Raw genomic sequence first — 72,089 nt, forward strand, 5'->3', positions numbered from 1 at the left:
AAATTACTTGGTGGTGATTCGTTATGCCAACAATGGAGAGAGATGCACCAAGCACTAGTTACCCACTGCGTCTCTTGTCCAATGAAGAGAGACAAAAGACGTAAAACAAAGACCGAGAGAGATGACCGGACATTGATGGACACCTTGCCACATACCTAAAGATGGGGTGACAACAAAAGGGCGCGGTTGAAACAACCCCGGGGAGGATCAATCTAAGTCCCTCTCCGGGCAGTCAAGAAAAACACACCACTATGGTGAGGGCAAGGAACAGCGGAAAGTGAACCATATAAGCTTAGGGAGTTTAGCCTTTTTTCTAGCGCATTCTTAAATGATGATCTGTTACACCCTGATGTCTTTATACTCAAAAACTTTCAACAGTAGTGTACCTTATGAATTTTGATGTGCTATCCTTTTTTATCATCTTCATTTATAAATATCTAGGTCTTCTACCATCTCAGAATGTCTTAGCTTTTTACGGCACAGGGTTTGAATGTTATTTTGGTAGTTGCACAACCAGGTACCTCCCTACGTTTTCTTGCCTAAATGTTTCTTTTCAGTCCCTTTTCCTCAGGGTACATGAATATCTCTCTCTTTGTCTCTGTCTCTGTCCCTCTCTGTCTCCAACTCAATCTGTGCCCCTGCCACTTTCCACTCTTGTTTTTTCTGTGTTAAGTTTGATTATCTCCTTTTTTCTTTCTTGTTTTGTTCTTTTTTGCCATTGTTGAACTAGAAATTGAAAGTGTTTTTTAAGTTTGATAATCTATCGTATTCTTAGAGTATAACCAACTGCTTTCTAAGTTCCATGTTAAAATAATGTCAGTTAAAAAATAAATAAATAAAATGAAACCAGTGAAATAATATTTTAGACCCGGGAGAATGTAGTATCATGGTTGATGTCAATATTTTCTTATTTTACTTTCTAATAAAACTCTAATACACTCACAACGGTAATGATAACAACTATTGAATTTTCTCAATAATTTGTACCCATTTTAAAAGTAGCATCATCTAGACCTTCTAGAAGGAAGAGGACTGAGTAGAGAAGTAAATGACCTCAATTCAAACAGCTACTTGGTGAGTCCTTGATTTTCCGTCCTTCAAAATTGGAATTTCTCCTTGCTCTGTGCGTCAGCAAATGGGCAAAGTATCCTATTGATACAGTACTGTGGGTACTATTACTTCCCAATTTTTTCTCCTTTTAAACAAAACTCTTTAAAATTATCTTAGTGTTGGTCAAAGAGTACAAGGTTTTAGTTATGTGGGATGAATACATTCTGAGGATCTAATGTACAACATGGTACCTGTAGTTACTAATAATACAAATACCATGTTAATATAGTTAAAATTTGCTAAGAAAGATATTCTCAAGTGTTTTAACCACATGCACAAAAATTGTAACCATGTGGAATGGCAAAAAATCAAAAATTGTTTGATTTTGATAATCATTCACAATGTAGACTTATATCTAAATATCACATCATACACCTTAAATACATATAGCTTATTTGTCTTGTGTACTTCAATAAAGCTGGAAAAAAGCAAAATAATCTTGAAGATAAAACTTGTGGGTTAAAAGGGAGCATAGATGTATTAGGCAAATTGCAAAAGTTAATGAATTTGTCTTCAGTTACTCTTGGTTCCTTGTTCAAGTATCCTTCTTAACAAGAGGTATTCTTCTCATCCTTTTGCCTCTAAATCTCTAAATCTTCATCCACATTAAGCTAATATAATTTTCAAAAAGATTTGTCAATTCCCCAACCTTGAGCTAATTCCTTAACCTTGGACCCAGAGATTATATTGTTTGTTTTATATAGCATGGACTTCCACATTTTTTTGAACTGATTTATTTATCAGCAATTAAAAATTGTGATACTTCACATAAAATTTATCACTCGGGGCTGTACCTGTAGTGGCTTCTGATCTTTTGATAGCAGAGTCCCATCATGAAACTCTGAATAAAATGGATTTCGTATTTGAGGCATGTTTCCAACAGAATCTCATCCATAGTTGAGAGTTACAACGTTTGGCACCGACTTGCTGTTCTTCAAGTGACCAGTCACTAACATGCTAGGGATGCTTCTTTTACTAATTTTTTAGGTTAGAAGTTCAATAAGCAAAAACCCATACTTCTTAATTAAAGATTCTCTCGACTCACTATGTATTATCAATTATAGCCATAAAATGTATGGTTATTTTCCAAGATAGTTTAGAAGCATTTGAATTCTGCATTCTTGAAAGTATGTTCATTAGACAAAGATGTCGTGGCTGCTTTTCTTATATGTGTTACATGCAGTTATCAAGCACATTTCTGTCTGTAATATATTCTTGGTATTTCTCCCTAGGGATCATTTAATTTAAATTTTATACAGCGGAGCAACACTGAAGACTTCTCAATAAGCATATCAGTGAGGTATCCAAGTATGTGTTTTTTTTTTCTTTTTCTATAAATTATCCAGAAGCAATGGCTGAGAACATGGATTCAAATGCAAGTTGTTCCTCTGGGAGTCGATCTGGTAATTACCTGCAGGGGAGTGCGAAGTGTGGTAGACAATGGAAGGAAAGCAATGCAGGCGAGTTACCAAGCCAGGATGACTGGAATTCAATCTTAGTGGAGAATTCCCTGCACAGGGCTCACCAAGCCCTTATGGAGTGAAACAAATCCTCGGGTAGAGTTTTGTAGCTACCCCAGTAATCAGTACACTTTGGAGCGTACAGATGATTACCCAGGGGAGGTAGGCAGGATACGACAGCTTTGGCTAGGGATGGGGTGTCACTAGATACAATAAATATGAAAAGATCTGGGAAAATAAAATGGGATGAGAAAAGCAGGCAGGGATGAAGGGACATGGTCAATTTAGGCCATATTGCAACGCAGGGTAAAGTGTGTGTACGTGGTACGGAAATTGCAGACAGAGTTGGAAAGAAAGGCTGGACGCTCACAATGGTAGCATTTGAATCTCCTGGATTTGGTAGGTGTCGTCTACTACCATTGAAACTACTATAACACGACTTTTAAATGGTCACCTTCACTGTAGCAACTCACTTATTTGAATCATTCCTATGTATCGTTAAAATAAAATTTTTCAAAATTACATATAATTAGCAAGTTAATGTTGCTTAAAATATTGAAACTTTTCTCTCAATGAGAATAGAAAATACCTAAGTATGCCAGAGTCCCAGAGGTACTATATGGGCCAGAACTAAGTCAAAAGAAATGAACCTACATCTGGGGTTGCCACTCGCTTAAAGTTGTATGTTGATTTTGAAAGTACTGACTGAGAGGCTAAGAGAATTCCATAAACTCACTGGGCTTAAGAAATAATATTGGAATTCAGGATCTACCAGAGTTGAGGTCATGGCAAATATCCCAGACCTTGGAGAGCCAATTCCTAGAAGTAAAATTGAATTGTTAATAAACAGCTTTTTCATACGGACTGAAGCCCAGGTATGAACTATCTCAACCACTGATTGGATTAAAACGACCCAGGGTGCTGTGACCTTATCCTAGAAGCCTGCCTGAAGCATAAGTCAATTCTTTCTGGAAGAGGGTACATCATTCTGGGATGTGTGTGTGTGTGTGTGTGTGTGTGTGTGTGTGTGTTTCACAAATATATATCTATTAACCTCTCAAAATATTGTGGGAATATGAGAAGAAAAGACAAACAAAAGAGAACACCAGAAAACACAATCTGAAATACATGGTCTACATTTCAAAATCAGACATTAAAATAATTACGTGAAGAAGAATTTAACAATAGGAAATAGGAAGGTATTATTAAGGAATGATTACGTTTAAAGAAGTAAAGGTAAGATTGAGAATTTTGGCAGAAAACTAAAAGCCACACAACAGAACCTCATTGAAATATTGGAAATTTACAATATATCTGATTTATAAAACTTAACTGATATGTTTTATCAGGAGAGGGAACAAAGCGGAACAGAAAATGAATGAATTGGGAGATGGGGTAGAAAGAAATTCCCAAGCTAAAGCATAAAGTCATAAAAAGAATGAAAACAGAGAAAAGAGTCTAAGAGGCATATGTAACATAGGTTAATAGTGTACTTTGCTCATAACTGGAATCAGAGACATCCCATGTGTCCTAGGACCTAGTTTCTCTAATATCTCTGCTGTATCATAGCACAATGGGGCCCTTAGTCAACTAAGCCTCCTGCAGTTGAGGATCTGAGAAGGAAATTCTCAGGGCTGATACACGTATGGATGAGAATCTATTAGGACTACAGGCTTCATATCAGATATATGGAATCTAAAACCCAATTATTTTCTTCCCTCATTTAAATATTGCTTAGTTCTTTGATTCTCCTCCTAAAGGTCCCCACTGATCTCCACTTGCAATTCTGTTTTGGTACTGTCCCTCACTGTAGCCATGTCTCCAAATAAATGTCCAGGCTTCTCTCTGTGCCTTTAACACTCAATGATTGGCTGGCATCTTTTCCCCCTTCCATTGGATCTGAGACATATTGTGTAAGAGAATGTGGATATAGATGGACAATAATTTTGGAAAATGAGAAAACATGGTGACAAGTAAGGTCAGTATTTACTATGTTCCTATTAAAGCCAAAACTATGCCTCTGATCAATTGACAAAGAAGGAAAATAGTTATATTTTATTTCCTACCATTTGAGAAAAGTATGTGCCCATTATTGCTGGAAACAAAATACCTGAAGATTCTGATTCTGACAAGAGGAAAGGAAAGGCTTTCCTGGCTTAGATGGGATGATCATTAATGTCAAATGGTCACGGTATTTCTGACATAGGAGCAGTTCATTGGCTTTGGCTGTAACACCAAAATTATAGCACCCATAAATACAAGATGTGGGAGACTATCCAGCTGCAATTACAGAGATTTCCGAGTTACACATATGTAAATGAAGACACACAAATACGTAAAGGATGACCATGTAGGCCACCACACCTGCTGCTGAGGGTATATAAATGCCCCAGTCTAGGAGGTGACATTCAACCTCAGAGCCTTCTCACCATAACTCAGGTGAACTCACATCTCCCTTCAACATGTCCTACAGCTGCTGCTCTGGAAACTTCTCCTCCCGTTCCCTTGGGGGCTACCTGCGCTACCCAAGCTTCTCCTGTGGCTCTTCCTACCCCAGCAACCTGGTCTACCGCACTGACCTCTGCTCTCCCAGCACCTGCCAGCTGGGCTCCTCCCTCGACAGCGGCTGTCAGGAGACCTGCTGTGAGCCCACCAGCTGCCGGACGTCCTGCGTGGTGTCCAGCCCCTGCCAGACGTCCTGCTCCCTCCCGAGGACCTCCACGTTCTGCAGCCCCTGCTGGACTGCTTACCCTGGGTCTGTGGGCTTTGGGTCCAGAAGCTGCTACTCACTGGGCTATGGATCCCAGGGCTTCAGACCTCTGGGTTATAGAGTCTGTGGTTTCCCTTCCCTGAGCTATGGATCCAGTTTCTGTCGCCAATCTATTTTCCTTTGAGAAGTTTCCATCCATCTTGTAATGCGCACTCTGTCGATCTGGCTTCTACTGATTAGTGTGTCAAAGAGCCAAATCCATTTGAAACAGGCAGATTCTGTGATGAGATTATCTATTGTCTTAATTTTCTCCATTTGAAAGCATCTAATATTCCCTGATTGCCACCAACTTTACCTTGCCTGCTCTCAAACACCGGCTGATAGAAGAACCCTGTCAGACTACAAGATTAATTAGTAATTCAAATTGCATGTTGATAGAATTTATGGTTTTGCATTTCTCTCAAAAATAGAAGAAAAGTCAAATGATTTTATTTTAATAAACTCTTTTTTCTGCTGTCTAAATCTGCTGTCAATGTTGTTATTTATTAGTGATGTGTCAAGTAGGAATTGTGTTATCATTACTGCTGGTAATGGCCGTTGGAAATCTCAGATTTTAAAGGCTGTGCGCTAATTTTGGTTGGGCTTGGGTATTTTCTCCTGTTGAAGCAGGACTTCCTTGGATGCCAACAGTTTCTAGGTACAGCCTTTTTCTCAATGATATCTCAAGAGATTTGAATGTCTTGTTCAGACAATAAATATAGACCATGCATAAAAAGACATCATAGAGACATTATGCATCAGAGAAATTTGAAGAATGTGCGAACAAAATTTAGATTTACATGATGAAGCTGTGCATGCAGGTTATTCAAATGAAAGACTAGGGTGTGGGTGTAAAATTTCAGAAAAGAGCACCTATGAGCTTTAGCTAATCACAGTGAAGGTATGTCACATATTTTTTTTAATTGACTAAATCCCTGTACTCCAATTACTGTTTTCAATCTGCTCAAATTATCTCCATTTGTATAAGAACAACTTAGATGGGAACAAACCTAGCTGGGAAGGAACTAGGCTCAGCAGGTGTGAACTTGCACCTGGGTTCTTTGCCAACATACACAGTGAATCTAACTCTATACATGAAACCTTTATTATCATTGAAAATGATTGTTTCCGCTGCATATTGAAATGAAATGAGATATTCTTTATTTGTACCAGATTCTCTCCTACATCCAAGTGTTATAAATGTAAGGTGCTAACATGTAACATAGATACTAACTATATAGTAGATAACACAGACAGCATAACATACTACCATAGACAGCACGATAACAACCAGAGACATTATATTCACACAGAACAAGCAATGTTTAAATATTTTTTTGCCTATTTTTATTTGATATGGTCTTCAAACATGTCGAAATTAGGAAATGGATTGCAGGGTACTCGAAGCTTGGAAAACACCCAGTCTGCTAAGTTGATCTCAGTATATCTCACCATGCTCTATTTACTTCCTCCTTTCCTACCTACAGAATAAAATCTGAATGTAAAAGGAGCTGTCGGGTTCATCACATTCAACCTACTTCCTCTATAGAGGAGGAAACTGAGAGAAGAGCCAGATAGAATTTTACTAGATGACACAGAAGATTATTGTAGAGTTATTAGAATTGCTTTATTCCATGCATTCTCTCAGATCCTGTCTTCCCTTATATGCTCCTTCTCTTCCTCATCTTCTCCCCTCCTCCCCCATCATGTTTAGGAAATAGTCATGACACTTACATGGCTAGAGGAACACATAAAGGCATAATGAAAGAAGATTTGGGGGAAAAATTCATCGTCCGTCGCATTATAAAATTTAAAATCAGCAAACTCCTCTGTAAACGGTCCTGCTCGTGAATTTTAACGATCCAAGTTGTTATCATGCCCATAATCTTCAACCAAGAGAAAGAATCCAATTTTTACCCCAAAACATAAGCAAGGGCATAGCAGTCATGGGGAGCAGCCAAAACTTTTTTGGCCAAGCTGTGGCCAAATGTCTCCTCTGTTAATGGCTCCAGATTTTAGATGTAGTGGTGGAAATTTTTCTGGTTTTCAGAAATATACTAGTGTCTTAGTTTTTCTGTTATCGCCAAAGCAAACTACATCAAATTCGTGGAATAAACAATACTCATTTATTATCTTATAGTCCCATAGGTGAGAAGTCAGGTACAATCTCACTGGGCTAAAATCACTATGCTGTCAGAGCTGCATTCCTTTCCAGAGGCTCTATGGGAATACCTACTTTCTTGCCGCTTTCAGTTTCTGGTGCCCAGATGCATTCCTTAGCCCATTTTCTCCTTCCTCCGTCTTCAGATACAGCAATGAGGGTCAAGTCGATCTTACTCTGCCTCACTCCGACCTACTCTTCTGCCTCTCTCTTCCATTTTTCAGGATGCTTAAGATTATGTCATGCCTATCTGGCAATGTCCCTATTTTAAGGTCAACTGATTAGCAACTTTAATTCCATCTGCTACCTTACTAACCTTTTCCACATAAAGTAACATATTCACAAATTCCAAGATTTAGAATATGGGTGTATTTGAGGAACTGTTATTCTATCTACGAACATTAATAAACAAGCAAATTTATATATTTTAAAAAAAACCCTTGGGGCGCCTGGGTGGCTCAGTCGGTTGAGTGACCGACTTCAGCTCAGGTCACGATCTCACCGTTTGTGGGTTCGAGTCCCGCATCGGACTCTGTGCTGACAGCTCAGAGCCTGGAGCCTGCTTCGGATTCTGTGTCTCCCTCTGTCTCTGCCCCTCCTAGCTTGTGCTCTGTGTCTCTCTCTCTCTCAAAAATAAATAAACACTTAAAAACTCAAAGACTGATTGACTGTGAATAGATAGCAATATTATGAAGTGCTCAAAAAGAGCAAAATTCAACGGTGAGGATAGCAAACTTGCAACACCACAATTACACTTGAAGTTATAACAATATCCCATTTCACACTGATAGCCAAGGTAAGAAACCTGTAATATTCTACAAGAAACATAACTCCTGAGTTGATGTCTTGCCACGACCATTCAGGAAACTACCCCCTTCTCTATACCATGTCTCTGGCACATACTAAATTTCCCAGAGCACAGACTTTCTTCTTTCTATACTTCCGTAGAGTATAGTGAATCGTGATCTTCCAGTTTTCACCAAGTTAATCCTACTGCACATAATGGACAGAGACCAGCTGGCACTTATCTGGCTTCCTCCTGCTGCGTCCTTTGACAGAGATGCTCAGCACCTCGGATTTGGAACCTAGGGGTTTAGGTCCCCGCTTCCGCAGCCTGCACAACTATAATTCCGGAAGCTGCTAATCATCTGTCTGCCAACTGGTTTCCAATTCTGACTTCCAAGAATAAGTGTAACCAGTTTCCCAGGAAATGCTTCCATGAATCCTTTCTAGGAACTTGATTTCAACAAGTTCTATTTATTAATGTTTATCCCATTAGTGATTACAGACAGTAGCTTGATCCTCCCCAACTCCTTGCCCTCATATTTTTTTTTTCCCTAATTAGTCATGCCTCAGAACACATTGCCAAACATGTTGTCAGTATCATTAGTTTTCGTGACATTTTCACTGAGCCTTTTCCATGAGTCAGAGTCTGTGAAATGGAAATGTGTATTATTGAATATGTTTTAAATTTAGATTATATTTGTGTATTACTCCATAATTTAAAATGTAGTAAGAAAAGGTGTGGGGTCTCTGTTCTAACTGGCCTGAAAATTAATAGAGAAAGCAAATACTAAAGAAATATTTAACTATAGTAACAATGAGCTATGAATGAGTTTCTGATACTAAAATAACATCGAGAGATATGCACCTAGTCTTAGAGGTCAAGAAAAGTTCCCCAGAGGAATAGAATTTGAAATAGCTTGAAAGAGTAAGTAGGGAATGGATAGATAGCGCTTGGAGAAGAGTATTTTGAGGACCCAGTTTTGAGATGTACATTATAACACCGAATGGCATTTTGTCTTGTCATTGAAAGAAAATGAACAAATGCCTTGAAATTAGGCCAGAAAGATTTGGGGGCCATTCTTTGTCTTCAGTGGTCTAGCTCAGAATTGCACTTTCTTCTGAAAGCAGCAAGGGCCATTGAATGGTTTTAGGCAGAGGTATGAGATTGTCCGATTTGTTAGTTTTTTAAAATAATTTTTGTTATTCAATTAGTATTGACACACGATGAAATGAACAGATTTTAATGGTAGAGTTTGATGTTTCTGACAAATGTATACACTTATAACTAGTTACAGCTACCCGATCAAGATATAGAACATTTTCCCATGGCAGAAAGTATCCTTATGTTTCTTTTCAACCAATCCCTGCCAACTCGAGCCAACTATTGTAACGATTTCTGTCATTGTAAAATGATTTTGCCTCTAGCATTTCCTAAAAATTAAACCATACAGTATGTTCTTAGATGTGTCCATCTTTTTTCATTCAACATAATGTTCTTGAGATTCTCCATGATACATATGTTTTATTCATTTTATTTCTGTGGAAATAAATGTGCAAATAGATGACAATGTGTTTAGTCCTTCACCTGTGGATGGACATTGAATTGTTACAAGATTACAGAAAACTTTTTAAATCAATAAAGCTGCAATGAACATTGATTGTTCCAGTCTTTTTGTGGGCTTATGATTTTAGTGTTTTGTTTGTTTGTTTGTTTGTTTGTTTGCTTGTTTTTAGGAAGACCTCCGAATGGAATTTCTGGGTCATAGAATGAGCATATGTTTAACTTTATTAGAAAATGCTGATCATAAATAAATATTAAAAAATTAAAGAAAAAATTGCTGATCAGTTTTTCAAAGTTAGTTTTATCATTTTATTCTACCACCAGTGATGTTCTACATTTCTGGGAGTTTCACATTCTCATCAATATTGACATCATTCTTTCTCTTAACCATTTGCTGGATGTGAGTAGTATTTTATTGTGATTTTAAATTGCATTTACTTAGTGAATAATGATTTTGAGCACCCCTTCTTGTGCTCATTGGCTATCCTTGTGACTTCTTTGTGTAGTGTTTATTCATGTTTTGCCATATTAATTTTTTTACTAGGATATTGGAATTCTTTATTTACTCTGGAAATCAGTCCATTGATAAATATACTGCTAATAATCTCATAGTTATGACTTCTCTCATTTTAGTGACAACTTTGGATAAGAAAAAAAATTCATTTTGATGAAATCAAACTTATCAATTACTTTTCTTTTATTGTGTTGGTTTTTTTTTTTTTATATTCTTCAAGAAAAGTTTTTCTTCACATCAGGTTGGAAAGATATCCTTATTTTTGCTAGAAGCTTTAAAACTTCAGTCTTTATATATGTCTATGAAAGGTATCAACACATATATTTTCTTAAGTTCTTTACCTATATCAGTGATTCTTTTTTTAAATTATTATTTGAGAGAGAGAAAGAGAAAGTGTGAACAGGTGTGGGGAGGGGCAGAGAGAGAGAGAATCCCAAGCAGACTCTACACTCAGCAAGGAGGCCAACACAGTCCTTGATCCCTTAACCCTAGGATCATGACCTGAGCCAAATTTAAGAGTTGGACTCTCAAACAACTGAGCCACCTAGGTGCCCCGATAACCACTGGTTCTAATATAATTTTTGAAATGACATTTTTCCCCAAAAAGATATTTTTTACAAAGATGTTGATTTGACATCTCCATTAAAAAAATTTGACAGTATACATGTGAATCCATTCTAGAACTCTATTCTGTTTCACTGATTAATTATCTATACTTATTTCAGTACTACAATATTTTAATATACCTTTATATATCTCTCTTTAAATGAGATAATGAAAGTCTTCCAACTTTACTCCTGTTTCAAGATGATTGTGATTTTTCTTGCTTCTTTGCATGATATAAATTTTAGAATCAGTTCTTCAATTTTTATAAAAATGCCTCCTGGCAGTTTTGTTCAGAATGTGTTGAATTTATAAATTAAGCATACTAAACGTCTTTCAATCCATGATATGTGTCTCTACTGATTTGGATCTTATTTAATTTCTTTCTGCAGTATTTCATAGTATAAAATATACAAATCTTAAATCTTGAAATGTAGATTATATGTTTTGTTATTCATATAACATACTTTGGATTTTCCACATATTTTTGCTTATTATATAGAAATAAAACAGATTTTAATTGTAATTTTATAGATTCATTACATTTTTTTTATGTCATTCTACCTATGAATACAGAAAGTTTTCCTGTTCCCTTGCTAGTGTTTATGCCTCTTATGTGTTTTTATTGCCTTATTGCTGTGGCTAACACCTGTAGTGCAATGGTGGCTAGAAATGTAGGGATACGGTGATGTGGCTGATTTTGTGTGCATATATGAGTGTGTAGGTGTGTGCTACCCTCTCTGCTCACAACATTAATAAATATGTATCTTTTAAGTTTTAAGAGCTTGTTGTTTATGGGATCAGATTACATCTAACCATGGAAATGGGCCGAAATTGACTGATTATTAATTGAGTCAATTTAGAGGACGTTTGCAACAAAATCCCTGCTTTCTCATCCTCCATGAGCCTGGGAACTCCAACTGCAAACTCTCCTCACATCAGGAAATGGGAACTTTACACATAGAAATTTACTAATTGAACTTCTAATTAAGATTAGCATACTCATGATACCATCCCATCTCTAACACCTCCCTCTTTAAATTTCGCTGTAATTCAGTTTAGCCCAATTTCAGAAGATGGAGAGATAACATGTATTGATAGGGAAGCGACATAAAGGAAATGGCATTTAAACATGAGTCTAGGGGCACCTGGATGGGTCAGTTGGTTATGCGTCCAAATCTTGATATTGGCTCAGGTCATGATCTCACGGTTTGTGAGATTGAGCCCTGTGTTGGACTCCACACTGAGCACGGAGCCTGCTGGGGAATCCTCTCTCTCCATTTCTCTCTGTTCCTCCCTCACTTGCATGTGTGCATGCCTTCTTTCTCAAAATAAATAAATAAACTTAAAAAGCAATGAATCTAAAAAAAAAGGCAATGAATCTAAAAGGTAGGATGATCTTAAATATCAAAGACACGAGAACTATGAGAACAGATAAGAGGGAGTATAGGAAGAGGGTGTAAAATGACCAAAGCAGGATAGAAAAATGCTTACTGTGTGTTCAGGGAATAACTGAAGTTCAGCTGGTTTATGGCAAAGGGAGGATTTATGTAGCAATTGGAGACAAAGATTAAAAAAAAAACAATACGGGTTGTATACATGTAGATATGCTGACTATTGGACCTCATTATCATAGATTTTTCTCATTCTTGCTCAGATTAGTGCAATCATCTTCCCATTGGATATCCTTGCTTCAGTTTCTACCTTGATCAAGCAATCTTTGTTCATCCTCCTGCCACAGCTTGTAAAATACTTTCTCGTGGAAGCTTTGTTAAGTTTTTAAGATAGTTAAGTTCTCATTGTTAAATTCATGTATATGTTGAGGATTTGCTTGTTTACAGCTGTTAATCACTGTTATTTGGTTAACCTTGCTAGATGGTAAGTTCAAAGAAACAGGAACCACATTTTTAAATATTGGTTTTAAAATGTCTCACTACACAGTAGCAGATAAATGAATGCAGTCTTTTTTGAAAAAAAAATATAATGGAACATTTGTTGATCATACATTTCCTATGAGCAGAGTCAAATGAATATTATTTTGAGAACTGACTGGTATCGACAAGATGTTTAACAACATAGTACCGAAGCATGACTAATAAAAAATATGGGAGTCAAGGTTGAAGGGTAACAAAGCTGTTATCTGCAATCACCAATGTGACAAGAATAAATAAATAGGAATTGGTGAAATCAATTGCATAGAAATGACTCATGATGAGTTTCCTGGGAAACTAAATACATCAATCCCTAGAAATCTGAACCACATGCTGGCTGGTAAAAAAGATGACTGCCAATTCCTGGAAATAGAATTGCTTAGGCAGCAGGAACCTGGGAACTGAATTCTTGAGTTCAAAATATAAACAGCCAGTGGGTGTAACAGATCGGCACGAAATACAGCAAGAGAAACTTGGAAGTCTGGTAAGGGTAGGACCTATAGGAAATCTAGTAGCACTTTGGTAGAGAGCAGGACTGCAAGGAAACAAGACCTAGAATAATTGTTGCTGGAAACAAGACCTAGAATAATTGTTGCTGGAATATAGAGGGAACCTTACTTTGATCCTGGTAAACTCAGAATGTTGCAGAAGACTTGGACATAGGTGTTGGCTGTTTCGGGAGCAGCTTTTATATGGGATTGAGACAATTTCTTGATATGCAACGATAGTTTTTATACTTTGATGCTGATATCCGTAAATAGAATGTTGTATTTAACCTAAATATCAGTTGTGCTATTACAAATGTACTGCCTCAACATTGTAATCGCCAGCTGTGTGTATTGCATTATATTGCGGTGTAATGACTATTGAATCTCTCCCTGATTTGCCTTTAGAAGGTTGTTTTTTGGGCACTTGGGGGGGGCTCAGTCATTAAGCACCTGGGTCTTGTTCTCAGCTCACGTCATGACCTCACAGTTTGTGAGATCTAGCCCTGTGTTAGACTCTGCGCTGATAGCAGGAAGCCTGCTTGGGATTCTCTCTCTCTCCCCCCCTCTCTGCCCCTCCCTTCCTCCCCTACTCTCACTCTCTCTCTAAATAAATAACTAGAGTATTTCCTGGAGCCAGAAAACCACTTTTACGTTTTTAACCAGGTAATGGTTTTAATCATCAGCGATAGCTCCGATTTAGCCAAAAAATACTCCTTCGTGTTAAGGCTATTTTGTCCGTGTTCTGTATTTCTAGAATGACTGTGGCCCCCATGTGGGAATGTGCATGTGGGGATTACGTGGATTATTCTATTTTAAAAAATCGTGGAAGTTATAAGCAAAATAAAATTAAGTTCATAGAAGAGTACTGGACACTGCCCTTTCTATTTCTGTCAGGGAAAGCCAAATGAAATTTTCTACACTTTCTCTCAAAATTTCAATCCCTTTAGATTTCCCAGTGACAGTGTCGAAACCATGATCATTTCTCAAGCAATTTAATGGCGAGTCTTTTTGACCTCTTCTATTCCACTGTCCTCAACATGATGACTTTGAGTCTTGTGTTTGTTGCCTCATGGTCTTGCATGGTCACAACATTGTCCAAAATGGATATTATGAGCTGATTTGTGCCCCTCCCGTCAACATTCCCATGTTGGATCTCTAACCCCTAAGAACCTCAAAATGTAACTGTATTTGGAGATGGGACCTTTAAAGAGGTAATTAAGGGAAAATGAGGTTAAATGGGTGGGCTCTAATCCAACATGACTGGTGTCCTTCTAAGAGGAGATTAGGACCCAGAAACTCATGATGATAATGGGGAGCGGGAGAAGGAAGAGGGATGGCTGGAGGAGAGAGAAGATGAGATTACATGGCACAATTGAAATTGCATTAAAATGAAACTTAGGAACCAGGGGTCTATCCTTAGCACTGCCATTAACTTTCTGTGAGACTTAGAAACTAACTCTTGTAGGTCTCAAGATCCATGTGTATACAACAAGTTAAGTTTGACGTGGTGATCTCTACAGTCACTATGCCTCTCATATTTAATGCATCCAGGAAGAGAGTGGGACATTTGTATTTCCTCAAAGAAATGGCACCTTTGGCAAGTCTATGTTTCTCCTCGAGCTTCTATTTTCTCATATGCTAAAAGGACGTTAGACTATCATGAGTGAATTCCACACTGGGATGCTTGTGAGTATGATGAAAAAACGCACAGAAAATTTCTTTAAAGATTCCCTGGCTCTGTGCAAAGTTATCACTTTATTTTTAGGTTCGGCTCATTTACAACAAGCCCTATTTTTAACAGCTTATCGTTTCCTGATATACTATATTTATAAAAGTTTAGGAAGGAATCATAAAATAACTGAACCTCAGGTTGAGATACAACGGAAGCAGACATCTGGGCCGTTCTAGAAGCCCATTTGGGAAGGCACCAAGATAGAATCCATGTCTTCTGAACCTAACCTTCTCACCTGGCTTCAGTGATAACGTCATACACGCTTGGAGAAATGAATCAGGCTTGAAACTGGTTGTTGGAATGCAAAATGCAGACGCCTTTAACCAAAATGAGATAAATTCAGTTTTAGTTATTGAAAGCTCATAGGTAGCCTTCTCTCAATTTTACAAACACATAGCAGTTTTCTCTTTACTTCTTTCTTTTTAATGGACCAAACCATATAAACTTATTTCCTTGCTTTCTATATTCCTGGTGTTATGTGGCAACTTCTTAATTCCTTCACTCTGCCAGCACAGATACATGGTCAGCTGTTCATTGAGTGAATTCAACTCTCCTCTGCTCCTCAGATTTATTGTCAGAGAAACCTGCACCTTCACACCATGAACTTCCAAGAAATTACTATGTTAAGAGAAGGAAAACTCTACAGATATCAGTTAAGACCTTGCATACACAACCTTTCAAAGCCCTTTCGCAGAAAAATAGAATCTTTCATTTCAATTTCACAAATATACAACAAAACAAAATTAGAAAATAAACAAATAAGAAACCACCATATTATTTGTGGATTAAGACGTTTATTAGATTTAAATCATGTAAATTTCATTTAGAGAAGCTAATCTATTAAAATTCTTTCTTAAAGGCTGGCTTTAGAGTTTAAATCTGGGTTATTCAGCTTAGTGCTGGAAATATGTTGTTTAAAAGTTAAAAATCAGTAGAGATAAGGCACAAATAAAACAAACTTTTAACTTAAAACCTCATATGATTATAAACTAATCAATACCATTGATTATAATCCAAACATTGAAGAAAAAAAAAAACAATGAAATTGGGAAATATTTTGAAATGCATGATAGCAATGATATAACTCAGTAAAATTGGGGAGATACAGCTGCAAAGAACGACACATTTAAATTTTAACGTATATACAAACATACAAGAAAGTTTGAAATAAAATTTTAGTACTCTACATGAGGAAGCTTGAAAAAAGAATAAAAATTTAAACCAAAAGAAATTTTAAGATAGGAAATTATAAAGACAAGAATAGAAGTCAGTGAAATAGAAATCAACATGAAACAGACAAAGCCAACAAGGTCAAAATTCGGATTTTGTGAAAACTAATAAAGTTATTTATTTCATTTAAAAAATTATATAGGAAAATAGGTGACAAATACCTTCAGAAAATTTATATAATCATTTGGAAGAATATTTATTTTTATATATTCCAAAGCAGAATTAACTTTTCCTTCCTTTCTCTCCAGCAACTAAGGTATGTGTCTTTGTCTTTCTCATTCTTACGGACTTCCAAATGCTTTTTCAATAGCCCTCGTGACAAACTTAGGAGTTACTAACCACAAGATGAATAGGCTTCAGAACTACTCTTAGACAAAATGGAAAGTTAAATATGTTTTCAAAGAGTACCAAGTCTTAATCCAGATCTTCTGTACCAAAGAGGCTTGTAACCTCATTCCCTTCCAGTTAATTCTTATCTCTAATTCTATTTCATATAAGTGATTGAATGGAATCCATTTGAAGGAGACTTCCCATGTACTCAGATCCTGGTCTGCTTGTTTATTGATCAAGACTGCACACTACTGACCTCCAGAGAGAGTTTTCTTTTTTTTTTTTTTAAGAAAAAAAAAAAACCTAAATTATTTGTCAACACTATACAACTGGACAGTTTCAAACTATGTGTGCTGTTTACTATGGAAATATTGACTTGCATTTTTTGTTTGTGAGTCTGCATCCTTTTTTTTTTTTTTTTTTTTTTTTTTTTTTCTTTTCCCTGAGTCTGCATTCTTGAGATATGGAGCTAATTGTTTCTGATCTGAGCAGTGTCATGCACTGATTATAGTACTTATTTTTTCAATTGCACACACTTCTAGAAATTACTTTTAATGATTTTTTTCCCTAATGTTTATTTATTTTTGAGAGAGACAGAGACAGAGCACAAGCAGGGGAGGGGCAGAGAGAGAGGGAGACACAGAATCTGAAAACAGGTTCCAGGCTCTGAGCTGTCAGCACAGAGCCCGACTCGAGGCTCGAACTCATGGACCGTGAGATCATGACCTGAGCTGAAGTCCGATGCTCAACCAACTGAGCCAATTAGGTGCCCCAAAATTAATGATTTTATGGTTGGAGGATACAAATTTTCTGAAAATATTTTTCTTTTTCTTTCATTTTTGGAGGATATTTTGAACTGATATAAAATTCTAGGAAGCTGAATTTTCTTTTTCTTTTCAGCCTTTTAAAAATATCATTCCAGGGACACATGGGTGGCTCAATGGGTTGGATGTCGGACTCTTGATTTCAGCTCAGGTCATGATCTCACGCTTCCTGGGTTCAAGCCCTGCATCAGGTTCTGTGCTGTGTCAGCATGGAGCCTGCTTGGAATTTTCTCTCCCCCTCTCTCTGCCCCTCCCCTATTCATGCTCTCTCTCTCTTTCTCTCAAAATGAATAAACTTAGAGAAAAAAAAATCATTCCATGTTCTGCTGTTAAGAACATTAGCTGTATTTCTTATCACTATTCCCCATATGTAATGTTTCCTTTTCCCCTAGCTAATTTATGATTTTCTTTTTATCTTTGCTTTTAATCAATTCACTATAATGTGCCTAGTGTGGCTCTTGATTCAAGTATCCCAAGATTCTTGGATTTGTAAATTGGAAGTTTTATTGATTTGTTTGCTGTTATTTTGTTTGTTGTTAGGCAAATGTACAAAAGTTTTTACTATAGTTTTTTTTTTTTTCTGCTCAATTTTTTTTATGGGACTTCTCTTACACAGTTTTTAGATTGCCCTATGTTTTTCAACAAGTTTCCAAATCTTTACTCTGCCTCCTTTTTCAATCTTTATTTCTCTGTGTAGCTTAGTTTGGATAATACATATTTTTTAAAAACCTATTTTCAAGTTCACTTATCCTTACTTCCGTTTTGTCAAATATTCTCATAATCCTATTTTAATTTTATGTCTTTACTTAATTTTAAGCCTTTAACTTTCTGTTTAGAGATATCCATTAGTTTTTTTTTAATTATTTCCATCTCTTATAATTCCCATGTGTTTATTAATTGCATCCATCTTTTTCTTAATTATTTACATGTTCATCATAGTCTCTTTCAAGTCTGTGCCAACTAATTCTAATATTTGTAGTAAATGTGAACTTGCTTCCATGGATAGTTTTGATTGGGTAACATTTACATGCTCCTTGAAATTTTTTATAATGCTTTATTACATTATAGACATTATAAACAAAAGACCAGTGGATTTTGAAATAGAGATACTTATATTTATAGAGTCACAATTGTAGTTGTAAACACATATGATTATATGATCAATACATATGCACACACAAAATAAACATATGCAACTATATTCCTTTATTGTTTTCCAGAGAACGTAAGTCCTTCCCTCTGCATGTTAGAAAGGCAAAGGGCTTAACAGTAAGCTTCATTAAAGAATTGAGTTAAGCAGGACTGTCCCAGTTTAAACCAGTTTGAATGCATCTCCACTTTGCCCACACTCCAACCAGATATGTTGACACTCTGATATCTGCTCATTATTTTATTCTCTATTTCAGCTGAGGACGAGGCTGGCCCAGAGTTTCAGACTGTTCTAGTGTGCCTTTGAATTCATTTGAATTGGTTCATTTTAGTTATTGTATCTTACAGTTTTAGTATGTTTTTTAAATTACATTTATTTATTTTTGAGCGACAGTCCGTGAGCGGGGGAGGGGCAGAGAGAGAGGGAGACACAGAACGTGAAGCAGGCTCCAGGCTCTGAGCTGTCAGCACAGAGCCCGACGTGGGGCTCGAACCCATGACCTGTGAGATCATGACCTGAGCCGAAGTCAGACACTCAACCGACTGAGCCACCCAGGCACCCCCAGTTTTAGTATTTTTATGTTCATTTTTATATATTCTAGTATTTTGCCAAAACTCTTAACTCTTGTCTTTAATTGCTTAAAAATAATAACCGCAGTTATTTTTCTGTACATTTCTAATATGTACATTATCTAGATACTCTGTAAGTTTGCTTATGCTCTGTGTTGTCTCTTATAGGTCTTGTTTTGCCTGTTTGTAGCCTTAGTAAATTTTAATCAATTACCACAGGTAATTTGAAGCTCTGAATGGGTCTATTTTTGCAAGGATTTATTCTGGTTATGCCAAGCTGTGGTAAGATTACTAACACTCTCAATATCATAAACACTGATGCAAGTCGAAGGTTGCCTTCAGTTCCTATGAAACACACTCTATGTTTGCATACTCATAAAATTCTGGTAGAGTCTTTCAAAGCCCAGAATGTTTACCTGTATTCCAAGCTCCTTAAAAATGAAGTCCTGAAATCTGATAATATTCATTCACACCAATAGCCCATTAACATTTTTGGATTCAGTGGACAACTCAGGAAGAAAGTAGCCCAAATACCATTTACTTTGACTTAAAACTTGTCTTAATTCGATCTAGCAATTCTTAGCTGATAGTACTCCAGAGTTTATGTATAGATTACTTTCTTAAGTCCTACTAAAGTTTTTATTCATAAGAGTGATTAAACTATCTAGTCTAATGCTATCAAAAGTTATATTTGGTATAAATATCACATTAAGTTTCTATATATGAGGGTGATTGGTAAGAATATTCATTCTGTGATATATGCAAAATTATTTAGAATAGACAATAAACATGGAAGATTATCACTAGAAATCTGTTCAAGTAAATTTAATAGGTGACTATGAAACCTAGGATTATTGTCACTCAAAACTCAGACTGAAAAATGACAGAGTAATGTGCACGCATTATTAATTATTCATAAACATACCAGCTAACTTTATAGATCTCTGCTTTGTTCATTTCATTTTATCTTCCCAAACTTCCTCTATTCCAACCCATACTAATTCTGTTTTTGCTTTTCATAGTATGCTCCAACTTTCAGGAAATTGTGAACATTGATTTCTCCATAAACCTGGGATCTTTGGCCAGACCTTGACTTACTTTGAGCTTCCATTGCCTCATGTTTAAAAGAAATTTAGCACATAAACTATATCTCCCTCTGAGTGCTGTTCAAGATTCTAAAGAAGCAATGACTTGAAAATCTACTTGAACATTTATTTAGCGTAACTCAAAGATAGTTCTTTTTGATTATTAGATTTATCTTTTTATCAAACTGTGTCTCACATATCAACATATTGTTTTCTGGAATACATGGCCTAAAAAAGATTAGCACACATCTATAACAAAATAGAAATAAAGGATCTCCATTTTTTCTTGACATTAAAGCTGTGGTTCTCAGCTATGTAGTTTAAGTCATTGGAGAACATTAGGGTAAATACCCACACAAGCTGATCCAAAAATCTTTACACCAAGCATGATTGGTTTCCTTCTTATATACCATAAAGAAATTAATTCAATCAAAATGTACTCACTGGGATTCAGTGAGTTACTTTGGTTACTTTCCCCAAGTAATATTGGATGAGTCTCATGGAAGTTATTCAACATTTATATTTAGTAGTTCCTGAAAAATACACAGTCACAAGTTAGATTTACATTTAATTTTTTTCATGTGCAAACCTACCATTGTATCTAAATTTTATTCTTTCCCTCTGCATTTTGCATATATCTACCAACTTTTGTGCTTTTCTTCTCCTATGAAGAGAGATACAGGGTCTCACATGATTTAAGAGATTAGATTTTTATAGATCTTGAGATACTCATTTATACAGTTTATATAAAAAGGAAAATATCTAAAGACAAAAACTTTAAACCTTTTTTTAAAGTTTATTTATTTATTTTAAGGGAGAGAGAGAGTGAGAATAAGCAGGACAGGACAGAGAGAGAGGGAGAGAGAGAATCCCAAGCAGGGATTGTGTATGTAATAATTGTATGATTTCCATCACCAATAGAGCTATATGATTGAAATCTTATGTTTATTGCATAGTTTTACATATTGCAAGAACCAATCTGAAAGCTAAGCTCGTGGCCACAGAAAGGGTGAGGAATTAGTCTCTGGAGACCATAGAGAGTTGTTTCTTGTGAAAAAAAAAAATAGTTAACATTCTGCAAAAAGATCCAGACATTCAACAAGTTAATCTGTAGAAGCCAGATCCATAGATTGGTTTGTAGCAAAATGGCTGGAGATGCCGAAAACCAAAATAGGTTGGGTGGCAGAATGTGGATCCATAGCTCAAGGTGGGGAAGCCACGGACTCCACAACCCTGGGGTCTGAAGCCTCTGGGCCCAGCATAAGTCATCCAGCAGGGACTGCAGAGTGTGGAAGTCCTTGGGCGGGAGCAGGACGTCTGGCAGGGGCCGGACACCACGCAGGACGTCCGGCAGCTGGTGGGCTCACAGCAGGTCTCCTGACAGCCGCTGTAGAGGGAGGAGCCCAGCTGGCAGGTGCTGGGAGAGCAGAGGTCAGTGCGGTAGACCAGGTTGCTGGGGTAGAAAGAACTTGGGTAGCGCAGGTAGCCCCCAAGGGAGCGGGAGGAGAAGTTTCCGGAGCAGCAGCTGAAGCCCATGTTCATAGGAGATGTGAGTTCAGCTGAGAAAACACAGAGAATCCTGAATTCACACTGAGAATATTCTGAGGTCTATTCTATCTCCGGGACGGTGGCATTTATATACTCTCAGCTGCAGGTGTCGAAAGTGACAAGAGCATCATCCCTATGTTTGTACTCCTTCATTTGCATAGTATTAACTCAATCATCTTCTCTGTAATTGCAGCTGCGTAGTTTCGCACCTATTGCATTTATGAGGACTATAATAAATTTTGTTATAACACAAAGCCAATGAACTATTCTTATGTCAGAAATGTTATGACCGTTTTGCATTAATGGCCATGTCATCTTGGCCGAGAATGCCCCTCCTTTTCTTCCTGGTATATGCTGTACCTGTATCTGATTCTGGTTTGGCTGGGGTATGAGTTCCTTCTAAGGGTGGAGATTAAAATGACATCACCTTTCTCTCTTTTCTTTTTTCTTTCTTTCTTTCTTTCTTTCTTTCTTTCTTTCTTTCTTTCATTTGGTTATAGGCATAGCTTTGACCTTGCCAAAAAACCTTCTAAAAATCGAAAAACTACTTGTTTTAATTCATTCATTTTTATCCAAAAATTATTTTCCAAGTATTAAATATTAATGCAGAGTATCTCATACTGGATGAAGGCCTAACAATGTCACAAGTTGAATGGAGAAAGGCTTGGAACAGAAAGGATCCAGGACAAGTATTTGGAAGCAAGATAAAAGAACAGTACATCAGAACAGAGTTACAGATGGAGACCAATTTGAGCCCATGACAAGAGAATCAGAGTATTTATCAGTTGAGGTGAGGGGAAAAAGTAAATGCTCAATCTCATGAACCGTGAGATCATGACCTGAACCAAAATCAAGGATCAGATGCTTATAAAGTAGTGAAAAATGCTAGAACATAACTAGAACATCTCCAAATGTTGCCAATTTGAAAATATATATATATATATATATATATATATATATATATATATATATATATATTTAGATAACTTGTCTTAGTCCATCCCAGCTACTATAACAGAATATCACAGACTGAGTCACTTATACACAACAAACATTTATTTCTTACAGTTCTGGAAGCAGGGACATCCAAGATCAAGGCATCATCACACTAAGTGTCTGATGAGATCCACTTCCTAGATGATCATCTTTTCACCTAACCTCAATGGCAGAGTGCCATCTGGGATCTCTTCTTCAAAGGGCTAATCCCATGCACCAAATGCAGTTCAGGTATCATATTGGCACAATGTACACCTCCACGCTAGTTTTTTTTTTTTTTCCCTAAAGTAGAATTATTTATCCACATTTAAAATTATTGGGATATTTTATATTAAAATGCTGGCTCTGAGTTGGGGAACTAATGGCTTCCAAATAGGTAGGTATTTGATTCCCATCTCTGTTTTCTACCTATTTTTTTTTCTATCTGTGGTTTGTGGAACCAACAGATTCCCATCATATACTTTAGATACTACTTTTGCCACCCATCTAATTATTTTATGGGAGTTGCTTTTCATCCTGTTACTAACCATCTGGAAGATTCAACTCTAATTAATCATCTTAACAAGTAGCCAGGAGCTTAAAAACCATGAGTTGGGATATTAAGATTTATGCCATCAGATGATGTGTTGTCTATGGGTTATCTAGAAGGTATTTTTATTATATTTGCCCAATGTTGGCTAGGGCATTATCCCAGTAAATATGTCCACTGGGAAGCCATACCGTAACCAAAAAAACATAATGGTTTTTAAAAAAGGAGAAGAATGTAGCTCATATCTGGATTTCAGACTTTTTCCTCCTCAATAACAGACAACATCTAGTACATATTTTTTTTTTGCCAGTCTGCTGCTTAGATATTCTCTTGAATTTTTCGTTGTCTGAAATTATCTTCAGTTTTGAAGCACACATTGATTGAGCATAGCATTCTAGGATGACATCTGTGTTCTTTCAGAATTTTGAATATTTCATTCAATTATCTTTGTAAATAATTCATATTTTAGTCCCATCATCACTTTTTTTTTCCTTTTTAGAAGGAAATTAGCTTTCTTTCTCAGGTTTCCTAGAAACATTCCTGTCACTGGTGTTCATGAGTTTTACTAGCGTGTAGATGTATTTTCTCGATTTTTATCTAACTTTTAGTTGGCACTGTTTATTGGCTTTGTTTTGGAAAATTTTTAGCGGTTTCTCCCCAACATATCATCTCCCCAATTCTCTCTCGTACCTGTTTTAGGACTCCAAAGACAAGTATGTTCAATCTTTTCACTGTGGTCCATATTTGCATAAATTCTTTTCACCTCTGTCTCTCTCCATGCATTAGTTTAGATAAACGGTTCCTCAAACAAGAGCAGTTGTGCCTTCTATCCTCCAAGGAATACTGGGCAATATCTGGAGAGACAATTTGGGTTGTCATGACTAGAGAAGTCTCTGATCCTCCTACTTAAAACACCTCAATTGTATTCTTTTTCTCCTACTTAAAACACCTGAATTTTAAAAATAGTCTTTTCGTAGATCTATTTGAAGGTCTAAGGAAATAATGAGTAGGATATTCTTTGAACCCTGATTATGGCACTAGATAAGGATAATGTCTTTTTGTAACTTGTTTTTATTCCTTGGTAACCTGCTGCTGTTTTAGTCTCACAGGGGCTTCTTTAGCTATTTAGCCTGTGAAAGCTGAGAATGTTACCCAAAGAGTAAACATATAGTGTCCCCAACTTTATAGTGACATCCAAATGAAATAGTCAAGTCTGATGCCATAAAAAGCTTTTTTTTCACCTATATTTAGTTTGGGCTTGACTAAAGCACTAATAGGGCATCAGACACATTTTCCACACCAAGAATATCTTTCCATACATATAGAAAAGTGGATGACATTGGACACTCATCATCAGATGCATGAATCTGGCCATTTTAAAATAAGATTTGGGTAAGCTCATTAGAATTTAATACTCTTACATCTTTTTAAACTGGCTTTTAGTTTTTCTTTCATTTATCATACTAACCACGTAAACCTAAATGTTATTATTGTTAATGAAGTTCCTGATGAATCTGTCAACTAGTCACATTCTCTCTGTACACATAGATAAAATCCATTTTTTTGAAAAACACAAAATATACCCTAAGTCTCAGAACTTTATTCATAAGACCTAAAACTGTAAAATATATTGGGACACCTGGGAGGCTCAGTTGATTAAGCATCTGATTCCTGGTTTTGCCTTGGGTCATTATAGTGCAGAGTCTGCTTAGGATTCTCTCTTTCCCTCTCTGTACCCTTCCCCTGCTTGAGTACACTCTTTTGCTCGCTCTCTCTCTCTCAAAACAAATAAACTTAAAACAAAACTATAAAATATGGATGTCCAGTAACTATAGTTTGAATGAGAAAAATATCCATAGTCGGAAGAAATTAGATCAAATCCAGACTTCCAAAATTTACTCTGAGATGCAAATTGAGCTCTTATTAAAACAGCCAAATCAAACTTAACACAAACTCTGGTCAATAATGTATAAATAATAACATACACATATTTCAATGCCAGAATGCATTAGTTTATTGGGTTATACTTATTTTACTTTTTATCCATTTGGAAACAAATTTTCATGAATTCAATCTGTAATGCTGATATTATGCTTATTTTTGAATTAAATCATTAAATTAAAAGGGTGCAGGAATCAGTCTGTTAGACTATGATTGATGGAAAAAGATTGGTATGGAACTGGTGATCAAAGACTAAGATAGTTGCCACTGGAAATAATGAGCATGATGGAACTACATTTTGATGATTTTGCATAAATGTACTAGATCTCAACAAGTTGATTAGAAGTCAAATAGATAGATAGGTTGAAAACGAGATGGGTGGAGGCTACTAGAAGCAAAATGTAGTGGCAGAAACTGGGTCTATAGCTCAGGAAGGAGAAATCATGGACTCCATAACCTAAGGGTCTGAAACCACTGGATCCATAGTCCAGTGAATGGCTGCTCCTAAATCCATAACCCAGAAAGAAGTCATTGCTGGACCCAAAGTCCATAGATAATGGGATAAGTTGACTGGCAGGAACTGCAGAGCGGAGCAGGATGTCTGGCAGGGGCTGGACTCCATGCAGGATGTCTGGCAGCTGTTGGGCTCACAGCAGGTGTCCTGACAGCTACTGCAGAGAGAAGAGCACTGCCTATATTCTGGAAGAGCAGAGGTCAGTGCTGTAGACCAGATCGTTAGAGTAGGAAAAGCCACAGGAGGAACCTGGGTAGCTCAGGTAGGCCCCAAGGGAGGGGGAGGAGAAGTTTCCAGAGCAGCAGTTGTGACTCATGTTGAGAGTTGAGAAAATTCTGAGGTTTAAGGTGATCTTGTGCATGGGGTATCTTATACTCATCAATTGGCATGGCAGAGTCACAGTATAGGTACAATCTTCTTATATCATCTGTATACCCTCTTCTGCAATTGTGTAAATCATCAATCTTCTCTGTCATTGCACTTGACTAGACTCGTACCTATTGTACTTGTGGGTGCTATAATTTGTTATTATAACACAAAACCAATGATCATTCCTATCTTAGAAATTCCAGAACTATTTGTCAGCAATCCTCAACCTGTTACAGCCAGGAAAGCTCCTTCTCTCCCTGGCTATGACTGCATGTATATCTATTCTTGCTTCACTCCGGGATTCTTGCTGTCACTTTTCTACTGTGCCAAGTGATAAGTGACATAGATTTATTTTTTATAAGGATGCTTCTAATGATTGATTCTACTTGTCACCACTGATTTACATTCTCCAAATTTATTCTCCATCTATCACATACTCCATCTATCACATATTATTATACAGTACTTCTTACATCCAATGGAGGGAAGAAAAATAACACATAGTGAGAAGTGGCTAGAAATAGGAAGGAGCCAGGCAAACATTTAAAGGCAGAGAGACTCAAAAAGACTGACTCGAGACGGTGTCACAAGAAGAGGTTGACTCAGGCCATTAGAAGAGGGAGTGGGGGTGATGGTGACAATGTGGGAATCTGGGAAAAAGGAAAAGACAGGGATTTTAGGTATCTCTTCTACCTACTTTTAGCCTATGGAGATCTTTTCATCTAAATGCCATTTAAAACAAATAATATCTTTAATGTATTTTCACATTCAGTAAAACCTTGGGTTGTGAGTAACTTGTTCTGTGAACGTTCCACAAGATGAGCAAACATTTGTGCTAAATTGTAACTTGATAAATAAGTGATGTCTTGCAATATAAGTAGTATGTGATGCTGGATGTCACATGATCACAACTGAGCCAATGGTTCTCTCTCCTCTCTTTCTCTCTCTCTCTCACTGCAAGATTGTGGGTGATCATCAATGCAATGTCACATTTCTGTGAAATCTTCAAAAGGAGGCAAAAGCAAGTGTCATTGGATAGGTTCTTTGTTAAATTTGCACAAAAAGAAAAAGATTCCATTGAGCCAATAGATAGCAGTGATTCCATTAGTGATAGCGAAACTCATCCTACACAACAACCCTCCTTTCTCTCATCTCCCTCGCACCAGCCATGAAGGTTTTCAAAGTTAAGTGCAGGTTAATTTGTTTATTTTTCTTTATAATTTGTATTTTCTTTATTATTTTGTATTCTATTACAGTATTATAATCATTTTTATATGAATATTTTTGGGTTGTGCAACAAATCACATGACTTTCTACTGTTTCTTATGAGAAAATTTGCTTCGATACACAAGTGCTTTGGAATACAAGCATGTTTCTGGAATGAATTATACTCACAAACCAAGGTTTTACTGTGTTTTCATTTGCATCATCCAAATTTTAAAAGAACCTGGGATTCACCTCCTAGAACAACTTTTTCTTTTGAATAGTAAAATAACTGAGCTTTAATTTCCAATGGGTTCACTATGTCAGATAAATTTGCACTGTAATAAATACTAAGAGAGATTGTGGGGGCTGAAGGAAAATAATCTTAGGTGGAAACAACAAATTTCAAAAAAAATAGAGAAACAACTTAGTAGTTGTATTCTTCAGGAAGCAGGCACTGAGACAGGGATAGAAGGACAAAACATTTATAAAAGAGTAGCACCTGTGAATGAACAAAGCCATTCTACCACCTCTTTCAGTCACTGACTGCCATGAGAAAAACTTGACCTTGGCTAAAAGGGGAGGCAGAGCCCAAAGAAGCCAACAGAGAAAGCCTGTCAGCTGGCTTCCCTTGTCAAAGCCAGAGAGCGATTCCTCTTGTGCAGCAATGTGATGTGAGTTCCAGTGCCGATCTGTACCCGTCACAGTCTGCTGGTGGCACCTTCAGGGTCGACGTGTCAGGAGAGAGATTCTCCATGGCTCTGGTAGGCCTCTATTCCTGAGGGGAATAATAAAAGGGCAAGGCCGTGGCATGAAACACAGTCCCTGTCACTGCATTTGATCTTGTGGCTCTAGATGGTGCTCACCATCACCCTCGTTCACCATTCATGAAACATTTGCCTCGCCCTCCATTACCGCCTCTGGTGGTCATGGTGGATTTCTCGATGGTGTTACCCAAGACTTATTCTTGAGAAGTATGAATACTGATAACTGTACCTTTTTCTTGCGATAATCACTGCATTTGACAAATCATGTCCACAGTTGGACGGGAGGTTCTAAGAGCCATCCAAGTAGAGTCACTGAGCTGCACACGTATTCCCCCTTCCCTCACTGTGTAACAGTAACATTAGCACTTTCTACTGATCAGGGTCACCTGCCCAGGGATAGATGGATGACAACTCTTTTTTATTTTATTTATTTATTTATTTATTTATTTATTTATTTATTTGCCTTTTGGTTCCTGACAATAAGGAGCCCAAAGAACTCAGGCAGCAGCCATAGCTACGGTTCCGCGAGACGCCTGTTGTGTTCCTTAAGAAGTCTGCCTTTGAGAACTGGGTCTCCATCCTTGAAAATTCCAGCTGTAGAAATAGGAAGCACAAAGTTTTTAAATGAGTCACTGAAAGTAATAGTAGGTGGATATTTGGAGCTCAGTCTTTTGAAGGCATTGCCTCCATGCTCAGTTTTGCAGTCAGTACACTAATCCAACGCAGTATTAGGCAGGTAGCTTCAGGCTGCTGTGGTTTTTGCTAAAACCTGTGGATCTCGACATACACTGTCCCTACTGTAAAGTGGATTTCCTGATTGGTCGCTACAGGGGGAGCAGTCCCATGCGGGTAGATGGAGCTATTCATTAACTCCTGAATAATGGCGCTGCTGTGGTAAGCATAAAAAGCAAACTCATACTCTGAATACATATCTACACGTTTGAGAATGAACACTGATCTTTCCAGGGCAGAAGAGGACCACGTTCAACTTGCAACCAAGCTGCCAGTTGGTCTCCTTGAGCACTAATGTCATGGTGAGAGTTTAGCATTAGCCTCCGTTACTGAGATTGGACAGTCACAGGTGGCGTAATTGTATCAGCTATGTAAGTAGATTCTGCTTATGTTACTGTACCCATTCATAGCCTCTGGGTCATTTTGTGCACTTGTTCATCTTGCCAGCATTGTAGGGACTGCTGATGGAGGTAGGCTCACGTCAACCGGCGGAGTCATTTTGTCTACTTGATTGTTTCTTCCATGGTTGATGCATTCCTGTGGGCACTAAGAAGAAATACACACTGTGTGTCCACTGCATGTGTCTATCCACATGCCTCTACACCAGATTCCTTTGTATCAGTATTCTAATATTCTCCTTTCCAGGTCCCTAATTAGCTGACCGGGTCAATTGCCACCGTCCAGGAATTTAGATGTATCAGATATATTTTTTCCTTTTGTCAGCCAACACCAAGGTCCTGCATCCTTTGGAGGAAATATGCTCTATACTGCTCTTGAGATTATTATTCATATAAAGTTTAGGTATGCATAAAAAAGGATTACAGAAAGGAAGTGTCTTTAAAAATTTTTATCTTTTATTTTATATTTGAGAGAGAGAGAGAGAGAGAGCGTGAGCAAGGGAGGGGCAGAGAGACAGAGACAGAACCTGAAGCAGGCTCCAGGTTCTGAATTGTCAGCACAGAGCCGAACTCAGGGCTCAAACTCACGAGCAGTGAGATCATGACCTGAGCCGAAGTCGGACGCCCAACTGACTGAGCAACCCAAGTGCCCCAGAAAAAAGTTTTAAAGAAATAAATGTCTAAAGCCCCAAATAAATTAGCTCAAATTCATCAATCTATTATTAGGTTTACAAAGTTTGCTCCCATAGACATGGTAAAAATTGACTTATTAAATACCCCCCAAAAAAACAAAAGCAAAAAAAAAAAAAACCACCAAAAAACCAAAAAACAAAAAAACTCAAACACCTTACCCAGTTAAAACTAACAATAAAATTAGCATAATATTTGGAAGGCAGAATGAATGAGTTTATTACATTATGTTCATTTGGGTTTTCATCTCTTGTGAATAAAATGCATGAACAAGAGGGGTGCCTGGGTGGCTCAGTTAGTTAAGCAGCTGACTTCTGCTCAGGTCATGATCTCGCGGTTCATGAGTTCGAGCTCCATGTCGGGCTCTGTGCTGACACCTCAGAGCCTGGAGCCTGTTTCGGATTCTGTGTCTGCCTCTTTCTGCCTCTCCCCACTCGTTCTCTCTCTCTCTCTCTCTCTCTCTCCCTCTTTCTCTCACAAATAAATAAAACATTTAAAAATTATTTTAAAAATAAAAAATAAACACATGAACAAGAATCCCACTATTTCATTAATGATAATTCATGTTTATTAACATCAATTCCATTAATTGATCTCACCATTTATTTAATTCCAATTCTATCAATTAATCCAATAAAATTAATCATTAAGTTCAGTATATGTTAGAGACAGGTTTTTTGGTCAGTGCTTTGTGGCTGGAGAAAAGGTGACTGAAGACTTTTTCCTGAAGATCATGAAGATGATAGGTTCCCTGTTTAGAGATTCGACACACTCCTCAAAATGTCTGCACCCTTAACAAGTGGATGTGTAGAATCCAGATCCACAGGTTGGTCTGTAACAAGATGACTGACAGCTCCTGGAGGAGAAGTAGGTTGGGCGGCAGAAACTGGATCCATAGCTCAGGGAAGGGAAACCACAGACTCCATAACCCAGGGGTCTGAAGCCACTGGATCCACAGCCCAGAGAGTAGCAGCTTCTGGATCCACAGCCCAGGGAATGGCAGCTTCTGGATCCACAGTCCACAGACCCAGGGTAAGCAGTCCAGCAGGGACCGCAGAACGTGGAGGTCCTCGGGAGGGAGCAGGACATCTGGCAGGGGCTGGACACCACGCAGGACGTCCGGCAGCTGGTGGGCTCACAGCAGGTCTCCTGACAGTCGCTGTCGAGGGAGGAGCCCAGCTGGCAGGTGCTGGGAGAGCAGAGGTCAGTGCGGTAGACCAGGTTGCTGGGGGAAGAAGAGCCACAGGAGGAGCTTGGGTAGCGCAGGTAGCCCCCAAGGGAGCGGGAGGAGAAGTTTCCAGAACAGCAGCTGTAGGGCATGTTGGCAGGAGATGTGAGTTCAGCTGAGTTACAGTGAGAAGGTTCTGAGTTTAAATGTCGCCTCCTAGACTGGGGCATTTATATACTGTCAACCATGGGTGTGGCATTTTTTACAGTCACCTTTCCCACATTTGGAATCTCTCATTTTCCTATATGTACATCAGTGATATTTTCTCTAATTGCAGATGATTCCTTCCATCTCATATTTGTGGGAGAATTCATTGTGATGTAGCACCAAGCCAACGAACCATCCCAATGTCAGAAATGCTATGACTGTATGTCATTAATGCCAACTAATCACGACCAGGAAACCCCCTACTCTTCTCCTTGGCTGAGACTCGTTGTGCCTTTTGCCTGTACATTGGCTGGGGAATGCTTAGCTCTAAAGGCAGGGATTGAGATGAAGTCACTTTTTATCTACCTCAGTGGAATAGAGGCACCTTATTTGTCACCAATGATTTTCTTTCTATAAATGTATTTCATTCCCTAAAATTACTTCTTATACATTACATTACATTATATATATATACCTCTCAAATCCATTGGAAAGGGGAAAATAGATACAATAAATTGACTGAGAAATATGATGGGTCACAGAGAGAAATCAGGAGAAGTGTTTAAAGGCAAAATGACTAAGCAAGATTAATTTGGGACAAAGATCTCAGTAGAGACCAGTTTGTACACGTGTGAAGAAACTCAGAGTCAAATACTGTTGAGGTGAAGGAAGGTAACTAGTGACACTATGGGTCTTTCCATCTGTGTGTAATTTCAATAAAAACAGGTTCTGTATTAATATGGTTTATGGCTTTTCATATACACATTGTCCCTTTTGTCACCTGTAGTTACAATGTGTCCAGTAATCCTGCTCTCCTAGGACGAGTCTTATTACACAATACTTTCTGGTCATTTTTATCTTTAGGTTCTTATCTTACGATTATCTCCTTCATTGTAAAAACATTCTTCCCTACTTCAGTTTTCTTTAAGATTATTTTTCCATTGTAAAATATCCAAATATTTTCTTTTGTAGAGTTCTCCACATCAGGCAAAACTTAACTAAAATGAATCTTGAAGCATTTTCTCCGGTTGGAAAGACAATTACCCCAGAGGGGAACTTGTAATTGCAGGAGGCAATAAAAAAGATTGAAATATAAGTGAATTGTCTAAATACTCACTGTGCATAACACTAATAAAGTGGTTTGTGGTTCTTAATATATAGGTAGAAGTAAACAGTAATTAAGAATGATCATTAAAATCTCTTGAAAACTTACTAACAATTTTTGAAATTATAAAAAAACAACTTAAAGGATAAAATTCTAACTTTAACCATTTTATTACCTCTCCCAAAAGTGAGAAAAGTGTGAAAATTTATTATTACACAGAGAAAATGTGTAAGGAGAAATTTGAAATTATCAATAATTAAGTTAACTATAATAGACTAAATAATCTGTAGAAAAGACTTAGACTATCAGACTGGACTAAAAACCAAAACTATTGTCTACTTAAAATAGAGTTTCTTCAATATAAGGAAACAGAGAAGGGAAAAAGTAAAAAAGAATCATGAGGAAAAAGAAACAAAAAATGCTACCTCCGTTTTACTAACCCCAAAGTTTGCTGTATGACAAGACATGAAGATTATTAGATGCAATACAAGATATTTCTTCACAATCATTCTGTCAGCCTTTCAGGATGATATCCATGACTTTGCAATTCATTTAGAGGATACCCTAAAGCCACACCATCCAACAGACTAGCTACTACCCACATATATCAAGTTCAATTAACATCAATTAAAATTAAATTAAATTAAAAGTTTCGTTCTCCAGTCATATTAGCCACGTCTCAAGAGCACAATAGATACACGTGGCTGATGGAAGCCGTATATTGGAAAATGCAGATAAAAATATTTTCAACAGGGGCGCCTGGGTGGCGCAGTCGGTTAAGCGTCCGACTTCAGCCAGGTCACGATCTCGCGGTCCGTGAGTTCGAGCCCCGCGTCAGGCTCTGGGCTGATGGCTCGGAGCCTGGAGCCTGTTTCCGATTCTGTGTCTCCCTCTCTCTCTGCCCCTCCCCGTTCATGCTCTGTCTCTCTCTGTCCCAAAAATAAAAAAAAAAAAAAAAAAAAAAAAAAAAATATTTTCAACAACACAGGAGATTCTACTGGACACAGCTGCCTTAGAGTTCACAGCATGCTTTGTTGACTTGCTAATATAAATGAACACTTTTACTATTTCCTGCCCAATGCAAGAATGTCAGAAATCTTTTTTTATTATTTTTTTTAGTGTTTATTTATTTTTGAGAGACAGAGAGACAGAGCACGAGCGGGGGAGAGGCAGAGAGAGAGGGAGACACAGAATCTGAAGCAGGCTCCAGTTTCTGAGCTGTTAGCACGGAGCCCGACGTGGGGCTCGAACCCACAGACCGAGAGATCATGACCTGAGCTGAAGTCGGATGCTCAACCGACTGAGCCACCCAGGCGCCCCAAGAATGTCAGAAATCTTAGGGTCAGTTATCTTTACCCCAATTCATGCACTATTATTTTTAATGACAGCTTCTCTTTTTTTAAAATTTATTTGTTTATTTTGAGAGACAGAGAGAGAGAAAGAATGAGAAAGGGAGGAGCAGAGAGAGGGAGAGAGAGAATCTCAAGCAGTTCCCAAGCTGTCAGTGCACAGCCCGATGTGGGGCTGGATCCCACGAGCCATCATGACCTGAGCCGAGATCAAGAGTTGGATGCTTAACCAACTGAGGCACACAGGCATCCCAATTCGTGTATTATTATGTTAGGATATTCATTATTATAATTTCAGTTATGCTTATGTATATTGATAGGTATTTGCTTCCTTGTTTTTATGACCCAAATTTGCTTACATCTACCCAATATATATCTTTTCTTTACTCTTCATTTCTTTTTAGATCTTTTTTTGTATGTTCTGGGGTTATTTTGCTTCTGACTATATATAACTTTTATTATATATTTTAGTGCTGGAAAGGTAGCGACAGATTCTTTATGTTTTTGATTGTCTGAAAATTCTGCATTTCTCCTTTAGTTTTGAAACAAATACTCACTAGTCAAGTATTCTAGCTTTAAAGTGTTCTTTCTTCAGAAATTTGAGGATATTTAATTATTGTCCTGCTTTCCTTTTTCTATCTGTTTAGAATGCAGCTGTCAATCTTACTGCGGCTTTTTTGAAGGTAACTTGCATTTTCTTTCTCTGTTGGTGATTTTAAAGTTTTCTCTTCCTTTTTGTTCATCAGTTTTGACTCCGATGCATTCTCTTTATTTGTTAGTTTGAATATGTTCTCCAGAACAATCTCCAATTGTCTCTCCAGCTGTGTCTAATTTCTTCTTAATCCATTCAACAATTCTACATTTAACTTACTGCACTTTTCAATTTTAGAATTTTTAGTTGGTTATTTTAATATGTTTCTCTCTCTCTCTCTTAAAATCTTAAATTTCTCTTTTTATTTCCTAAAGTGACTTCTACTACATGATACATATTTTGGATTTAATCATTTCTTAACTTCTTAAAGCCTGGTGAATTTCCCAAGGGTATCAGATGATCTCTATCTACATCATCTATCTTTATCATCTATATATCCATCCATATCTATATAAAAGTATATCTATAATTATATCTATACCTATAAAGCTATACCTGCATTTACATTTATATCTATATCTGTCTCTGTAAAGAAATTATTGAAAGTCCTCTCTATACCATGCTAATATAATCAAGCATTGAAATAATTTGGAACTGAGCTTTAGTTCATAGGAAGGGGTCAATATTTGAGGCTTACCCTAGTCCTAAGGTTTTGTTCAGAATCTCAGACAATTTTTGTCAAAATCATTAGAAGTTTGTAACCTTCAGTTTTGGTTACCTAAGCTCATGAGTTGCATCAGCCTCTCATTTGGATTCAGCAATATTCCTAACCTAAAAATAGTCACAAATTCTGAGACTTTGTTGTTGTGGTGGTTGAAACCTCCCTGATGTTTTGTCCCTGGTAATTTCTGAACATGTCACATATATTTTCTTTATCTAGATTTTTCTAGGCAAAAGATATTAATTCTGAATATATACTTTTTTCATTTCTAAGTATACCAATTTTTATCTTAGTCCCCCTTAGGAATAAATTTAAAATTCATAATTAATCCTTGGATACAATATTTAGCTTTTAAAATATGAAAGAATGATTAGAATTATGAGAAATAGAAGTAAGCGTCCGAGCACTAAACTATTTTAATGGTTTGAATGGAAAGGGGTGGAAACAAGAATTATTGTGGTTTAAAATGTAGTACCTCCAAAAAAAACCAAATAAAATGTAATACCTCTAAATGATGGAGTGACAGTTATTCATCAACTATCTTTTTTTCAAAGATGTTAATGTTTATTTTTGAGAGAGAGAGAGACACAGAGTGTGAGCGGGGGGAGGGACAGAGAGAGAGGGAGACAGAATCCGAAGCAGGCTCCAAGCTCTGAGCTGTCAGCATAGGGCCTGACGCAGGGCTCAAACCCATGAACTGTGAGATCATGACCTGAGATAAAGTTGGACGCTTAACCAACTGAGCCACCCAAGTGCTCCATTCATCAACTATTTTTAACCATGTATTCCATTGACACACCTCATAAATATCTCCTTCAACTGTAAGTTAACTGAATTTTCAATAATTTCTTTTCTTTAAAAAAATTTTTTGAATGTTTATTTATTTTTGAGAGAGAGACAGAGAGACAGTGCATAAGCAGGGGAGGGGCAGAGAGAGAGGGAGACACAGAATCTGAAGCAGGCTCCAGGCTCTGAACTGTTAGCACACAGCCCGAGTCGGGAATAGGTTCCTTATCAAAATCTATCTATCTTTGCATTTTGATATTCCTGGAAACACTTTGCCTAAAAAAACAGAGAATGATATCATGAAAATGAAAGATAATATTTGCCTATGTTTCTGTGTGTTTAAATACGCATTAAATCACCATTCCTGACGGTACCAAATGCTTATTATCTTTTAGTTTGAAACATGAGTCAAAACCAAGGTGGAAATCATCCTTAGGAATTTAGATTCTTCACTCTAATGTTAAGGCATCACTCATTACACATACGTAGAGAAGATCATATTGAGAACTCATCAGTGACACTACAGGTGCTTATCACCTTTACCAAGAAAGGGTGGGTGACTTCAAGCCAAACTACCTAAAATTAATACATAGTCATTTTCATTTGTGTTCGATTCCATTTTTCTTTCATGTGCAAGCCTCACCATATAAATCTAAACATTATTTTTGTTCTCTGCATTCCTTATATAACTATCAGCTAGTCTGCTACCTTACCACTTCTTGTGAGGGAATCAATCCCATTCCTGAATCTGAGATTTCCATTCGCAAAATAGTCTTCCACTACCTGTAGTTTGAGTAAGAAAAATCTCTGAGGTCCCTCAAAATTAGTTCAGGTCCCCAATTTCTCAAGATTTCCAATCTATTTCCAGGTGCAGATAGATAGTTTCATAATATCTTCTTTATCTATCACAGTAAAAAAAACTTAGCCAATAAACAACTAACAACAATAAACACAGCTGGATATCAGAAGCAGTAAGTTTATTAGATTATAGTCATTTGGTTTTTCATACAATTTTGGAAGAAAATCCAATAACATGAATCTTATCTGCAATGCAGACTTTAGACCTTATGTTCAGGGAGTATATTCACTGGAGAATTTTTCAAATAAAGTCTGTCAGCCAGTATTTGGGGGCAGACACTAGGTGAGAATTTGATAATCGAAGAATAAGAAGCTAATTCTTCCTGCAAGTGATGAAGAGAATAAAGGTTATGAGTAGAGGTATTGATGAGATGAACAATAAGATTAGAAATTTAGTAAAGTGATCAGTAGAAGCCAGATCTACACATTGGTTTGTAACAAGAAGACTGGTAGGTCCTAGAAGTCAAGAAGGATGGGTGACAGAACTGAGATCCATAGCTCATGGAAGGGAAACCTTGGACTCTGCAAGCCATGGGTCTGAAGCCACTGGATCCACAGCCCAGAGAGTAGCAGCTTCTGGACCCAAAGCCGGCAGACCCAGAATAAGTTGTCTGGCAGGGACTGCAGAACGTGGAGGTCCTCGGGAGGGAGCAGGACGTCTGGCAGGGGCTGGACACCACGCAGGACGTCTGGCAGCTGGTGGGCTCACAGGAGGTCTCTTGACAGCCGCTGTAGAGGGAGGAGCCCAGCTGGCAGGTGCTGGGAGAGCAGAGGTCAGTGCGGTAGACCAGGTTGCTGGGGGAAGAAGAGCCACAGGAGGAGCTTGGGTAGCGCAGGTAGCCCCCAAGGGACTGGGAGGCGATGTTTCCAGAGCAGCAGCTGTAGGACATGTTGGCAGGAGATGGGAGTTCAGCTGAGTGACAGAAGATTCTGTGCTTGAATATTGCTCCTCAAGTAAGGCATTTATACACTCTCAGCAATGGGTGTGGCACTTTACAGTGCCGTCTTCTCCAGATTTGGAGTCCCTCATTTGCATACATGTAACTCAGTAATCCTCTTTGTAATTGGAGTTAACTAATTCTCTTCATCTTATATTTATGGGTGCACTCATTTTATAGCTCTATGTCAAAGAATTACATCCATGTTACAAATGCTATGACGATATGTAATTAATGCGTACTCCGTCATGGCCAAGGAAGCCCCTCTTATTTTTCTGGTCATGACTAGTTGTACATGTGCTCAGATTTGGCCGAGGAATGCTTTCTTCCTAAGGTGGGGATTTCGAGGCAGTCATCTCTGCTTTGTGTCAGTGTCTGAGAAGCAGAAATCTGGTCTTGATGAGGAACCTTCTAAAGATTGCCCCTACATCAAGCCATTGATTTACACTCTCTAATAGAATTTTGCATCCAGTACCTACTATTAACGATGCTTACTATGTCCAGTCTAGAGGGCTGTTATAACAGGAAGCCAAAGAGATTGAAAGAGAAGTTAGAAATGGGCATAATCCTGAACAAATATGTTGTAAAAATCTACTGTTTAGAAAAAGAAACAAGATACAGTGGTAGAAAGAGGGACAGAACTCTCTGGAACTTCTTCTATCCCCCTAGAGAACTTGTGGATATTCTGTCTTTTAGTGCAATCATATCATATTGGTTCAAAATGAACTTAATTCATGGCTTTTATATGATACATTTATGTGCAAAATTTCCGGGGGTCTACCTTCCCATAATACTTAAAATTTTGAATGCTTTCTGAGTATCTCCAGTCATGGCAGATTCTGTTTTTCTCCCTGATTTTGGTACATGATTCTGTCCCTGCTTTCTAACTAGACAGGACCCCAGCTTGCAATCTTGAAGTTTATAATTTGGGGGGACCTCTTTAAGAAAAAGAATACAACATTATGAATATAGTAGTAGATATAAACATGAATGCTAATTTAGAATAAAAATAATATTAACAAATACAAACTTACAGGATGACAATAAAAACACAAATATCACAAAATCAAGACAACAATATGATATCAAAATCATCACTATCATCTGTAACATTTCCTCTATATGGCCTGTATAGTCTTTGATCACTTTCACATATGACAATGATTTTGTCAACATCATTTTCTGTAGAAAGAATAGACTATAACTCACTTTTTCTTCCATAATTATGTACCAAAAAATACTCAAATTATTTTTGATGACACAGAAAAGGTCCTTTCAACATTGCTATTTATTAGTAACGCCACATCTGTAACGTCCTGTGTCGTTTCTCCTCAGCTGATGCTTCAATCCTGGGATCAGGCTTATCTCAGCCTTGTGTCCCTGCCTCACCTCCCCATCCCAGTCTGCCGGCCCTGGAGGCTGCTGACTTGTGTGAGAATCAATCAGCTATGGATCCTCAATTTTAGTGATCTTCTACTGGATAGCCGAGTAGTGTCTTGGTTCTAATCGTTCTTGAACTCAAAACTCCCTAAAGGTCTTTTATTTCTTTTCAATTTATTTATTTGTTTTGAGAGAGAAAGAGAGAGAGAGAGAGAGAGGCAGAGAGAGAGGGAGAGAGAGAGAGAATCCTAAGCAGGCTTCATGCTGTTAGCGCAGAGCCCGACACAGGACTCAATCCCAAAAATCATGAGATCATTACCTAAGCCGAAGTCAAGAATCAGATGCTTAACAGACTGAGTCACCCAGGTGCCCCACAACTCCCTGAAGTTCTGAGGTTCATCAGGTTGATTCTAGAAGCCAGTGGTAGCACAGGCAGCCTTCTGGATCCACCTACAGCCCCAGAACTACTACAAGGGCAAATGATTGACTCCCAGACTATGGCAGCACAGCCAGAGCGGTGGGTTCCCCCGAGCCTCCCTGGAGGAGTGGAGTGGAGCCTTGGAAAAGGTCAGACAAAGAATCCCTAAAGAAGACCCTCATGTTCACGCTTCATTAGGTTAAATATGTCTCTGTCTTTACCTTAGTTGCTCTATCCAAAATGTTTCAACATGTGCTGGTGATATTCCATCTGAGATATTGGGAACCTGCATACAGTGCCCAGGTCTCTCTTCAATATACCTTCCATGGAAACGTCTCTGTCCAGAGTCCCAACCTAACTTTCAATAATTGCAATGTTGTGGTTTGTTGCTGCTTTTGTTATTTTTCGCTGGTCCTCTTTGACTCCAAGTTTTTTTTAACAAAGGAAAATATCTGATAGAAATGTCACATCGTTTGAGTCTCTTGCCGTTTCCTGCCAATTTCAAGACCAATGAACTGATGCAACAGACACCAAAAGTCAAATATGTGGTGTCAGACACTCAGAAAGTATAGTGCGGTGGCTTATGGCATTGAGTTGTAACTCTACTTGATAAAATGACTGTATAATTTTACAGTATATGTTTAAATTAACAACTTTCCTCATGCAAAAGCAGGTTCCATTGCAGCGTTACAAAAAGAAGCATCTGCAGGACTTCTATAAGTCCAGGGAAAGATGAAGTAGCTACATTCACATCAAATAGCTACTTTTAAAAAGTTTATCTTATGATCTTTACATTTTGAATTTTTCTTCCTACGAGCTCCCAACTACTGAAACAAGAGTCCTAGCCTACACAATGCCGTGAGCACCATGCCTTTCTCAAATACTGGTTTTCAAAGAACTTCTTCAAAACGGTTGTCTTATCTCAAGTAAGAGTGACCCTTTGCTCACTGGATATAGGACAGTTGTTAAGCAAAATAATAAAGTCAGCAACAATTGTCCACAGTGACACGACCCTCCAGCTGTCCTCACAGGCACGCAAGGATGCCCTTCTCTTCCCCACACATCTGACTCTCCTCGCGTCGAGGAGGAGTGTTATACCGGTTGAGATCACAGATCGCAAACTGTCAGGTCCTCTACCAAATCCAGCCCACACACAAGTTTCTTCATCGCACAGGTATAGGTCCCCATAGGCTTTTCGTCAGACTCCAGATCAGTCGCCAACATTTAAAAATCAAAAGAGATCACACAGAATATGGAGGTCTGACATCTTCTAAATTTCTGACATTCTGGTTATGCTGGGCTCCCTTGCTTGCGGCTCCCTGGAACAGACTACAAACTGCCCCATTCAGAGAAGATGTGCTCCCCCCGGACTTCCTTACAACTTCAGTTACTCCTCTTTATTTAACAGCTCCGGGGCCAAATTTCAGCGGCCATTAGTCATTAAGCCCGCACTATTATTTTGTTGTGTTAGTTAATGTCTCTATCACACGTGGGAGAAGGAAAGGTAAGTGGAGAGACTTTGGGTTTTAGGACATTTTATGAAAACACACTCCCTGGGCACTTGAAGGATAGTCTTCCATATTTAATAGAGAAATATAATGTGTCCACGTTGGCGGATTGGGACGTAAAATATCGATCATGAAACAAATCACAGGTCAGATGGACCACCTCACTTATGTTTAAATACTTTACACACCAGCAGAACTTGACATGGACTTTAAATACTGGGCAACAACTTAAACCCGTGGTGTCTTAATTCTGAATATGCAACAGAATTAACAAAGGGCCATTTTAGACATACGAACCAAGCAGAAAATAAACAATTTTATTTATTGACTTAGGTATGTATGTATATATGTATGTATGTATATATGCATTTATAATTTTGGGGAAAGCACAAGCAGGGGAGGGTTAGACAGGGGGGACAGAGGATCCAAAGCAGGCTCCGTGCTAACAGGCTGACAGCAGCGAACTCAATGTGGGGCTCGAACTCACAAACCGTGAGATCATGACCTGAGTTGAACTCGGACCCTCAACCAACTGAGCCACTCAGGTACCCCCCAAAATGAACAATTTTAAAAACCAAGTGATTGAGCTCCTCAGGCCGTTCCACATGTGGTTCTGATGTACCACCATGGTTAGATTAAAGGGTTAACCAAGTTAAATTAAATTAAATTAAATTAAATTAAATTAAATTAAAGGGTTAACATCTAGCCAGGAGCCCACAGGAGATGCTCATAGCTGCATGACATCATACTACATGCTGACAACTGTAACCACCTCTGTGCAGGGATTGTCTTTCCAAGAATATAAAGTACAACATTACAAAGAAAGAAAAGGAAATCTATTTTCTGCTTATAACATCATAAGTCTATTGTAATGGGCAGTTGCTGCTAATAACCCGCTGCACCCTCTCTTCTTGCTACTGTGCAGATATAATAGCTGTTACGAATGCTGTTGTTTGGAAATGTTGAAGACGGATTTAGTAGCATTAATATCCATCCTGCAAGACGCAGCACCCTAGGGTTTGAACAAAGGCTACGTGTCACTACCCAGCGACATTGTGCAGATGGCCTCATGATGAGTAGTAATGACTCACTATAAATACAGGAGAGAAGAATAGCAATTGTGACAGACTGTGATAGCTAAAATGGAAGGCAGAATAAAAAGGGCTTTTGCATTAGAAATCGGATGTGGAATGTATGAGTGGAAGGAAGTGCAATGGCCTGTAGTACATCCATGTAGGCACTCCATAGACATATGTTGATTGCATGTAAAGGGAAATCGTCTTCATGTTTTAAATGTCTTAAGCAAAATAAATCATGTAAGAGTGTTATGTAAATATTTATTTTTGTTCCTTCTTTGATTGGGCAGCTTAGTGAAGGTTGACTATGTGTATCTATCGGACACAGAAGCTTTTCTACTCCGAGGCCACGGCTCAGCTAAGACCCATAGGCTTAATGTTTTCCAGATGATAACAAGTTTTGACCCAGTGGAAAGTAGTGAAATGAAGAGAAAGAGTAGAGACTAGTAGACGTGTGTGTGTGTGTGTGTGTGTGTGTGTGTGTGTGTGTGAACACCTTCCTCTCCTGCTACTTTGTGGAGGTCTGGCCTCTTCCTGAGGCTGGCGTGTCCCTGTCCTCTGCTTCATTTCCTTCTCTCCCAAGCCTTTGCTGACTGAAAGCACAGGAGTGGCATATAGAAGGCAATTCCATATTTACTCTGCATTTATTCATCTAACCTCTGGAAAGTGACATAGGATTAGGTGAGCTCTCTGTTCATGAATTTCTTCCCTTTCCAGTGCAGGGGTGAGAGGGGACGGTACGTGAGCAGGCATGGGTCGTGGCATGCAGAGGGGAGCAGGAACAAGAAAGGTAGAGGAAGAAGTTATTCCAGGGCACTTCTGGATGTTCAGCGGCTTCAAAGTAGAGGGTACTTGAGGTTTCTTGGTCCCCAGGGCTCCTTTACTCTTATAGTTAGGCAGGAGCCCTAGACAGAAAGACAGCTGATTTTCTCTAGAGAGGACCTTGTTTAATACTGCTTCATTGACTGAGCTGTGTCACGGTGGCTGGCTGGAGGCACAGACATAGCAGAGGTCATGGTTTCCCCGTGTCTGTTGGAGGCAACTGGAGAGAGCGCCAACATCAGGGACACCTCCAACCCAGGGTCTTGTTTTGGTGTCTTTGCTTAACTCCACTGACTCATTTTCCGATTTCAGTGCTTAAATTCTATGATGCTAAAATTTGGTTCTGGTGCCCAGAGACTAATTCCTTTGCAAGTTCTGCCCCATTCAAAGTAGACTCAGGTTTCAATGAGAGGGGATAAAGGCTGTAAAACAAAGTTTAGCTCACGTATTCCTCAGGAAGTGTTGTCCACGGGTTACGTCTTTCTTGCTGGCTACCTTTCTTGACATTGACTTTTTAACTCATCTTAATATCAGGATCTGATTTGTTTGTAGAGATCTGGAATTCCAAATAAATAAACAAGGTAATCTCGGGGCATTGTAGAATGGACTATGTTTGATCACTCAAGATTTGAAACTCTGGTGCGTTTAAGTAATGCCTGTTAAAACATGCAGGTCAAAATCCCACCAGCACAGAGATGGCTGTGGGGAAGGGGCCTTCATGACTGAGAGAGAAGGTAATGTGAAAACTCAAAAGCAACGCCTGGCATTGCCTTTCCCAGGACTATGATCTTGTGCCATTGACTTGAGCTCTCTCTGCCCCCACTTTTCTCATCTGTGACATGGGAATAAGGGTACCTCTTGCATCGGGTTATTATAATATTATAAAAATTAAGAGATAATATAGGTAAAATACCCACAAAATTGCCTGGCAATTAGCATAGAGTATATGTGAATCTTTGCTCAAATAATCCAAGAAACCATTTCCCAAGTGCTTCTGAGGTATCGAATTTGAGAATCGTTGCTGTAAATACCTTAAATACATTTTTTTTGCGTGAGTCATTCTTTTTTTATTGCCTGAGTCATTCTTTAACAAAAGAGCAAAATGTTTATAATTAAATGAGAAACTTGGGATTTCCAAAAGTACACTTGCTTAAAAATAAGAGTATAGCAACTGCAACCCTCTATAGAAAGCGCTGTTTTAAATTTTCAGAAGACTGATCAGCAAAACCAGTGATAAATGATCTCCTAAGTTAATGGCTTAATGCTGTGCTCACATGCTATGTTTCTTATCCGTCTTGAATGTCCCTTTCTTTTTCTTCCCAACCATCCCTTACTTCCTTCCTTTTTCTTTTCTCTTTCCCCCATCTTTATGTTTCACGCACCACTTATCTTGGTTGAGCCGACTAGACTAGTAATACTGTCAGACCAAAGAAATGTTTCCATGTGTCCCATTGATTAATGTTGACCCTCCTCTATACTTACTTCCAAGAGGAGTTAAGCATTTCTATTCATTTATCTTACAATGCTTGCGGTTTAATTAGTTTTGTTGGAATATGCAAGTTGCTACTTCCGTATGTTATTTCATTGTAGATCAGACGTCTTTGAACAAAAAGTTTCTAGCTCCCATTTAAAATTTCGCAATCTCCATGTCATAATGCCTTTTTAATCAAACATTCCCAAAGGCAAACAATTTCAAGATGATTTGCAAATGTGGCCCTGATGACACTGTTCACAGCTGCACATATCTGGCCTTTACAGTTCTTAGTCTGTTGCTTTTCCAGAGTATTTTAGGAATTGCCAGCTTCATGCATCCCATCTTAATTTCCCAGATAGAGTTGACCTAGAAGAAGGACCACCCTCCTCCCCTCAGTTGCTGTGTCACCGTAGACTTGCAGTAATGTTTATTAAAAAGATGATACAGGCAGTCTTATTATTGGTTTTATTATTTTTACTTGTTGACAATTGAAAATACGTGATCCTCGGTTCATGAACCCAGATTCTGCTGTTTGGTTCCTTAGGAAACATAAATAGAAGAGTCTGGTACCTTGTCAGTATGAGACACTAGGAAGTGAAGAGTGGCAGGCACGCTGTGGTGCTGCATGGATGGTGATTACTGGATTATTGGCCATGAAAATAGTCACCTTCGTCCTATATGTGAGAAAGGGATGATCTGTGTCTCTTAAGCAAACGAATAAAACATATTCAGCCATGTCTGTGCAGAGGGAAATCAATTTCTTTTTCATTAGATAACTGATTTAGTGAAACCCCGGAGGACTTTACCAAGTTGTTTTCCTCATACACACACCCAGTGGAAAGGGTTTATAAAGTTCCTGAGGAGACAATTCACCCCAAGTCCTCATTAGACCTAGAGAAAATTGACGTTTGGAGACACTATCTAATCAAAATTTTGAAATGCCTTTTTTTCCCACTTTAATGACTGTTTGTCTCTTGTTATGAGTTAAATCATGTCTCTCAAGATTCATATGTTGGAGTCCTAAACCCCATTACCTCAGAATGTGACCTTATTTGAAGATAGGGTCTCTAGAGAAGCAATCGAGTTCAATACTGAGTTTATTGTGATGAACTGTAATCCAATATGACTGTTGTCATAAAAAGGGGGAAATTGGGGCAAAGAGATATTCGTGCATGCATAGAAGGAAGGAGATACTGAGAGACCCAGGGAGAAGAGGGGTGCCTACAAGCCAAGGGGAGCAGCCTGGAAGGGATCCTTCCCTCACTGCCCTTAGAAGGAACCAATACTTAGATCTAGGTCATGCAGCTTCCAGAGCTGTGAGACCGTGCATTTCTGTTGTTTAAGCACCCAGTCTGTGGCACTTTGTCAAATTAATACATCCTTCATCTGTCAGAGAGGGGTCCTGTCTTCCCAGGAATTGAGTGACCACGGTCATTGACTCCATCTTCCCATGTCTACCAAGTTTCTGCCGGTCACCAGGGAACCTTCCAGCTATCGTGTGCCCACTTATTATCACGCTTCCTCACCAGTCCTTCCAGAGGATGGGACCATGAGCTTGGGGCTGTGGACTCTAGTTTCCAGTGTCTGGGCTGTGGATCTTTGGATCTGAGAACTTCCCCACCTCTCATGTTGAATTGGGCCTCTTGACACACCTGTTGTTTCTCTAGGAGAGATCTGTCTCCTTTTTCTTGACCAAAATGTGTTCAGAGGTCCATAAATCAGCATGTTGTATTTCTAAGATCTCAAACAATGAATTTTTAAAAACTTTATTACTAAGGAAGCACTAGATCTTTTAAGTCAGGAACTGCCTATCCATTTCTAATAAATGAGACCTATTTTAATTCACTGACAACCTATGCCACAAATAGAAATATGCAAGTTGCTACTTCCAAAATTCTCTTTCTTCCCGACCTCACCCCCAACCCCCTTCCTTTCCCTTTCTTAGGACACATTTTATTTTCACTACTTTCTGGATCATCTCTTTCTAGTATGTCACAAAGGAATAGAAAGATACCACCTTATGTTACAATAATTTACTTAACATAGAAATTTGGCTCATGTTTCTATTTATTTCAGTGTGTTTTATATGTTTTTAATCAATTTTCTTTGGCATGAAAATGCATTGGTTCTGCTTCCCTTAAGGTATGCTAACCATTTAAATGTAAGGTATAGGGTTTCTGAAGAATATGCAAACCAGGTGCCTCAGATATTGAAATCACTGCTACAGTTAGATTCTTAATTAGATCTCCTTTTTCTCTTTTTGCTTCTCTTTCTTGGTCTCTATCCAAACTTGGAGCCCCAAGCAAGATATTTTCTAAAAAGCCAAAACAATGATTAGCTTCTCCCCATTCCTCATGAGATAAAGCAAAGAGTACAGCTTAAGAAATGTGCTGAGAAAAGATCTTTCTTTTGCTCTACCTGCTTCATTTGAGACCTGTGTTGTCTCAAAGAAACAGGATCCAACCTAACTCTTATCATCCAGAAATATATTCCAGGTCCCTAACAGAGTCAGTTGGGGAAAATTTGAGAATGGATTTGGTGCTAAGAATCAGACTATAATGATCTCATAGACTTTATTCATTTGCCCATTTGTTTATTTATCTATGTTTGTTTATTTATCTATATATTAACTCATCTATTCAAAAGTAGTAAATATCTATCTTGTGTAAGAAACTCATGTTTATGAGAGCAAATGAAATGAATAGAATGAGTGAGCGAGTGAATGAATGAGTAAATGAATGAATGAATGAAAAGAATGGAATTTGGGGGCACCTGGGTGCCTCAATCGGTTAAGAGTTCAACTCTTGATATCGGCTCAGGTCATGATCTCATGGTTCGTGGGACCAAGCCCCACGTCATGCTCTGCACAGAGCCTACTTGGAATTCTCTCCCTCTCCTCTCTCTCTGCCCATCCCTCACTTGCTCTCTCTCTCAAAATATGTAAATGTTTAAAAAATTGGAAACAAAGGGAATTTGGAGTGAGACAAACATGAATGTGAATCTTGATTCCATTACTTAGGTGAAATTATCTTAGTAAGCTTTGTTTGCTCTGCTTCTGTGTCTGGAAAGTGTAAACAACAGTGGAATGTATTTCTTAGGAGAATTAAATTAGTTTGTATATATGTAAATTCCTGGAATAGGTTTTTTTCAAACACATTGATCCTACTTCCTTTCCTTTCCATGTAACTTCTATGTTATTCTATATCCCTTTGTTCTGATCTCTCTTCCAGGAAATCTCTTTCTTACCCAGGCTGACTTTTTGGGCTAAACTTTTTCAACTTCTTAGTATTTGCATCTGTGCTTTCTCCGATATGAGTTTGCTTTTAATTATTAGCAGTCTTCAACCTGTCTTTCTATAGCTTCGTATGCTCATGATATGTGGCATGTTAATTAGAAATTAAAGTGATTTTCAGGGTTGACTCACAGAAAAGCGATGAACATTTTGGAACCAAGGGGGATCTTTTCAGAGAAAAGTTAGAAAAGGCTTCATGGGAGCCATTATTTGAGGGGGACCTAGACTGCAACTCTGGAGTTGCAGTTGAGTCAAAAGAAGGATATATTCTGAAAAGACATAAGGATTTGTAAAGGTTATATAATCAGGGTGGAATTAAAATAAAATTTTTATTGAGAGAGAGACAGAGAAAGAGATGGAGAGAGAGAGAGAGATTCCCAAACAGGCTCTGCACTGCCATTACAGAGCCCCACACAGGGCTTGACCCCATGAACCATGAGATCATGATCTGAGTCAAAGTCCAGAGTTGGACACTCAACTGACTGAGCCACCCAGGCGCCCCCAGGGTGGATTTTTTTTTATATTTTTATATTTTCTTTTAGGGGAGATAGATTTTGAGTATCACTGATGTTTAGGGTGGTGGCATAAAGTTGTAGTAGATCTTAAGAACTGATTTTCTGCTTTGAATTAGTAAGCATAGACAACAGTGTAATTAAAATTTATTTTCAACAGGGGCGCCTGGGCGGCTCAGTCAGTTGAGCGCCAGACTTCAGCTCAGGTCATGATCTCTCAGTCAGTGAGTTGGAGCCCCTCATCAGGCTTTGTGCCGACCACTCAGAGCCTGGAGCCCGCTTGAGAGTCTGTGTCTCCCTCTCTCTCTGCTCCTCCCCCGCTCGCGCTCTGTCTCTCAAAAACGAATAAACGTTAAAAAAAAATAGAATTTGTTTTCAACACAATTGTTGAAACGAGAAAAACTGAAACCGAGAACAGGTACTGAGCATGCCCCAATCCTGATCATTCCAATATTTCTCACTTTGTGCTCCTAATAGTTCTTCAGTCTTTACCCTGCCCCCATTGTGAGTTAAATAGAATGATTTATGTACCATGGACCAGGTACCAGCACAATGCCTGGTTCATATAAATTGCTTCTTAAATATTATCCACTATTATTAAGAGAGAAAATGAAGATTCTGCATTGTATTCCAAAAATAATCACTAAACTCTCTGTTTTACCTGCATGTTACAAAACAAACAAACAAACAGACAAAGAAAACAACTGGAAATGCTCTTAGGTGTGTTTCTAGTTCCAAAGAACTCGTCAGGACTTTCACGCAACTTGAGTGAGTTAATGATAGCAAACTCAATGACGTCAGAACTAAGATGTAAATAATCACGAGTATAGTGTGTGAAAACTCACATTTTACAGCAAATGGCAAATGTGGTTTGCAACTTTAAGTGAACAAATACATCTTAACAAATGTAGTTTCTCCTAACAAAGATTCATAGTCTCATATTTCAAGTCAAGAGTTCTTAAAACTGTTATAATAAACATTTCAATATTACAGGAAATCAACTTGTACTTTTAGTAAATAAATACATAGAATACATCTGTCATTGTGATGAGATATAGAGTATATACAGATTTAATTTACATTGAATAGTACTGGCTTATGAATTATTTTTAACATTCTTTCTTTTATAAAAAGACAAGACTAATGTCTTTCCCAGACGGTGCTTTACCTTTTCAAAACACTTGTGTTGAGAGAAATTTTGATTTCCTTTAAGTGTTACTGAGATTTTAAAGCTTGTGATTTTAAATATAACATAATCCAGAATGACCCAAAGATATTGAGATATCCACAAGTTTCATATTATTAGTATTATTGAAATAAATGAAGAAACAATAAATCAACAGAAGTAAATAGCAGAGTGACAAATCACTACACTTTTCTGATGAAAGAATTTTTTGCTAACACTTTAATGTCTGGTAATTCTTTATTTTCTAGTATTTTCTAATGCCTTAATAACAATCTGTCATGGTTAACTATAACATTTCCACTTGGCTAGTTTACAGTGTCCGGTTAGTTTTCAAATACCAATCGAGATGTAGTGATGATTATTACAAAAATCAATAGATTTTGAGCATAGCAGGTTACTTCCATAATGTGGGTGAGCCCTATCCAATCAGTACAAAGATTGAGGTTTCTTGAAGAAGGAATTTTCAAGGTTGCAACATAGAAACCCTGCCTGAGTTTTCATCCTGCTGTGTTATGGAACCCAGACTCAAGACTGCCAAGTCAGGATGAATTTCCAGTCTGCTGACTGGTTTTATAGATTTCAAACTAGTCAGTCCCACAACCACACACAACCCTATTTTAAATTTTTTTTTTTTTTTTTTTTTATTTATTTTTGGGACAGAGAGAGACAGAGCATGAACGGGGGAGGGGCAGAGAGAGAGAGGGAGACACAGAATCGGAAACAGGCTCCAGGCTCCGAGCCATCAGCCCAGCGCCTGACGCGGGGCTCAGAGCCTGACGCGGGGCTCGAACTCACGGACCGTGAGATCGTGACCTGGCTGAAGTCGGACGCTTAACCGACTGCGCCACCCAGGCGCCCCCACAACCCTATTTTAAAAAGTAAATCTCTTTGTCTCTGTACACACACACACACTCACACATATGCATATTACATCTATACATGTGTCTATTATGTAAATTTATGTAAATTTACTGTACCTATAACCACCTGCACCTATTATCCGTTCTGTTTTTCTGGAGAACTCTTTTACGCTCTCCAAGAAATGAATGATGGTCTTCATGTTTGCCATCCGTATCTTCTCTGACCAAATTGATCATGTACTTCTTGAATCTTGCTTGAACTTAACCAGGGAGGAAATGTACCCTTCCTTCAAAACCGGACAAAGAGCAAAAACTAAACAACAAACTGTGGTCATATGAAAACTCATTATGAAGACTGAATTATCGGAAAGTAAATTTTACCTTAGAGTCATAGAACTTGGCAATTGTCGGGACCTTCAGCAGCCATCTGGTCCTGCCTCTGATCTATGTAACAGCCTGAAGTCAACTGCTATAATTCAATGTTATTTCCACCATAATACACTAGAATTCACCTTTGTCAGCATAAGAAATCAGATGTAATCTGTGGTTTCATACACTAGCATTTCCTTGATATGTTTACTAATATCTAGTTCATATCTCTGCTTTATTCAGGTCCTAGTTAGGCTGTTTCTGTTTTGGCTACAGTGCTGAATTCAAACAAACAAAGCAATAAGGAACATAAAAGTTGAATGCAATACTGAACGCCCTTTCTGGTCTCTTAATTTTTTTTTTTTTTTTTTTTTTTTTTTTTGCGAGATTGTGCACATCTTTGAAAATTTCCAAGATGGGGCTTTCAGAACTAAGGTTTGGAAACAGTTGAGGAGTTGAGTGTTTTCTAATCCTCTTAGAAGAATCAGCAGTGTTTATCAGCCGACAAGCAGACTGAAGAGTGAACCTCCAGCAGGTTAATGATGCACCCAGCACCCAGGGAATGATCTTTACTTCCAATGCAAGGTGAAACCTGTCACCATATCCTGCCACCTTAGTAACACACTGCTAAATAAGGTGCTGAAAGCAAGTGAGGTAGAAAAGTGGCCATGTGTGTCCATACGAAATGACGCAGAGGAGAAAACTGGGGCAGCTGCTCAACGGGAGCATGTGTTCTATTTGGAGGGGATCAAGTTCAATACGATTCAAAAGATGTTTGGTTTCGTTAAAATACTTTTATTACAGATAAGCAAGAACGTTTCATTTGAATGCACATCTGAGAGAGGACAGGTCTGTGGCTATTTTGGTGGAAATGATAAGCAATAAAACAAGACAAATGAGATAATAAGTAGGAGACTGTTGGTTTTACGCCTTCTGGATTCATGTTTTGCTCCAACAAGTATCATTGAATTTACTTTGTTCGCTTTCCAGCCAGAGTGGCCCCAGCAATGGCTTATGCGGTCCATGTGGTCGGGAGACAGGTCACCACTACTTCTGCCTTTGTCGCAGCACAAGCATATTTATATGACCACTGTTGCTGGATTCTGAGGTCATTTGCTGGGATATCTTAGGTAAAATGGGGAAATTCCTTGATACATAAACACTAAGAGCTCAAGCAAGAATAATAAGACATCCTGGGTAGCCCTGTACCTATAAAATAAATTAAATTGACCACCGAAAACCTTCCTATAAAGCAAATTTCAAGCTGAGGTGGCTTCATGGGAAAATTATTCAAAATATTCAAAAACAAATTCTACATAAAATATTTCAGAAAAGAGAGGCATACACACTTCCCAACTAGTTTTACAAGATCAACATTACCCTTTTAGAAAACTAGACATGGACAATGTTATAAGAAAATTACAAACCAATTCCCCTCATACATAATAGGCATTAAAAAAAAGTAGAAAAAACATCAGTAAGTCTAATCCAGTATATGTTAAAAGTATAATATCTGATCAAATGATAAAATGATCAGAGATGTTTTTCCCAGGAATGCAAAGTTGATTTCAATATTCAGAATTACCCAGTGCAATTTACCATATCAGAAGATTAAAAATTCAACTACACAATAATCTAATAAATGCCTAAAAAAGCACTTGGAAAAACTCAACATGCATGCACTCATGGTAAAAGCTCTCAGCAAGCAAGATTTAGGAGAGAACTTACTTGGATAATTGGCATCTACAAACCACACTGGTGGCATCATGGTTAACAAAGAAAGACTGAATGTTCAGGAATAAAGCAAGCATGTGCTTTGCCCACTCCACTCAGCATTGTGTTGAAGTTTTTTTCTTTTTCTTTCTTTCTTCTTTTTTTTTTTTTTTTTTTTTTGAGAATGAGAGTGAGAGAGAAAGAAAGAATGAGCAGGGGAGAGAGAGAGACAAAGGGAGAGGGAGAAAGAGTCTTAAGCAGGCTCCAGGAGCAGAGCAGAGCCCGATGCAGGGCTCGATCCCATGACCTTAGGCAAAATTGAGAATCAGATTCTTAACTGACTGAGCCACCCAAATGTCCCTGGAGGTTCTACCCAACATGATGAGACCAAAAGAAAAGAGTCATACTTATCTTAAAAGAAGAAACGGGGCACCTGGGTGGCTCAGTCGGTTGAGCGTCCGACTTCGGCTCAGGTCACGATCTCGCGGTCCGTGGGTTCGAGCCCCGCGTCAGGCTCTGGGCTGATGGCCCGGAGCCTGGAGCCTGCTTCCGATTCTGTGTCTCCCTCTCTCTCTGCCCCTCCCCCGTTCATGCTCTGTCTCCCTCTGTCTCAAAAATAAATAAATGTTAAAAAAAAAAAAAGAAGAAGAAGAAAGAACATTGGCTTTGTTTGCTGATGACATGATAGCCTATGCAAAAGACTTGAAATAATTCACAAAAATCTGCTACAACTAATAAATGAATTTCAGACCGTTGCAGGATACAAAGTCACATAAAAATGTAATTCTACGTAAAAGTGATGAGCAAATAGAAATTGAATTTTTAAAATGCCATTTAAAATAGCATGAAAACCCGCAACATATTTAGCTGTAAATCCAACAACACCTATGCAGGATTTGTGCACTGAAAACTATAACCCTTTCATGAGAGATAATAAAGAATGTTTATTTTTAAAAAATTTTTAATGTTTCTTTATTTTTGAGAGACAGAGACAGAGCACGAGTAGGAGAGGGGCAGAGAGAGAAGGAGACACAGAATCCAAAGCAGGCTCCAGGTTCTGAGCTGTCAGCCCAGAACCCGATGCAGGACCTGAACTCACGACCCATGAGATCGTGACCCGAGCTGAAGTTGGACGCTTAACCGACAGAGCCACCCAGGCGCCCCTGAAGTATTAAAGAATGTTTAAATAAGTGTAGAGACAGTTCATGTTCATGAAACAAAGAAAATGAAGATTTTGAATCTCCCCCAGTTGAACACAGATTTAACAAAATCCCGATGAAAATCATATCAGGTTTTTGTGGAAATTGGCAAACTCGTTCTAAAATTTATATGGAAACACAAAAGAACTCATACAGGCAAATGATTTGGAAAATAAAGAACAAAGTTTGGGGATTTGCAGTCTAATGTCAAGGCTTACTATAAACCTGTAGTAATTAAAGCATGGTAGTATTGGGTGGACGTACACATTAATGGAACAGAGGAGTAACTCCAGAAATAGATCTGTACATGTATGATTAATTGACTTTGATAAACGCGTCATGGTGATCAGTGGGCAAAGGGCAGTCTTTCCAGCAAATGGTACTAGGGTAATTGGACATCTTTATGACAAAAAAAAAATTCCTTGACTCAAACGTTGCCCCCAATACTAAATTTATTTGATAAATTGTACTTAGTCAAAATTAAAAACATCTGCTCTTGAAAACACTTTGATAAGAAAATGAAATGACAAGCCATGAGCCACAACCTTGGAGAAAATATTGGAGAAACACATATTTGATAGAAGCCTTGGATCTAGGATATATGAGGGACTCTTACAACTCAATTATATGAAGCGAAACAACTCAAAAATGATTTAAAAACTCTGACTACATACCACTGAAGGAGAGACATCGAAGGCAAGTAACACATCAAAAGATGTACAGTATTATTCATCATTGGGGAAATGGAAGTTAAAATCACATGTCACACCACCACATGCCTCCTAGAGGAGGCAAAATAATAATGGATAATGGCAATGATAAATCATGATAATAGGTCTAGTGCTCTTGAGGATTTGGAACAACTGGAACTTTGCTGTTGGGAATGCAAAATGCCACAGCCACCGTGGAAATACAGGGTAGCAGTGTTTTTGTGATGCTAAACACGCAGTTGCCATATCATCCAGCAATCCCACGCCCAAAAATTTATCTAGAAAAAATGAAAAAAAAAAAAAAAGCATGTCTATGAAGAAACCTGCATATAAGTGTTCATGGCAGCTTTCTCCATAATTGCCCCAAATTAGAAATCATCTAAATGTTATGGATAGTGAATGGAGAGCATACATACAGTGAAATGCCACTTAGCGATGAAAAGGAAGGGGCTATTGAACTCTATGACAACACGAATGACACTCAAAAGCAGTGTATTCTGTAAAGGAGACTAGCCACAAAAAGCTGTGTAATGGGCGATTCCATGTAGAGCGCATTTCCGAAAAGAAGAGCCTATATGGACAGAAATGCAGATACATGGTGGGAAGCCATCGACCCAAACAGGCACAAGGAAACCTTGGGTGATAATGGAAAGCTTCTGTATTTCTGTTGCGTTGGTGGTTACATGACTGCATATGTCTGTCACAACTCATTGAGCTGTACGCCTAACAGAGGTGGATTTCATTATGTGTATATTTTACCTCAATAGAGCTGACCTTAAAAAAAAAAAAGTGAGGGGCGCCTGGGTGGCGCAGTCGGTTAAGCGTCCGACTTCAGCCAGGTCACGATCTCGCGGTCCGTGAGTTCGAGCCCCGCGTCAGGCTCTGGGCTGATGGCTCGGAGCCTGGAGCCTGTTTCCGATTCTGTGTCTCCCTCTCTCTCTGACCCTCCCCCGTTCATGCTCTGTCTCTCTCTGTCCCAAAAATAAATAAAAAACGTTGAAAAAAAAAAATTAAAAAAAAAAAAAAAAGTGAAAAAAAAAAACAGTGAAACAATCAAGTGGAGGGGTCTATTTGCAACATACCAAAGATGAAGGCATAAAATAAAGAAAACACAAAGAACTCCTAAGAAAATAATCTGGAAAAGCAGAATAACTCTATGGAACCATTGATAAAAGGTAATAACAAAAAAATAAACTTGAATGAGTCTTGGTCATATCCCTGGCAAATGATGGAGTCAGGATTCAAACCCAGCCCCTCTGAATCCAGGGCCATGCTCCTAATTACTACGCTAAAATTGAAAATGGAACTGAAAATTCCTAGCAACTCTACCTCTATGTATATACCTGATGGAAACTCTAGACGTGGGCGTGGGCGCAAATATGCTCCTTGCCACGTGATTTGCAATAGTGAGGAATCAAAAATAATAAGGAGATAGATAAGTAACATGTGATAGTGTTATACTGAAGAATTCTATATGGTAGCAACAGAAAGAAACCAGCTCATTATATTATAATAAAGTGGCTGTTTGCACAAACTCTTGACGATTGAACCAGTATCTGGGTTCAAATCCTGTATCTGCTACCGACTACACGAGTGGCCATGGGCGAGTCACTCAACTCTCACCCTCTCTAAAATAAGAACCATGGCAGTATGTGCTGAGTAGATTATTAGGAAGACTCAATGAGCTGATATTTGTAACAAAGTCCTTCGAACAGTGCCTGGGACTTGAACGTGCTACTGAAGTGAAGATAGAAATATATAAATATCAACATGAATATATTTTAAAGGTAATTTTTAGTGAAAAAATGTATTTACAAATATATGTGCAATAAGACTGCATTCTTAGAACTTAAAACAATAATAACGAAACAACAAAGTGCATACACTTATTAATATGTGTGCAGAAAATTTCCTGGAAGATTCCTGCAGACTGAATGGGTTTCCACTGGAAAGATCCCCCTCTCTCGGCCCCTCCCCTGCTCACGCTCTGTCTTTCTCCCTGTCTCAAAAATAAACAAAAATTTAAAAAATAAAGTAAGAGTATAGACTTCAAATGGTCAGTATGAAGCAGGAAGGGGCTGTGGTGATCTAAGAGGAGTGCCAGCGCCAGCAGAGTCGACCAACGAGACAGGTGGCCTCTGGCAAAGTAGCAGCTTGCTACCTTGGCCAGCTTGCTTGGTGCCTGAGACAGAGGCCAGGGCAGAGAGACGGAGTGATTTTCCTCATCCTTTACCCAGAAATCGGTCTTTCTGCCCGTACTTTACTACAACCTTTAACATTTGCTTACTTTGAAAGGTATTGAAAAATATCTGAAAACGTTGCGAAAGAGATCGTCGTCTTAAAGACTGAACCTGATGACAGGCAGTGCCCTGGAAGAACAATCACTACTCAAGGAATTCATGTCATTAAGTTACTTGTGGCCAGTGAGTCCTCTAATGCCTGGTTATTCTATGTAGTATTGGTATTTTTTCGTTTCAAAAAAAATGTTTTGCAATGTAGCATTTTTCTTCTGACCTATCCAGATGATGTTTTTTGTTTGTTTGTTTGTTTTTTTTTCCTTAAACACTTTGCCTGTGCTTATAGGAGTGTTTTATTAGTCCAGGATCTACCTCTGAACTTAATAGTCACTTCAGTTTAATTTTGTTTTTCTCTTCCTTTCAGAGAGACGCATTTATTAGCATTTATGAGCTATTCACCAGTATCTGTACAAAGTGCACAAATGACTAATGAAAAGTGTTAGCCTAATTAGGAATGGGTGTGGGAGATGTTAATTGGAATTGACTTATTCCAGAGTTATTTCAATGTTAATTCCCAGGACTAGGGATCTGGCCTGGAAAAGCAAGAACTTCTGAATGTTAGAAAGTCTTAGAAAGTCTTTTTTTTTTTTTTTTTAAGTAGAATCAAGGATTAAGAGGAAGAAAGAAAGATTATGCATTGTAATGGAGTTAAAGTCTGGCATTTTAAGGCATCCCATGTGTTGGGGGTGGTACATACTTCTTTAGTAAATTTAATAGGTGTCCATTCATAAAGCATAACTTATTTTCCTTCAGTGAATCAGAGTGATGGTTGAAATATTGCACAAGGGCACTTCATGTGATGCATGCCACACTTTGGATTCTGCATGGGAGAGATAATCATAAAACAAAGTAACTAAGTGCTCTGAAGCAGCGTGCTTTGGAATTCAGCAAGGTAATTTTCAGGTAGTTAAGGAGCTTTCTTTTCAATGACAATTGTAAATGCCATTCCTCTTAGTTAAACCAAATAAAATGTCAGATTCTAAAGAAGACGAATGGGCACAAACCAGATAAGAAACAGCCCTTTTTCTTCTTTTTCCTTATTTTTTTCCCCCATTAATCTAAGTATGGGTTATCCAGGTTCTTTTCTCTTTCTTGAGCTAGAAAGTAAAATATACTTCAAATGCATACAGATCAGTGATGCATGGAATTCTACTGTTGAACACTATTCAATGCAAATATTCTTAGGAGAGGTAAATAAGGCTTTTATTAGGCTTTTATATCGTAGTATAAATAAGCTTAATAGATACTTTTCTGAGACAAGTTAAAGTTAAATTTGCTTTTATATTTGCAGAGTATTTGAATCTTGACTCTGCATAAGGAGACCGTGGTTCGAGCTTCTGTATTTCTTAGCAGTTAGGAGAAATTTACTGAACCTCTTTGAGGCATAATTTTTCAATGTGTGGGTTGACCAAAGATACTAAAAACCCCTGTTGCTCTAATATTTCAAGTTAGTGGCCTCAGAAGATGTTAAATGTTAATTCCTGAAATATTATTTTAGATGAAAATTAATAACCGCAACTCAGGACATGTCCTTTACAACAACAACAAAACTGTATGTTGACTTGGGCAAAAACAGAAAATAATGCTTGCTACAAGACCGACTCATCAGAAAATATATGCAGAAACTTAGTTCCAGCCAACACTTCTATTTAAAGTCTCACTCAAAGTGTTGTATTTGCCTCTTAAAAGAAGATCCTCTAAGGAAGGCTTTTAAGCTTGTATTCCCTTTAAGGAAATCCATGGGCATGAACACCAAGGGTAATATCCATACCCCTTAATTCCAGTGACAAGCACAAGACATGAGAACGCCAGGCATATCACAGAAAAAGGCAGGCTGAGTGCTTTGCCAATGGATCTACAATTTAATTAAGCTAAATTAATAGATATCAGAAATTACATGGATTGATTCAAATAGAAAAAGAGTAAAAGGTTCAACTGATTGTCGGTGCTGCTGAATGCAGTTAGTATTTGGAGAAATCCATTCTAACGTGCTTGTGAGGCAAAGGACAAACCACTGATTCTCCTGATAACTTCGTGGAAGTGAAGAGGAAGCTTATGCAATTCCATTTGGTAGGGCAAGGACTCACCATCCACATGGACCATAAGGCGGAGGCTATTTGGGAATATGATGACATATAACTTCAAAGATCAAATCACAGAGAATTTCTGGGGAATTAAATTGAGTAGATTCTTCCTAAGTGTATCAGAGTGATTGAAGCACAATTATGTGAAGACGTGATAAATGAGACTTAAGCAATAACCTAGAGAGGCCTTCTTGCATAAAATGACAAGCGCGGAGGAGGGACATCTGGACGGTGACACACCCAGGTCTCAGAGTATATATAACATGGAGTCCCGACCATGGCATTGAAACTCAGAGCATCTTCTGACGCTCACTCAGCTGAACTCCCATCTCCTGCCAACATGACCTACAGCTGCTATTCTGGAAACGTCGCCTCCCAGTCCCTTGGGGGCTACCTGCGCTACCCAAGCTCCTCCTGTGGCTCTTCTTCCCCCAGCAACCTGGTCTACCGCACTGACCTCTGCTCTCCCAGCACCTGCCAGCTGGGCTCCTCCCTCTACAGCGGCTGTCAAGAGACCTCCTGTGAGCCCACCAGCTGCCAGACGTCCTGCGTGGTGTCCAGCCCCTGCCAGACGTCCTGCTCCCGCCCGAGGACCTCCACGTTCTGCGGTCCCTTCCAGACGACTTATTCTGGGTCTGTGGGCTGTGGGTCTAGAAGCTTCTACTCTCTGGGCTGTGGATCCAGTGGCTTCAAACCCCTGGGTTATGGAGTCTGTGGTTTCCCTTCCCTGAGCTATGGATCCAGTTTCTGCCGCCCAACCTACCTCTCCTCCAGGAGCTGTCAGTCATCATGTTACAGGCCAACCTATAGATCGGCCTTCTGTAGATCAACTTATTGAGCTTCCAGACACTTTGAGCAAAATACTTCAGTCTCTTTTTAGAGCTGCTCTCAAAGGGTTTCAGTAATGTTAGCTAACCCCTCTCACCCCTCGCTCTTCACCCTTTCTCCAGCATCGAGTACTGGCTGACTGTCTAGTTCTTTCAGACGGTGAAATTAATGAATGACCAAAATATTAAGTGCAGGTGTGTAATTTTGAAACAATTGACTCAGAATTACATAAATTCTTCTTGCAGGAAGTCAGTTCTGTTTGACCTAATAAACTCATTCATTCTTGCATCTGATACGTTCTCATTGTTCCTTATTGATTTTCAAAATTTGATTTGTGATCTATCTTTGGGGCTCCAGAGCTTCAGAACACCCAGGAAATGGTTTTGGATTTCCCTAGGAAAAGGCAGCAGGTGTATGGTGAAATTTGGGGGGCACTCCACTGCCTAAGACCTAATAAGTGTGTATGTCTTCCACCATCAAAGCTGGAAAGGATTTTTATTTTTGAGTGTATGCCCATATAAAGCCAATATTCTCATCATGTTTTTAGTGAAGACACCTTCTTCTGCCAATTATAGTTGGTTTTGAGTTTACATTTTCAAAGCAGTATTGAATTAGAGTTTGTCCAGAGATGTCAACCAGGTGAAAAAGCATTCATAAAATATATAACCTATTTGAGTAAATCTGCTATATTGACATGAAAAAGAGAAAATATGAAGTGTTAGGGGTTGAAGGACATCGTGACTGTCTTTAAATATATGGTAATATGGGTTATTCAGTGTGTGTGTGTGTGTGTGTGTGTGTGTAAGAGAGAGCGAGAAAGATATACAGAGTCTGAAGGTTTAAAATGAGCAATGGGAAGAGTTATAGGGAGAAATATTTTGGCTCGTTATAAAGAAATATATATTTGTGAATTATAAATTTACAAAATTATTATGACCTGGGTACACTGGAGCTATTCAGTTTCTCAACAAGTAGAAAATGAATAGCCACCATGTCTGTTTGTTTTAGTGACTTCTTCACTGAATTAGAGGTATGGTTAGATACCTTTCAATGTTCTGAACCTTATAACCCACATAAGTATCCTTGGGATTCCACTGCCCAGTAGTGGCAGTGAGAAGAGAACACATTTTTGTAGGATACTATGCAGATCCCAGGCAGGACACCCTTTGTGTTTATTTTCAACTTGAGCAAGTTTTTGTCTCAGAGGCTAAATGTAGTGTCAGAATTCAGTTCCAACTTTTTCATGACATGTTAAGTGAAAACTCATCATGAGTGGGAGAGACACCAACAAAGATTTACCATTTACTCTAATCATGTGCCATGAATGTGTATTGATTTGTCTTCCCGGATCCCTTTTCCCCAAGCTTTTTCTAACTGAACCTGAGAAAAGAGAGCTTCTTTTCTCTTATATCCAAGGCAATGATGGGCTAAGCACGGAGGCATCAGAACCAGGTCTTCTGGGCCCAGAAACCCACCCAAGAGACAGAAAATAGAGGAATAGAGAAGAGGGATGTAGAAGTTCCTAGTGACCCAGGAGACTCCGGTTTCCATCATCCCTTAAGCCAGCTTTATTAGCCCTTCCTGTACTTGGATTATATGAGCCAATAAAGCCTTCTTTTGGTTGAAACTAATTAAAATAATTAAAATAAAAGAAGATTTCTGTCACTCACCTCTAAAGAGTTATAATTAATCAAAATGTGTCATCTAGGTGCAGAGTTACTCATTGACTTTGGTGTAAATAAACACTTAAAAATTTTTCCCAGTAAGAAAACAAGATTCTGTGAGACTGAATTTCATCATTAGCAGTGAGGAGGGGCTAGTAATTCTTCCCAGTATAACGTGGGACGAGTAGAAGGTAGAGTAAAGAAAGCTTCTGAGAAAGTAAACTCAAAGGGGTCACAGTGGCCTAGCCAGTGAGAGAGTCCTGGGGACACATTCAGCAAGCCTAGTGAAACTAGAAGTTTCTAACTTGAGACAAGGAAGGCCCCACAAGGAGTGATGAGTACGGAGAATGTTTTAAACAGAGAACAACTCCAAGATGGAAGGAAGGGACATCCAGTGACACGGAACATCTAGTACTGGAATGACTTCGAGATTTTCCCCCACTCTAAGCGATTTCCCCCACTCTTAGAGATTTTTTCCCCACTGGGGATCTTTGAGGTGAGATGCTAAAAATTGAAATGGAGAGGCAAGGGAGGGGAGAGGAAATGCATACATCCGCATACCGCTAATCTGTAACCATTTCCAAGTATAGTATGAAGATGCAGATTTCAGGGATCAGGCAAAACGAATGCCTTTTGCTCCCTTCATTCTCTGCATGGTACTTTTCTTGGCCTCTCATCGCTGCTGATTTCCATCTTCCTATTTTTCTTCCCTCACCTCTCTGCTCTCCTTCTCTCCTTCTTTTCTCCTCCTTCTCCTCCTTCTGCCTCTCCCTCTCCTCCTCCTCCTCCTCCTCCTCCTCCTCCTCTCTCTCTCTCTTGCTCTCTCTGTCCCTCCCGCTCTCTCTCCATAATGTTTACCTCTTATGTGCATTCTGCTCTTTTCCACATCCACCCGCTGATGTCCCATGAGTCTGGGTACCAGGTAACACCGGTCGATGACTGTTGGATGATGGTGACAGAGTGTAATGGAAAGCTGGACTTTATCATTGCCTAAGAAGAAGCTAAGAGTGAAGAGGGGCACTGGCCTTTCAACCTCAGTCTCCTCACTCATAACTACCCCACTTCTAATGCCCTTACAACATGACATCGGCTCCTTGCTGTGAAGTCAGCTCACTAAATATATCTTGAACTACAACTTTACATGACATTCTTTTGTGAGGAATGCTGGGGGCTTAGAAAAGACAAGGACTTTTGCCTGTAAAGGGCTAGTTCACGTGTAGTGAAAGAGACAAACTTCCTCCCATGATCTCGGTGTGAAGGGTGGGTGTAAGTGTGTACCAGAGGAACCTCAGAAAGAGGTAAATGCTAAGCAATGGCACAATCACTTGGAAGAATATTGTGTGGGGTTTTAGGAGGAAGAGTGCGAGTTCTTTTCATTGAACTATAATATGTGGACTACAAGAGCTAAGAGATTACATAATAATTAAAAGTGAGATGGTGCAGCCCTAGGGGTCCAGAAATCGAGACAGAAGCGACACCCATGCTTGACAAAGCCTGAGCCTTGTGTCTGGCGTGACAAGATGTCAATGATAAAAAACAACCTTCACATTTGATATGCAGGAGTGGTCCTGTGGGCTCATTCTTGGGAAGCAAAATTAATGTGCTTATTTATGTGACTGGGGACTCATTCAGTTGCAATTAACAGTCTAATAAAATGCTAACACACACAGGGTAGACTTCAGGGATGCACACTACAACTTGAGAAGGCACTGAACTCCCAATTAAGGGAACATGAGTTGCTTCTCAAGTTCCAAATATTTTAGGCAGCTATTCAACAGGAAATCATACCTCTCACGATGCCTTACCTACTGTTCCTCCAGGAGTTCCCCATACTGTCCCTATAGGGGTTTTCTGACTTCCTAGTGTTCTGCTGTGTCTATCCTCATTCCATTGATTTGCTTTACTGCAGCGTCTCATTCTTAAGAGGCCCTCACTGTCAGGGTTGTGCAAGGGATTGCCTCCTTAAATGCTGCACCCCAGGCTTCCACCCACTCTCCCCAAGCCCCAGTTCTGGACTGCATTTACCTCTATTTTGTAACTAGGATGTGTATTGACTGTCATATGCACGCCAGGCGAGAACTGTTGCTTCCTGCAGGCCCCACCATGCTGCTGACACGGAGTCTTGGGTCTAGGGACATAATAGTTGCCACTTCTGGGTGGTGGACCCTGTTTCTGCCACCCAACCTACCTGCTTCTGTAAACTGTGTATTTTGCCGGCCAGTCTGTGTATGTAAATGACTCATCAAACTGCTGCATGATCGCATTTTTTGTGTGTGCAGACTACACAGGCTTCTAGCGATGTTGAGCACTCTGTACACAATCATTATTATTATCAAATAATGAGTATTCCCTTATTGAACTGTGGTCTTTCCCTGGATAAACTGTACTTGTTCTAAGATAGCCCTTGTAATTGGACAAGCAACCTGGAGAAAAATAACCTCTGTCCATCACTCCTTCCAGCTGATTAATCCACTAAAAATTATAAACTTTTAGTAATGTTCCATTTCAAGCCTCATCCTTTGCAACGATGTAGATCCTCATAAGCAAGCATAAAATAATAAGGAGAAATGAGATTGTGGATATTTAACTCAATGGAACCCAAACTGGGCACTCTATTATTCTTTGTTAGTGTGTATGTTCTGGTGTATCTTTTCGATGCTCTGGGTTTTGAAGAAATATTGATCTTTTTGTGAAATATACACCAAATTTTTAGCTTAGAAAAATGTTGCTATATGTAGGATTACTATAGGTAGACCAGGCTTTTGAAATCTTTTCCCTTGTATGGTACCATGTATAGGGAAGGAGAGCAAGTAAAACATGTGTTGGGACTCAGGTTCTATTCCTGGTTCCCTTGTTAACTAGATTTTGATCTTATATACATCACTTCACTTCTCTGGGTTTTGTCTTCCATGTATGTAAAATGAGATGGTCCTTGATGATCCGTGATCTCTAAGATTTCTTTCAGCATTAAAAAACAATTCATGTGATATGGTAATAGTATCATGTGGGAGGTGAGCCTGTTAATGCCCCTACCGCAGTTTAAATTCTTCTTTGTGGCCTGGAAAGGGAGGAATGGAAGGCAAATATATAAAATGTGACACGATCTAAAACATAATAGCATTAAGAGAGAACTTCTCAAATAGTCAAATCATGATTCTCACGTAAGTAAAAAACAAACACAACTGAAACATCTTAGTTCACTCATTAATAAATGAATGAATAAAAAGTTACAACTGGTTCAAAGGAGAATTCAAAGAACACAATTATGAAGGCTGTCGGAAATGCTGAAATGAATTTACAAAGACAGCTACAAAGTGGTCACTCTACAGAGAAGTCAATGGCACTGGATGGAAATCATTTCAATTTCTACAGACGAGAATCATTCGCATTATTATCAATTTTCTGCAACAAAACAGATGAAAAGCAATATAAAGTGGAGATATCCTGAAAGCTGAGTGAGACAAACCACATAGCAATTCATTCCAATGTCCCCTAACTCAAAGTCTTTCATGATTTCTGACAACAGTATGTAAAATCAGAAATGTGAATTGTAAAACATATTAAAACATGCAATCCATGTGAACAATATTTTTTTCTTTAATATAGAAAATAAGAAGAGAGGGAAATTATATACACCGTGGCATGGAAAGACCTACCTTTCAACTTCTGCTTTTCTGATGGCACTGTGTCTGCTATAGTGATGTGTGGAAAAGGGACACAGGGGTGTGATATTTTGACTTTACATTTTCTTCCTGCCCTGCCCTGCCCTGCCCCTCACCTCAGTTCAATTGCTACACCACTGCTTGATATCACTGTTTAGGAAAAACAAGATTCACTCTTTTAAAACCTCAGATTTAATTAAACTAAATAACATTATGTAAATGTAATAGCCGCAACAGGTGGTCCATTTTTCAGATTCATTACCCTTTTTAATTTTTCTAACATGAAAAAGTTAACCAATAGCTCCCACCTTGATTGCAACAGTGGTTACATGAATCTATCATGGGATAAAATCTATCATGGGATAAAACACAACTATACAAACACACACACATACGCACAACAAATGCGTATATGTTTAAATTGATAAAACTGAATAAGGCTGTAGTCTGACTGACAGTTTTGCACTAATGTCAATTTCCTGGTGTTGACATTGTAGTACAGTTAGTTAAGATGTCGCTATTGAAGGAAACTGGGTGAAGTTCAAGGGATTCTATGGTCAAGTTTTACAACTTGCTGTGGGTCTATAATTAATTGAAAAAAAGAAACAGTCAAAGGAAAGTTAACCATATGTTGACAATCTAAGTAGACTATCAATTGGTTAGATGTGATATACGGTTTATAACAGGTGTTTCTGGAAGATTCATATGGGCACGCTAACGTCTGTGAGTTAAAGCGACAAGACACAGTCATCACTGATATAAGAAAACTCTTAATCTGCCAAGGGTGGATATGGGGGTCGTGAGTAAAAGTCAAAGGATTACAAATTGCCCAAAGTTTTCCTTTTCTTCTATGTTCACCAGGTGTCTATCTCAGAAATTGTAAGATTTCCCATCAATCTCCTTTTTGCTTCTTGATGGAGTCAGTGAAAGTCTTCTACTCCAAATGACTAAAGCCCCACTTCCCAATGTTTATCACTTGGACCATCGGTCTTAAGGGACACGTAACAGATTAGAAACAAATGTACATTTATGTGATGAATATTGGACTAACCAAATTCAACAAGTTTGCTTTCTTCCTCTTTCCAAGTTTTAAAGTATACTGAAGCATATTGCAAATTTCCAAAGGAAAGAAGATTATAGTCCCCCCACCCTCACCATGGTGGAGTTTCAGAGACCCTACGTGAGTTTTTTCCCAAGTCCTTTGGGCCAGATAATATTGTAATTTTTAGTCAAAATCAGTCTTGGTCAAAATCTATCCCTTGGACAATGAGGCATTGTCCCTATTTCGGGGAATTTTTGCAAATGGTTAGCATCTAAATTTGTCTTTGATGTGCACTCTCTTTTTGATACTTTAGCAGCAAAATAATCCCAGTCATGTAATTGAAAGGGAAGCTGTTATCACACTCATAATCATAAAAAGAGTGAATAGTGGCTGATTCTGTGTTTTTAACAGCTTACTCTTCCTGCCGGGCAAATGACCACAGAGGTTAATGTCTTGACTATAAAATTGATTCCAGAGGACTTCACTTTCTGTGTCCTATGGATTGTGCAAGGTGAAGAGGTGTCAGTGACTGTTCATTTTCTCCAGCTTATAAGCCAAATTGGAAAAATGCTTTAGCTTCAACAATTTGAGGGTGATTTCTCACGGTCTATTATTGCGCTAGTTAAAGCAGGAAAAACAAACAGTCAAACCACATTTAGCACATCCTCGGGAGCCGCAAACTTCATTCTGAGAGAATGATGTGGAAATGTTCTCCTAATCGATTGTCAACACATGAAGGGGAATGCTTTGTACAGCAAGCCTGCATTTCCTGAAGACATGAGATGGAACTCTATTCAGTTTTTCATTTTCAGATTCTCGACGGGAAAAGAATGTGGTTGTGAATTTTCAAATGGCTTACTTTTTACTTTCCTGCTCCATACCCTTTGTACGTGCGTTAACGCTTTGCCTGGGACTGTCTCCTATCCTCTCCATTTTAATCCTATCTTCTGAGGGGTCTTAGGTGCTAAAAAAGCTTAGCAATAAAGCTTTACCTCATCTGCATCATGCATTGGTCTTCTACATTTGTAGATTGATAGTGTGGCTTAACAATGTAGAAGGTAAGGCTGGGGAATGAGATCTGGAGACAGAGAGACCCAGTCTTAGGTTTTTGGCTGTATAAAGTTTTTATTAAAATAATTGTTTTAATTAAAAAAAAAATGTTTATTTTTGAGAGACAGAGAGAGACAAAGTGAGAGTGGGGAGGGACAGAGAGAAGGAGAAACAGAATCCAAAGCCGACTCCAGGCTCTGAGCTGTCAGCACAGAGCCTGACGTGGGGCTCGAACCAGTAAACTGCGAGATCGTGACCTGAGCCGAAGATGGGCTCTTAACTGACTGAGCCACCCAGGTCCTCCAATTTCTTTTAATGTTTATTTTTGAGAGAGAGGGAAAGAGAGAGACAGAGCGTGAGTGGAGAAGGGGCAGAGAGAGAGGGAGACACAGAATCCCAAGCAGGCTCCAGGCTCCGAGCTGTCAGCACAGAGCCTGATGTGGGGCTCAAACTCACGGACCGTGAGATCACGACCTGAGCCGAAGTCAGACACTTAACTGACTGAGTCACCCAGGCGCCCCTATTAAAATAATTTTTAACACATGACTTAATGTATCACTATACACTTTTTTTATACAAAAGATGAAAATAATATTAGTTAACTCACAGGGCTATTATGAGGAATATATATGAGAATTATGGAATATAGAGTAGAAGGTTAGATTTTCAATTTATTGAGGGCACTGTGCTTCAGGCATCTTTGTTCTGAGCACATCCCCCTTGATATATGATGTGCTTATCATTTACATGGCAATTAACATCCACATGTCAATTGTCTCTTAGCAAGTAGGGAAAGCATAGAATAGACTTTGGTCTTCATCACTGAGATACCAAAATATATGCAAAGAGCATCACTTTTGCAGACAGAAGCAAAATAATGGTTGTTTTTTTCAACAATGGAGAAATACCAATTTTGTGTTCTAAGGTTTAGTTGTAACTCATTTAATATATCTCCTTGCTTAAATCTTCGTTCGCTGTTTCATTCTTCAGGCAAAAATATGCAAACCTTCCTTAAAAGAGCCCTTACTTGCTGACGTACTGCTTTGGATAAACCTCTATAACTTGTTGCAGCATGTGATGACAGCCACTGAAAAGTTAAAAACAAACAAACAAAACATGAGTATTGGAACGAAGAGCCACCTGGCACCCACAAACCCACCAGATCCCATTCTTGGGGACAATAGTTTTAGTTATTACTCTATTAATGATTTTGTTGGGAATGCCAAACAAAAACAAAATTACTAATAGTCTTGGAACTCAAAGTGGATGAGCAACAGACATCTTATCTTTGCCTGTTGAACTTTGAAGTTTTGCCAATATGGATAGAGAATGAAGGTGCATTGCCTTCAAGCTGCTGAATCCATGTGAACCTGATGCTGTCCCCAAAGCTCTGGTCGGTTAATAGGCCTTTGACTCCTGAATGATGGGACTTGTTTGTAATTCATGACTTGATTATTACCAGAAACTCCTTCTTCCCCAAACACAATGGAATTAGGATAGCTCCTTCTAGCAGTAGGTACAGAGTCGGGGCTCTCCTGTCTGTTAACCAACCAACAACCCAAACTGTGCCTGGGCTCCCATGCCACCCTCCAATCAATGGGATTGCTTGATCATCAGAATACCACAGTCGGGATCCCTAGTTTCGTTTTTCCACCTAGAAGATCTTCCAAGTTTTTGTGCTTCAGAATCATTTCTTAGAATATTTGAGCATTTAGATGATCACACTTTTTTTTTTAACTTGTGCATTAGTCTGTCTGCTGTGCAAGGGAACCCATTTAAGCTATCCAAGCATGTGACTCCTAAGGAAACACCATGTGTATTTGAATCCACGACTCGCACACTTATTAGCTATTTGTCTTGTACATACTGTAGGACCTCTCAAAAATTCAATTTCCTTTAATGTAAAAGAGAGATAACGATAGTATTTATATCACAGGTTTATGATGAGGAACGGATGATAAGATATCCAAAGCCACGAAAAGAGTTCCTTGAATATAGAAAGCACTCTATAAATGTTAACTATTATTAGATTATAAATGTATAGAACTTATGTCCAAAAAATAAATGCACATGGGTCCCTTGACCTAACTCTCTGGTTGCATGAGCCATAAACATCACATTATTTCATATAGCCTAAAACCAAACATTTATACTCTCAATTCCTAAGCATTTTAAATATCCACTAAAGTACATAATAGTGTGCTCTATTCCCTACCAAACATCAGAAATATATTTTGACATAGTTTAAGCCAATACTTTTATAGTATACACACACACACACATTTTATCTTGGGTCAACCTAATTCAGAATTCCCTTATAATGCTTTTTCTATTCATCTTTTTAAATTTTTTTTTAATGTTTATCTTTTGAGAGAGATGCAGTGTGAACAGGGAAGGGCAGAGAGAGAAGGAGACATAGAATCCGAAGCAGGTTCTGGGCTGTCAGTACAGAGCCTGACACGGGGCTCAAACTCATGAACCATGAGATCATGACCTGGGCCGAAGTCGGACGCTTAACCAATGGAGACACCCAGGCACTCCTTTTTTTTTTTTAATTTATTTTTTATTTTTTGTCTATGTTTGAGCAAGAGAGAGAGAGAGAGAGAGAGAGAGAGAGAGAGAGACGGCAAGTGGGGGAGGGGCAGAGAGAAAGGGAGACACAGAACCTGAAGCAGGCACCAGACTCTGAGCTGTCAGCACAGAGCCCAACATGGGGCTCAAATCCACAAACTGGGAGATCATGATCTGAGCAGAAGTCGGACGCTTAACTGAATAAGCCACCCAGGCACCTCAACGACTTTTTTTTTTTTTTTTAATATTTCTTTTATACTGTGATCCCACTGGGCAGTGTTTTCAGTCCTGGTCTTCCCTCCAGAGCTTGTCTGGCCTTCAAGCCACAACATTCCTCTATCAAGGTTAATCGGGGCTTTTTAGATGTAACACCCATCCTCACATAACATGGAAATGTGATATCTGTAACATTGCTTTGGAAATTTTTATTTGTTCCGCAATTTTCAATGTGCTTGAAGAAAATAATTTGGTATTTGCTTTACTGCTTCTAAACACAGCCCCTAAGAGGCCATTAAAAATTTACATGCTATAAGTTTGATGGGAGGTTACTTTTTAAAAGAATTTGGGCTGAAATTTCCAATTTCTTAGCTAATATAATTTAAGTCCACTTATATGAGACATTCCATATTCATCCAGCTGGTAAAGAGAGCCAAGAATTATTTTTCCACAAAACTCATTTGATTCTCATGGAGTATCATGATCGTGGAATGATCTTTGTCTTTTATGAACCATTTCTGTCACACACATTAGTTGCTACTGAACATAGGTACATGCTTTATTATATGGCACACCACATGAGGAATGATTGAGAAAAGAACCACAACAAAATATAATACCATAAGCAGGGAGGAAAGAGAAGGACTGTATCTCGGCATCCTGTAAATGACCCTCTGAGTCACAAATTACACCAGCAATGGTGACCCACTGTTCTGAGTACACAGCAATCATCTGAAATCCAAGGCAAAACTGTAAGCTGGCTTTCACCTACAAAATACAAGGAAGCATATTTATAAGAGTGTTGATCTAGTTGTTTTAAGCTAGACAACACACTGAGGAGATACTCTTATGTAAATTGGAGAAGGATATTGAAGTCGGCTGTCAAGAACGTCTCACCCACAGGGCGAGCACATAAGCCATCTAAGCCAGCAGGGAATGTTCAGATACTCCCTGACATGATAACAAATGACTTAGATAACGTGATAATAGGTTACAGCTGCTGGGTTGGAAACTTCTCATCCTTTTACAGAATTCCTGGTCTACCTAAGTCTTATCTTGTGGCCTCACTTACCCCAGCTACAGTGTCAACCCACTGAACTCTGTTCTCCCGATCTCTGCCTAGATAGGTCTCTCTGTAGTGACTTGAGACAGAGTTTGTAGAAGCCCATCAGCAGCTAGGAACTATCCTTTTTCCAAACACTATGAATTCAAAGCCTTCCGTTCTTTAAATTGTAGATCTTGCAATTCCCGAAACCTGAACTGTCATCCCAGCGTCCTCTGTGAAAACTACTTTTCTACCACTGAATACAGACTAGCCCATAGGACTGGCTTTTGCCTCTTCATACTCCTATAGGTACTGTTTCTTTCTATTATATTCCTTAGCTGCAACCCCTCACTTCAAGAATTGACTGACCACCAACTATTTAGTTTCTCTCAGAGATACATGTTCTGTCATCATTATACAAAGAATAGTCAAAGTGGGGAAACTGCCAGATACTAAGAGAAATATAAAATAAATTTTGGGGCGCCTCGGTTGGTTGAGCATCTGACTTCTGCTCAGGTCAGGAGCTCACATTTCCTGAGTTAGAGCCCCGCATCCAACTCACTGCTGTCAGCGAGGAGCCCGCTTTGGATCCTCTGTCCCTCTTTCTCTGCCCCTCCCCCACTCACGCTCCGTCTCTCAAAAATAAACATTAAAAAATGACATCATAAGTTATTTGATATTCTTTTTCTACCATCATGTGCAGAAATGTTTCTGTCTACTCAGCTAAACTTTTATGGATTTTGAACCTGTTCATGTTTTCCTTTGATGTTTTTTAAGAGTCATTGGCCCACTGGGGTTGCACTTCCTCATATTGCTAAATACTATGTGGATAGCTTTGGTTGCTGATTTTATAAAATCTGTAAGGACCGTCCATTTGTAAGGAAGCGTCACTCGCAGTGAGCAGCGCCTAACGTATAGAGTTGTGGAATCACTATGCTCTACACCTGAAAGTAATGTGACATTTTGTGTTGAGTATACTCAACAGCACACAACAAAAAACCAAAAAGCAGTGACCCTTGAGCAAACACATGGAAGATGGGAGGACATTAGTACTATGCACTGCTTCCCTTTCTTTTCGGCATCCAAGAAGGTTAGAATTGAATTTGAGGCTCAAGAGGCCCCTGTGGTCTACAGATGTGTGGTCTTTTGTCCCTTGGAGAAGCAGGACAGGACGGCGGTTAAGGGCATGAGCTCCGAATTCAAACCAGATTCAAATATTGGTTCTACTGCTCACTAGCCACGTGACTTTGGGCCCTATATTTCATCTCTCTGGGTCTCTCAATGAAGATAATAAGAGCACCTGCCTCCCAGGGCTCTTTTAAGGATTAAACGAAATAATGTATGCAGACTCCTTTGCACATAGGAAGAACCCTAAAATTCAGCTGTGAAGGGCGCCTGGGTGGCTCAGGTGTTTAAG

The 72,089-nt window shown here is 38.6% G+C and overlaps 5 protein-coding genes across 5 annotated transcripts; 2 read left to right on the forward strand and 3 right to left on the reverse strand.

The window, feature by feature from the left end:
• The first annotated feature begins 5,032 nt into the window (after positions 1-5,032).
• On the forward strand, positions 5,033-5,464 carry LOC132682800 (keratin-associated protein 13-1-like). The gene has a single exon (XM_081796546.1). The coding sequence runs from the start codon at positions 5,033-5,035 to the stop codon at positions 5,462-5,464; it is 432 nt and encodes a 143-aa protein (XP_081652672.1).
• A 15,914-nt stretch (positions 5,465-21,378) lies between these two features.
• LOC144617349 (keratin-associated protein 13-2-like) lies at positions 21,379-21,819 on the reverse strand. Its single transcript, XM_078452613.1, has one exon. The coding sequence runs from the start codon at positions 21,817-21,819 to the stop codon at positions 21,379-21,381; it is 441 nt and encodes a 146-aa protein (XP_078308739.1).
• Positions 21,820-30,588: 8,769 nt separating this feature from the next.
• Positions 30,589-31,335, reverse strand: LOC132682799 (keratin-associated protein 13-1-like). Its single transcript, XM_060637983.3, has one exon. It carries the CDS (start codon positions 31,288-31,290, stop codon positions 30,763-30,765), a length of 528 nt encoding a protein of 175 aa, XP_060493966.2. The 5' UTR covers positions 31,291-31,335; the 3' UTR covers positions 30,589-30,762.
• Positions 31,336-36,858: 5,523 nt separating this feature from the next.
• Positions 36,859-37,674, reverse strand: LOC132682798 (keratin-associated protein 13-1-like). Its single transcript, XM_060637982.3, has one exon. It carries the CDS (start codon positions 37,644-37,646, stop codon positions 37,161-37,163), a length of 486 nt encoding a protein of 161 aa, XP_060493965.3. The 5' UTR covers positions 37,647-37,674; the 3' UTR covers positions 36,859-37,160.
• A 21,184-nt stretch (positions 37,675-58,858) lies between these two features.
• On the forward strand, positions 58,859-59,659 carry LOC132682797 (keratin-associated protein 13-2-like). The gene has a single exon (XM_060637981.1). The coding sequence runs from the start codon at positions 58,872-58,874 to the stop codon at positions 59,430-59,432; it is 561 nt and encodes a 186-aa protein (XP_060493964.1). The 5' UTR covers positions 58,859-58,871; the 3' UTR covers positions 59,433-59,659.
• Positions 59,660-72,089: the final 12,430 nt, after the last annotated feature.

The sequence above is a fragment of the Panthera onca genome, chromosome C2 (assembly GCF_046562875.1).
Source record: "Panthera onca isolate mPanOnc1 chromosome C2, mPanOnc1 haplotype 2, whole genome shotgun sequence".
Lineage (NCBI taxonomy): Eukaryota > Metazoa > Chordata > Mammalia > Carnivora > Felidae > Panthera > Panthera onca.

Excerpts from the sequence above, each read along its gene's own strand:
- LOC132682800 (XM_081796546.1), top strand. The coding sequence starts at position 5,033 with ATGTCCTACAGCTGCTGCTCTGGAAACTTCTCCTCCCGTTCCCTTGGG.
- LOC144617349 (XM_078452613.1), bottom strand. The coding sequence starts at position 21,819 with ATGGGCTTCAGCTGCTGCTCCGGAAACTTCTCCTCCCGCTCCCTTGGG.
- LOC132682799 (XM_060637983.3), bottom strand. The coding sequence starts at position 31,290 with ATGCCCTACAGCTGCTGTTCTGGAAACTTCTCCTCCCGCTCCCTTGGG.
- LOC132682798 (XM_060637982.3), bottom strand. The coding sequence starts at position 37,646 with ATGTCCTACAGCTGCTGCTCTGGAAACATCGCCTCCCAGTCCCTTGGG.
- LOC132682797 (XM_060637981.1), top strand. The coding sequence starts at position 58,872 with ATGGCATTGAAACTCAGAGCATCTTCTGACGCTCACTCAGCTGAACTC.